Genomic DNA, 72089 nt, shown 5'->3' with positions numbered 1-72089 from the left:
ACCAGGAGGTAAGCCACTGGCCTTCCGCTACTGGTTCTAGTGACCACGTATAAAGAAGGAAGCACCAGGAGAGATCCTCGTATGAACCTCTGTTTATTTAGGGTAAAACACAAGGCTTTATAGCAAACAGAACAAAGGACATTTTTCACAAATGTCAGAAATTACAGGTTTCTTAAAGGTCAGTTTGCCCCTATAGTGGGTAGGGGTAGGAATGACAAGAATTGATGTGATACCAAAAGGTCAGAACAATTAGTCTCCATGATGCGGGCATGTTAATTATCCAAAGGTATTAAGAAAACCATAGTGGCTAAACCAGTAGGGTGAGATGAAACGGAGATAAAGCTTGATGTAAATCACGGATATCAAGGGAAAGCAAGGAAATAGATGTGGGGGTCTCACTACCAAGGTACTGGCAAGGGTGTATGCTAGAGTGTGTTCTTCTATATGATCAAAAGGTGAACTTATAGTGAATATGTGAACTTTGAATGACTATCCTGAACTTTGAGTGAACCCTCAAGCAGGCAGCCATTTGGCCTGCTAGCAGGGGGAACTAAGTGTGAGAGGCTTGTAGGCTTTCTGTGGGCTTGAGAGACTAACAAGGGGAAACTGAGTCATGGAAGACTTTTCCTTCTTCGCTTCAATCCCTATACGGGAGTGTTAAAATTTTTGTAGGCTCTTGCCGGGCCGGCTAGCTTCACTGGTGGGTAACAGAGATGTGGAGACAACGGCTGGGCAGGGAAGCTGTATTTCTTTATTTAGGAACAACGATTCACAAACTAAGACAAACTAATCACCAAACAGAACTCGGCTGTCTCTTTGCGGCGGCGCAAGCACTCTCTCTTACTCTTGAACTCAGGAACTCTCTAACTCTGGAACTCTGGAACTCTACTCTTACTCTGTAACCCTGAAACTCTCGAACTCCGGAACTCAGGAACTCTGTCACTCTCAGACTCAGGAACACTCTCTCTGGGTTCCTTTGGGCGGGGCCAAGCAGGCCTGCAAAATTAACAGGACTCATCTAATTCTCTTGGGGGGGGGGAGGGCTAGAACAAACCAATGTAAAGCATACGACAATTTTCTCTTTTTTTTTTTTTTTAACTAAATGACTATAGTATCAAGGGTGTGGGGTGAACAGAAACATATATAACAAAAACCAGCATGTTGCCAAGGGAAGGCCTGAGGGGGCCATATCTGAAAAAAAAACATTTCTTGCCTTTGGGGGGCTACTTGCCTCGACGGGCAATTGCATGGGGGCGGGGAACAGCCTAGAGTCCCACAGGCAGCTGGCTGCAACTTACTTACTATGAAACAAAACTTGTTATTAGCATATCTACTGCACGATCCAACGTTTCTAATAGAGAAGGAATTTGAGACTTTTACATATCAACAACGTCTTTAAACCTTTTGTTACACCTATTCAAGATGGAGACACACCCTAGGTGTGGGCCGGAGAGGAAACCTCAGGCATGAGAATAATTAGCATAGCCATTGTGCGATCTACCATTTCTAATAGAGAAGGTAGTGTTTTACATATCAACAAGTCTATTTAACCTTTTGTTTAGACTAACTTAGTTAAAATATATTGATTGTTAACTAATTTTTACCTTAGACTTTAAATGTAAGTTAATTTTATCTTTATGAGAATTACATTGAAAACCTTTTTCATTTAACTTTGACTAGTAAGAATTTAGCCTTAAAGCTACTGTTTACCAAACTTTAAACATACACATAAACATGGTCATTAATACACAAGGAGAGAAACCTTTGTTACGAAGACATGTCATTTTAAACACGAATTTAAATCTGTACTGTCTTAGTGGTTGGGGGGGGTCACCATTCGGAGGTGGCTTCCCAAGCAGCTCTATTCCCGAGCAGCTCCACTTCTAGGAATTGCAGGTTGCAATCTCTGCACAAATCTCTGCGTACTCTAGCTTGTCTGTCTTCAGACCGGACCTGCGGTTGGAGATCTCGTGTGCCCAGTTTCGGCAGGGAGCCCGGGAGTCCGGGAGGCCCGGGATGGTTCCAGAATTCATAGAAAGAGGGCAGGCAGGCCATCTTTGTAGAAGGCGTGGGCCTAGGTGCCCAGGGGTGGTGGCCATGATAGGCCGCCGCGGCCCTGTCCCATGGCCCTGCCATGTCTGTTGTCCTGTTCGCAGTGGCCGAGAAGTGTGGAGGGATCACGCGTCTAGTGTCCTGCGCCACATGGTGGAGAGCCGGCTCTTGTGGGCTGGCCTCGGGCTCTTGTATGTTGGCCTCGGGCTCTTGCGTGTTGGCATAGGGCTCTAGCATGTTGGCATTGGGCTCTTGGGGCTTTTGTGTGTTGGCGTAGGCCTCCTGCGGGCTGCGGGGCTGTGGGGCTGCGGGCGCAGTGTGTGGGGTTGTCTGGGCGCAGCCGGCTGGCTGGCTGTTTAACCAGGTGGAAACAGCAGCTCTGCGCCTTGCCTCTCGCCCGCTGGCTATTTTCGCTGGCTGTTCTGAGTTCGCCCGAGCGAGTGGAAACCACAGAGTGGTCCAGAGATAAATGTTCTAGAAACAGCAAAACAGTCTCATGAAGAAAGAGCAGAGGCTTTTGGAGATCTCTTCACAAGCAAAAGAGAAGGCCATAGTACATAGGTAGCCAAATTGTCTTTACTTATCTGAGAGATGTGCAGGTCAGCCCCACGTTGGGCGCCATTTGTTGTTAAAATTTCTGTAGGCTCTTGCCGGGCCGGCTAGCTTCACTGGCGGGTAACAGAGATGTGGAGACAACGGCTGGGCAGGGAAGCTGTATTTCTTTATTTAGGAACAACGATTCATAAACTAAGACAAACTAATCACCAAACAGAACTCAGCTGTCTCTTTGCGGCGGCGCAAGCACTCTCTCTTACTCTTGAACTCAGGAACTCTCTAACTCTGGAACTCTGGAACTCTACTCTTACTCTGTAACCCTGAAACTCTCGAACTCCGGAACTCAGGAACTCTGTCACTCTCAGACTCAGGAACACTCTCTCTGGGTTCCTTTGGGCGGGGCCAAGCAGGCCTGCAAAATTAACAGGACTCATCTAATTCTCTTGGGGGGGGGGAGGGCTAGAACAAACCAATGTAAAGCATACGACAATTTTCTCTTTTTTTTTTTTTTTAACTAAATGACTATAGTATCAAGGGTGTGGGGTGAACAGAAACATATATAACAAAAACCAGCATGTTGCCAAGGGAAGGCCTGAGGGGGCCATATCTGAAAAAAAAACATTTCTTGCCTTTGGGGGGCTACTTGCCTCGACGGGCAATTGCATGGGGGCGGGGAACAGCCTAGAGTCCCACAGGCAGCTGGCTGCAACTTACTTACTATGAAACAAAACTTGTTATTAGCATATCTACTGCACGATCCAACGTTTCTAATAGAGAAGGAATTTGAGACTTTTACATATCAACAACGTCTTTAAACCTTTTGTTACACCTATTCAAGATGGAGACACACCCTAGGTGTGGGCCGGAGAGGAAACCTCAGGCATGAGAATAATTAGCATAGCCATTGTGCGATCTACCATTTCTAATAGAGAAGGTAGTGTTTTACATATCAACAAGTCTATTTAACCTTTTGTTTAGACTAACTTAGTTAAAATATATTGATTGTTAACTAATTTTTACCTTAGACTTTAAATGTAAGTTAATTTTATCTTTATGAGAATTACATTGAAAACCTTTTTCATTTAACTTTGACTAGTAAGAATTTAGCCTTAAAGCTACTGTTTACCAAACTTTAAACATACACATAAACATGGTCATTAATACACAAGGAGAGAAACCTTTGTTACGAAGACATGTCATTTTAAACACGAATTTAAATCTGTACTGTCTTAGTGGTTGGGGGGGGTCACCATTCGGAGGTGGCTTCCCAAGCAGCTCTATTCCCGAGCAGCTCCACTTCTAGGAATTGCAGGTTGCAATCTCTGCACAAATCTCTGCGTACTCTAGCTTGTCTGTCTTCAGACCGGACCTGCGGTTGGAGATCTCGTGTGCCCAGTTTCGGCAGGGAGCCCGGGAGTCCGGGAGGCCCGGGATGGTTCCAGAATTCATAGAAAGAGGGCAGGCAGGCCATCTTTGTAGAAGGCGTGGGCCTAGGTGCCCAGGGGTGGTGGCCATGATAGGCCGCCGTGGCCCTGTCCCATGGCCCTGCCATGTCTGTTGTCCTGTTCGCAGTGGCCGAGAAGTGTGGAGGGATCACGCGTCTAGTGTCCTGCGCCACATGGTGGAGAGCCGGCTCTTGTGGGCTGGCCTCGGGCTCTTGTATGTTGGCCTCGGGCTCTTGCGTGTTGGCATAGGGCTCTAGCATGTTGGCATTGGGCTCTTGGGGCTTTTGTGTGTTGGCGTAGGCCTCCTGCGGGCTGCGGGGCTGTGGGGCTGCGGGCGCAGTGTGTGGGGTTGTCTGGGCGCAGCCGGCTGGCTGGCTGTTTAACCAGGTGGAAACAGCAGCTCTGCGCCTTGCCTCTCGCCCGCTGGCTATTTTCGCTGGCTGTTCTGAGTTCGCCCGAGCGAGTGGAAACCACAGAGTGGTCCAGAGATAAATGTTCTAGAAACAGCAAAACAGTCTCGTGAAGAAAGAGCAGAGGCTTTTGGAGATCTCTTCACAAGCAAAAGAGAAGGCCATAGTACATAGGTAGCCAAATTGTCTTTACTTATCTGAGAGATGTGCAGGTCAGCCCCACGTTGGGCGCCATTTGTTGTTAAAATTTCTGTAGGCTCTTGCCGGGCCGGCTAGCTTCACTGGCGGGTAACAGAGATGTGGAGACAACGGCTGGGCAGGGAAGCTGTATTTCTTTATTTAGGAACAACGATTCATAAACTAAGACAAACTAATCACCAAACAGAACTCAGCTGTCTCTTTGCGGCGGCGCAAGCACTCTCTCTTACTCTTGAACTCAGGAACTCTCTAACTCTGGAACTCTGGAACTCTACTCTTACTCTGTAACCCTGAAACTCTCGAACTCCGGAACTCTGTCACTCTCGGACTCAGGAACACTCTCTCTCTGGGTTCCTTTGGGCGGGGCCAAGCAGGCCCGCAAAATTAACAGGACTCATCCAATTCTCTTGGGGGGGGGAGGGCTAGAACAAACCAATGTAAAGCATACGACACGGGAGAGGCCAACAAGTGGGGTGTCTTTCCAGACCTCCATCCAAGGATGGGAGAGCTCCCCTAAGATCTACCAAGCTTTCACATAGTCCCACATTCCTAGCAACCACTGACTTTGCCCTGCTGAGCAATACCAGCCAGAGCTGGGCCAATGAGCATCCTTTGCCAGCGGGCACTATGCAAACTCTGGTAGGTAGAGGGCGCTAGAGGAACACACAGGAAACAGGCTTCAGCTGGTGTGTGTTTCTGATACTGAGAGATGTCAGTGACCTGGAGCTCTTACTCTCCAGCTAGTTGTGCTGGAAATCACTGGCCAGCAATTTCTGATTCCATCACTTGAGTTCATGGCTCCCTGCTGCCACCTCAGCCCACTGGCCCTCTAGTGGAAAGCATCCTTTTGTTCACTAACTTCTGTTTATCATCTGAGACCAGCTCCAGTGCAGGCAACATAGCAAGGGAGAAATTTCTCTTGGGAGAAATCTAGAGGGAAGTGGAGGTATAAAGGGAGAGAGAGACACCTGCAGTATTGCTCCACCACTCATGAAGCTTCCTCCTGCAGGTGGGGGCTTATGTTTGGTAATGTGGGAACCCAATCAGGTGTGCCACCACCTGTGGACCTCTGTTTGTTTGCTTTTAATAAAAGAAAGATACATAGCACAGCTATATACAAGATACTGGATACTGTACAGCAAACCATAACAAAAGGACTTTTTTTTATTATTTATTTATTTATTAATGAGAAAGATAGGAGAGAGAGAGAAAGAACCAGACATCACTCTGGTACATGTGCTGCCGGGGATTGAACTCAGGACCTCATGCTTGAGAGTCTAGTGCCATAGCCACTGTGCCACCTAATGGACCACTATTTCCATTTTTTCTAAAGACAATAACAGGGTTGTCAGGCGGTGGTGCACCTGGTTGAGTACACTCATTATCATACACAAGGACCCAGATTCAAGCTCCTGGTCTTCATCTGCAGGCAGGAACCTTCACACGGGGTAAAGCAGTGTTACAGGTGTCCCTCTTTCTCTCTCCCTGTTTTCAATTTCTTTCTGTCATGTCAAAATTTTAAAAAAAGATACAAACAGAAAACATCTTCCCGGACCCCACATGCTTGCCTGACTGTTGTTATTCATTTTCCTATATATTTTTTTTTAATTTTTTTTTTTTTAAAGCAAGGATTAATTAACAAAACCATAGGGTAGGAGGGGTACAACTCCACACAATTCCCACCGCCCAATCTCCATATCCCACCCCCTCCCCCGATAGCTTTCCCATTCTCTATCCCTCTGGGAGCATGGACCCAGGGTCATTGAGGGTTGCAGAAGGTAGAAGGTCTGGCTTCTGTAATTGCTTCCTTGCTGAACATGGGCGTTGACTGGTCGGTCCATACTCCCAGTCTGCCTCTCTCTTTCCCTAGTAGCATGGGTCTCTGGGGAAGCTGAGCTCCAGGACACATTGGTGGTGTCTTCAATCCAGGGAAGTCTGGCCGGCATCCTGATGACACCTGGAACCTGGTGACTGAAAAGAGAGTTAACATACAAAGCCAAACAAATTGTTGAGCAATCATACAAAAGGACTTTTCAAAGTTAACCCAAATTATTATTAACAAATAATGTGATGATAACATTGACTATCGATTGTCTTTTTGAACCCTAAGACAGCAGGAACCTCACATCTCCACTATAGAGCCCCTACTTCCCCCAGTCCTGGAATCCTTGGATAGGGCCCACTTTCCCGTATGCATCTCCCAATCCAAACCAAATAATATTGCATCCGCCGATCACAACCTAACCAACGCAACGATTGCCACCCTCAACATGCTTCACCTCAGACTGTGTCCAGAGACTTCACGTGTGGAATGACAACCCTTCAGCTTCATTACTCGGGTGAGACCTTTCCTTTTATAGTATGCTCTAATTTCATCTCAGGTGGTTCACTTTCTAACAAAGTCCCATAACCTAGATATACACCAGTTTCTGTGAGAGAGAGCTTATGTTAACACGTATCCATAAACTACTGCAAAATATATACCTGAAAGCAGAAGTACACTAGAGTTTGCAGTGAGTACCTCCCTAACACTTCCTCTCCACTATTCCAAGCTTGGGATCCATGATTGCTCAACAAATTGTTTGGCTTCGTATGTTAACTCTCTTTTCAATCACCAGGTTCCAGATGCCACCAGGATGCTGGCCAGGCTTCCCTGGATTGAAGACCCCACCAATATGTCCTGGAGCTCAGCTTCCCCAGAGACACACCCTACTAGGGAAAGAGAGAGGCAGACTGGGAGTATGGACCGACCAGTCAACGCCCATGTTCAGCGGGGAAGCAATTACAGAAGCCAGACCTTCTACCTTCTGCAACCCTCAACGACCCTGGGTCCATGCTCCCAGAGGGCTAGAGAATGGGAAAGCTATCATGGGAGGGGGTGGATTATAGAGATTGGGTGGTGGGAATTGTGTGGAGTTGTACCCCTCCTACCTTATGTTTTTGTTCATTAATCCTTTCTTAAATAAAAAATTAAAAAAAAAAAGATACAGAGAGATAAAGGTCAAAGCACTGCTTAGCTTTGATTTATGATGGTGCTGGGGATTGAACCTGGGATCTCGACATCTCAGGCATAAAAGACTTTTGCAGAACCGTTAAACTATCTCCTCAGTCTCCCAATGTCTTCTTTAGAGAATCGTTCATGTATTTTATCCACTTTTCTGTATTTGTTCAAACTGAGATGCTTGCTGTTTTATTGGTGAGTATTATAATTTCATCTTAAATTCACATCATGGTTGATTTGGGAAAGTGAGTTTGCTGTCTGGTGTGTGATATGGATCCAGTATTGTCTTTTTCCTCTCTGGGAACAAATCTCCCCTCTGCGTTTGTTCAGCCCTTGCACAATGTAATATGTCGGCTTGACCAGGTGCACTACCACCTCATCCCTATTTATTTCTTTTGCCATGATATTTGGAGGACTTCGTCCTTGCAAGAGTCCACCATTCCTGGTAGAAAATTCTGTTTTTTTTTTAAAGATTTATTTATTTATTGATGAGAAAGATAGGAGGAGAGAGAAAGAACCAGACATCACTCTGGTACATGTGCTGCCGGGGCTTGAACTCAGGACCTCACGCTTGAGAGTCAAGTGCTTTATCCACTGCACCACCTCCTGGACCACAGAAAATTCTGGTTTTTTTTTTGTGTGTGTGTGTGTGTGTGTATGTATGTATTTGTTTTTTTAGATGGAAAATGAAAGATAGAGCTAGAGAGGGAGAGAGAGAGAGACAAGAGATAAACCACAGCACTGCTTTGCCACTCATGAACCCTCCCTTCATTCCTGTGTGGTGACCAGGGCCTCTCCCCAGGGCTCTCACATGTGGTAAAGTGTGCACTCTACCAGGTGAGCTATTGTTTGGCTCATTCTCATTTCTCTTTTTTCCTCCATTCCATCGATCCTTCCTTTTCTTTCTGTCTCTCTTCTTTGTCCCTCCCTTCCTTTCTTCCTTCCTCCCTCCCTCCCTTCCACAACTGGGGTTATTGAAGGGGCTTGGTGCCTACATAGAAACTCTTACTCTCCCAGCAGCCTTTTTAATTTTTTTTTTTTTTTTTTAGAGATGTGAGAGATAAAAAATAAAGGTTGGGAGATCCACGGAGATGGAGAGATGCACAGCATTGCTCCCCTGCTCCACCGCAGGCACTGATGTATGGTGACCTTGGATTCAAATCTGGGCTTCCTTTTGCCTTGCATTGAGCTGTTGGTGCTAAACATTCACCGTTAATTTTTAAATTAAAATTAATTTTTAAATTAATTGGCTATCTAAGTTTTTATTTCCTATTTGTGTGGGTTTTACCATTTTTTAATTTTAACTAGTGCTTTATCTTTTTTATATATATAAAAAACCCCAGCATTTTGATTGACTTGACTCTAGTATTTTTTGCTCTTTTCTTCACTCATTTTGCTTTTCCTGTTATAATTTCCTGCCTTTTTTCCTCATATTAATTAAATAGTGATTTATATGACTGCAAATTGATAGGAGTGTACGTAAACACCATTCCCACCACCAAAGGACTGTGTCCCATCCCCTCCCCCCCACTCCCCCGCCCCATAAAGCTGAACATTCACCCTCACCCTCCACCCAGGGTGAATTGGAGTGATTTCTGGATGTCTTCTTCTTCAGATTTAGTGTTTGCATAAAGAAATGCCACCGATTTTTGTACATTGATTTTGTAGCCTGACACCTTGCTATATTGCCCGATAATTTCCACTAGTTTTCTGCTGGATTCTTTAGGGTTTTTTTTATGTATACTATCATATCATCTGCAAATAGTGAGAACTTGACTTCTTCCCTTCCAATCTGTATTCCTTTGATTTCATTCTCTTGCCTGATTGCTATGGCAAGAATTTCCAATACTATGTTGAAGAGTAATGGTGGTAATAGACAGCCCTGTCTAGTCCACGACCTGAGGGGGAATGCTTCCAGCTTCTGTCCATTGAGTATGAAGTTGCCTGTGGGTTTGCTATATATGGACTCTACTATCTTGAGGAATTTCTCATCTATTCCCATTTTTTGTAGAGTTTTGAGCATGAATGGGTGTTGGATTTTGTCAAAGGCTTTCTCTGCATCTATTGCGATAATCATGTGGTTTTTGGTTTTGCTTTTATTGATGTGAATGACATTGATTGACTTACGTATGTTAAACCAGCCTTGCATTCCTGGGATAAATCCTACTTGGTCGTGATGAACAATCTTTTTGATATACTGCTGTATCCAGTTGGCCAGGATCTTGTTTAATATTTTGGCATCTATGTTCATCAGAGATATTGGTCTATAGTTTTCCTTTTTTGTTATGTCCTTATCTGCTTTTGGTATCAGGGTGACGTTGGCTTCATAGAAGGTAGAAGGGGTATTCCTGTTTCTTCGATCTTATGGAAGAGCTTTAGAAGTATAGGTATTAACTGTTTACTGAAAGTTTTGTAGAATTTGTTTGGAAGCCATCTGGTCCAGGAATTTTGTTGTTGGGGAGAACTTCCTGTCTATGCTTTCTGTTCACAGCAGGGTTATTTCTGAGGCTTCTCAACTCCATACATGCCAGGGCCATTTTTCCCCCTTCCCCTCCTCCTCTCTCTTTTTCTCCTCTCTCTCCCTCTTTCTCCTCCTCCTCCTTCTTCTCCTTCCTCTCTCTCTCTCTCTCTCTCTCTCTCTCTCTCCAGGGTTATTGCTGGGGCTCAGTGCTTAACTATGAATCCACTACTGCTGGAAGCTATTTTTTCCCTTTTGTTGCTCTTGTTGTTTATAATTGTTATCATCATTATTGTTGTTGAATAGGATGATGGGAAGAGAGAGAAGGGGAGAGAAAGATAGACACCTGCAGACCTAATTCACCACTTGTGAAGCGACCCCCGTACAGGTGGGGAGCTGAGGGCCTGAACTGGGATCCTTAAGCCAGTCCTTGCTTTGCATCATGTGTGCTTCACCTACTGCACTACTGCCAGGCTGTTTTTTTTTTTTTTTCTTTTAAGAGACAGAAAAGGCAGAGAAGCAGGGAGAGAGGGAGTGAAAGAGACCACAGCACTGAAGCTTCCATCAGTGCAGTGGGGAACAGGTTCAAACCTGGATCATGTGCATGACAAAGCAGCACATGATCCAAGTGAGCTATTTTTCTGGCCATCCATTTTCCTGATGGAGACAGAGAGCAGAGGGAAGGAGAGAGAGGGGGAGGGGGATGGGAGAGGAGAGAAAGAGGGAGAGGGAGAGGGAGAGGGAGAGGGAGAGGGAGAGGGAGAGGGAGAGGGAGAGGGAGAGGGACTGCTCTATCATTTATGAAGCTTCTCCTCACACAGCTGGTCACAATGGTCTTGAACTGGAGTGCCCTAGTATGTACTGTGTGTGCTTTCCCTGGTGCACCACCACCTGACCTGCTTCCCCCCCCCCCCACCAACTATTAGAATGTTAAGTTTGGTTGCTTTCATTTCTTTGCTCCTGCAAGCATATAAGGTTTTGGATTTTCTGTGATCTCTGGTTTAGCTATCCTGTACTGAGTGTGTGTGTGTGTGTGTGTGTGTGTGTGTGTGTGTGTGTTTTACCAGAGCACTGTTCAGCTCTGCCTTATCATGGTGTGGAGGATTGAACCTAGGATTTTAGAGCTTCAGACCTGAGAGCCTCTTTGCATAACCATTGTGCTATCTCCCCTGCCTGATTTTGTGTGTTAATTACAATTATTTTTTTTTTCCTCCAGGGTTATTGCTGGACTCGGTGCCTGCACCATGAATCCACCACTCCCGGAGGCCATTTTTTCCCCCTTTTGTTGCCCTTGTTGTTGTAGCCTCGTTGTGGTTATTATTATTACCATTGTTGATGTTGTTCGTTGTTGGATAGGACAGAGAGAAATGGAGAGAGGAGGGGAAGACAGAGAGGGGGAGAGAAAGACAGACACCTGCAGACCTGCTTCACCGCCTGTGAAGTGACTCCCCTGCAGGTGGGGAGCCAGGGGCTCGAACCGGGATCCTTACACCGGTCCTTGAACTTTGCGCCGTCTACATTTTGCTAGGAGTGTACATAAACACCATTCCCACCACCAAAGGACTGTGACCCATCCCTCCCGCCCACTCCCACCCCCCACTGGCCCAGGAAGCTACATGTCTACCCCTCACCACTGGGTTTTTACTTTGGTGCCCTACTTGCAATTTGATCAGGTCCTGCTTTTAGTTTCCCTTTCAGATCTTCTAAGTCAGCTTCTGTTGATGAGTGGGATCATCCCATACTCATCTTTATCTTCCTGACTTAGTTCACTTAACATAATTCCTTCTAGCTCTGTCCAAGATGGGTCAGAGAAGGTGGGTTCATTGTTCTTGATAGCTGCATAGTATTCCATTGTGTATATATACCACAGCTTTCTCAGTCACTCATCTGTTGTTGGGCACCTGGGTTGCTTCCAATTCATGATCTTCAAGTGGGTGGAATAGCTTGGGACCTCTCTGTGCTTTCTCAGAGGTCTAGCGAGTGCTGTTTACTGGAGAGATGAGTGCAGAGTGATAAAAAACAAGGGAATCACTCTGTGCTTGTCTCTAGGTTTTGCCTTTATGAAGTTTAGAAAGGTGTTTCCTCTGGGTAGTGATGGGCTATGGTGAATTCCTGGCTGAAAACCAAGCTCTACTTACCTTGGCCTAGGAATTTCAGGTTAGCCAGAGACTGTGGTTGATTCTGCAAATTCGAGATTGTTACCAAGTAAGTCTGGTATGATATATTATTAGTTTTTTATTTTAAATTCATTTTTTAAAAATAAAGACAGGGAGAGAGAGAGTAGAAGAGACTAATGCTTCCTTCAGTGTGGGTGGGTGCTAGGCTCAATCCTGGGTCACACACAGGGCAAAGCAGCACACTATCCAAGTGAGCTATTTCATCAGCCCCAGTGTGCTTTATTTTTAACCTGCTGAACAACTGTGGGGAACCAAGCGAGAAAAACAACTGGCACCACTGAACTCTCATTACATCCAAGACATAAGATTTATTCACAGAAACAAAACAATCACAACATAACAAACGGCAACTTTAAAACACAGGCTTATAGGGACATACATTTTATCTTCTCTCTTAAAAGCACAGAACATATTCTGTGTGCTTCTACAAAGATAATTTTATTGACGTCTCTAAATAGCGATTCCTAACAAGAATCGCACACACTGACACACAGTTAGTTTTCATTTTATTATCTGGAAGGATAATACCCAACACTGAGGCTCTTAGTTTACAAGGTGTGGAATGAAGCTGCGTATGAATGAACAGAAATACCTACTTCTAGATCCACACGCATACAGATTTATGAATTAATCTGGTGAAGGAGTATTCATATTCTCTCCCACCCTGCAGCAATGGATTTTTGAAAGCAGAGTGAGAAACTGTTCTCTTCTCTCTTCAGTTGACCTCAGATGAAGCACTGTCTAGTTCATGAGAGACACGGAATTTCAGCTGTCTGTCTTCCTGACTCTGAGGCTCCACGGGGAGGCTGTTTTCCAGGCTGTGGGATTCGTGGCTCACTCCGGATTTTCCCGGGGATGGATCGCTGTCCCAGGTAGCAGACACCTGCAGGTGCTTGGCAACCTTGTGGGGGTCACCCCCCTCCCTGCTCTCCATGTATGAAGTCAGGTCTTCCTCTGTCTCCTTGGGGTACAAACACAAGGTGGATTAAGTCAACAGCCTGGCACAAAACTCTGATATCTAACTTCTGGTCAATGTATACGGAAAGAGACTAAATATGACAAGTTAAAATGGTAATATTAGCACATTGCTTTGTGTTTTAGCAGGCTCTTCTTCCTATCTTTTACTTGAAAGGTATACACTGACCGTGGATGTGGTGAAACCTATGAGGCAGGTCTCCTTGCCATTGTTTTACATAAAAAGAAAACAAATTTAATGTTAATAAAATGAGGGGGCTGGGTGGTGGCACAATTGGCTGAGCACACATGTTACCATGCTCCAGGACCTAGGTTCAATCCCCCTACTTGAAGTTTGAACGGAAAAGCTTCAAGAGCCATGAAGCAGTGCTGCCAGTATTTCTCTCCCTCTCAATTTCTGTCTCAATAATAAAAAAGAATAAAAAATATAAATACATAAAATGAAAATTAAGATAGCCAGAAACCTTTCATTATAGAATAATTGTCATCTGCAACAGGTCTACACTTCTTTGTATGTGTTTAATTTCAAAATTTGCTCTTGAAGTCTTTTTTCAAAGTTTTGAACTTTTTAGTAGTATTTTATTATTGGACAGAAACAGAGAAATTGAGAGGAAGGGGGAGATAGAGAGGGAGAGAGACACCTGTAGCCCTGCTTCACCACTCGTGAAGCTTTCCCTCTGCAGGTGGGGACCACCAGGTCCTCGTGCACTGTAGTGTCTGTACTCAACCAGATCTGCCACCGCCTGGCCCTGACTTTTTTTTTTTTAATCTAAAAAATTAATACGAGATTTGGGTAGTGTGCTGCTTTGCCACATGAGCAAACCAGGTTCAAGTTGGGGGGCCTCCTTTGCATAAAGAAGCCTGGGTGGAGTGGTCACTGCCCCCACCTCTCTCCTTATGCTTCTTTGTAGTTTGAAAATAGGGGGGATAATAAATAATAAACAAACAAACAAACAAATAAAACACATGCACCTGCGTTGGCAGTCACTCTGCGCCACCTGGCGGTCAGGGGCTTACCTGCACGTCCAAGCGATGCAGCTTTTTGGCCTTTGACCTCAGTCCATAGGCCACGCTGTCCCCGCGGCCATCATAGTCTCCCGTGGGGAAAGCTGGGGTGAAGACTATGGTGGCAGGGTTGTCCGTGGGGAACTCGGTGGTCGTCTCATCAGACTCATCGGAGTGGTGAGACTCGTCTGAGCTGTCGGTGTCCTCAGCTTCATCGTCGTCGTCATCTTCGTCCGAGTTGTGGGAGTCCAGGGCGTCCTGCAGGGAGTCGCCATCTCTGTCGTCTGCGTCATCCGTGTGTTCTGGGCTCTCATTGGACGAGCTGGGGGCGGTCTGCAGACCAGCACGCGGGCACATCAGCCTCGGGCTAGGGGTTTCTAGGATCTTTCTAGCACGTGTGCCATTTGCTATTTCTTAATACATATCTTAATTTTATTTTAATGAGAGAGATATAGAGAGAAAGATACATACAGAGAGACCAGCTCTGGCTTATGACAATGGTGCTGGCGATTGAACCTGGGATCTCAAGAGCCTCAGGCATGAAAATCTTGCAGAATAATTATGCTGTTTTTCCCTTTGCAAGCAAAGTCTTTGCGTTCTCAACAGTGCAATCAGTGGATTTTTAGAAGTCCAAATGGGACTCTTCCATATATATATATATATATATACATATATATATGTATATATATATATATATATATGATATATTCTCATATATATTAAGTTTATTTATTATTGATAGGACAGAGAGAAATTGAGAGGGGAGAAGGAGAGAAAGAAAGACATCTGAAGCACTGCTTCACCATTTGTGAAGTGTCCCTTCCATAGGTGGGGACCAACAAGGACTTGAACTCAGGTCTTTGCTCATGGTAATGTGTGCGCTCAACCAGATGACCCCCCCCCCAGACTCCTCACACCTCTATGTCCTTTTTTAACACGAGATTCACACTCCCAGGTACTATCCTGCTTTCCCACAGAAATCATCAGGCTATCTCCAAGCCAAGCATGTGACTCTGACATTCTTATCAGTAGTGTTGTTTTTAATTTGTTCATATATACCAATATTCCATGTACTAAGCTTCATGAGGAGAGCAAGGAGTCCATTTTTATTTTATTTTTTGATAGAGACAGGGAGGCAGATATAGAAACAGAGATAGAGATAGTACCAAATCTCCCTTCCACGTGATGGGAGCCAAGCTTGAACCTGGGTCTTGTACATGACAAAGCAGTGCAGTACCCAGGTGAGCTATTTGGCAGTCTAGGAATCTTTATATATTAATGCATGCATGCAGCAAAGCCAAAGGCTATTTCTTTATCAACCTGGAGAATACAAAGGCGACTGTTTTATGTGTGTGTATAAACTGTAGTTCAACTCTGTCAATTGATCAGTTAATGTCCACTTGGCTTCTGGTAAGCTAATATACTGAGCCATTTGTGTAGTTTTTCTTATTAGAGATTCTTGGCATGTTTAGATAGAATCATAAGGAAAACAAAATTTCATTCATCATTTTGCTTACCCAAAATTCTAATAAGACCCAGTAAAAAGCATACTTATCAAAGAAACTATTATGTTAGGAACAAGAAGTGTTTCCAGAAGTGAAATCATGCCTTTGGCAGGAATTAATGACCCATCAGATGTTAGCTGAGGCATCTACAAACAACTTTAAACAAATTTCAAAGAAGTTTAGTATTTCAAATAAGAGACAGTGGTAGACATTTCCTACCACAGTAAACTTATCTGAAGGAACTTAACATTGCTGATCCTATTGATTGATTGATTTTTTTTTTCCTTCTGAGCATGTTTTCTTTTCTTTTTGCAGTACTAGGGCTTTGTGCATGGGTACTCTCACTGCTGTTAGGCAGGTTTATTTTTTTTCCCTTCTTTTTATTTCAGATAGACAGATAGTAACAGATAGAGGGAAAAAAGAAAACAAGACACCACAGCACTCCTCCACCATCTATGGAACTTCTTTCTGTGTCATGGTGCCCCTCTGTGACACCTGGGTTTGAACCTTGGCCTTCAAATATGGTAAGGTGAGTACTCGGTTAGGTGAGCTGTTTCCCAGCTCTACTCAAATTTCCAAAAGACCATCTACTAGAAAATTCCCAGTGGAATCTTATTAGATTTAAAACTAGACAGGGCCATTAGGGGAAAGAAATAACAACTTTTATTTGTTTCTCAAAGGCCTAACTGGCCTCTGCTTCAAAGTGAGAACTCACCTCTTGGCTGAAGTCTTCAGTGGACACAGCATTCTGAAGAAGAAAAGACATATGCCAGTGTTATCTTATGCTATTAAGTTCTTGATCAAAGATTGGCCTTTTCCACTGAAAGCAGGCTCTGTGAATCAGCCTTGGTGGTTGATGGTTCAGTCAGGAAGAGGCCAACATGACTCACAGGAAATGTCCGTCTAACCAATGATTGGCCTGTTTGCTTGTTATTATTTGCTGCCATTTGTCAGAAATTTTAACTTGAAAAAATTAAGTCCACTGAAAAATACCTGCTGTGCTCAGAGAACCTACTTCTGAGACAGGTCTGCTTGTATCCATGCAGTCATAGGCTCTGGGTATCTATTATAAAGCTACCCAACATATCATATATTCTATATTATTAAAAAAAAAAAACCACCAGGTTATCTCTTACTGATAATTAGGAGACACTCAGCCACAACAAAGTCAAGTAGCAGTCAGTGGCAGGGCTAGGGTTCAAGTCCAGACCAATCGATCAGAACACTATTTTTTCTGTTCTGTGTTTGCTGACCAGAAGGGTGACGAATGCCTCTTCTCTGATAAAGCACAGCCAAAGCAGGGGCACCCATTGCTACTGAAGCTCTTCATTGTTTTCTCTCTGTGTATATCAGGGAGAAATTCCAGTGCTGGACCCTCTTCTAGCTACATACACTGTGGCTATTAAATTTTAAATAACTGAAAATTAAATAAAACAGAAGTTTGATTGCACTAATCATCCCTTGAGTGTTCACTAGCTGCTTGTGTCTGGTTGTGTGCAGAATTTTAACCTCCCAGGCACAATGTTCTACTGCTCCAAGGTGCCACAGGCATGAATGGAACGGTCTGTCCGTTTGTCAAGTGACTTCTCTGGAAAAATGACAATATGCTAGTGCAGAGGACTGGAAAGCGCTTGAATCAGCATCACCTGACAGACTGCAGTGTCAGGGCCTGTCACTTTATTCCTTTGCCATTGGGAACTGGACAGTTCCTTCTGCAGCTACCAAAGAAGGAGAGTAGAAGGGGAAAATACTCAGCAGTAGTATCTGGATCACCTTAGGGCTGCCTGGAGCTAGAGCAACTTCCTATTGGGATCTCTGAAAGTTTCTGCAGCAAAACAAGATACCTCAACAATATTCTCTCCATATACATATACATACACATACACATACACATACACATACACATACATATATATATGTAGCTTTATATGACATATAAAGACATGTCAGCTACTGGTCTAGATAAACCCAGTTTCCTTTAAAAAAAAGAAATACGTTTATTTATTTTTGTTTTTTATTGCCACCTGGGTTGTCACTGGGGCTTGGTGCCAGCACTGCTGAATCCACCACTCCTGGCGGCCATTTTTTTCTCCCTATTTTACTGGCTAGGACAGTAAGAAATTGAGAGGGCAGGAGGGGACAGAGAGGGAAAGAGAAAGATAGACACCTCAGATCTGTTGATAAAGCATCCCCCCATAGATAGGGAGCAAGGGCTTGAAACTGAGGCCTTGTGCATGGCAATGAATGTGCTTAATCCGGTGCACCACTGCCCAGCCCACAATCCTCTTTTTTTTTTTTCTCCCAATTCTGTTTTTTAAAATATTTTTTAAATTATCTTTATTGGATAGAGATAGCCAGAAATTGAGAGGGAAAGAGGTGATAAAGAGGGAGACAGAGAGACACCTGCAACACTGCTTCACCACTCGTGAAGCTTTCCCCTTGCAGGTGTGGACTGGGGGTCTTGAACCCGGGTCCTTGTGCACTGTAATGTGTGCACTCAGCCAGGTGCGCCAATTCTATTTTTTAAAAATGAAAATATTCATGCTTGGGCTGTCAAAAATAGTTCACCAGAACACCTACTTTGCCATGTGCTAGACCCAAGTCAGAGCCCTACCCCACTGCACTGGAAGAAGCTTTGGTGCTGTGGTCTTTCCCTCTCTCTGTCACTCTCTTCCTATCTGACAATGACCTGAAGCAATGAAACACCAGCAGTAACACAAGAATGTCATGATTGTATATAATATATATGTGTGCAAATAAGCATTAATGTGCTAATGAATGAAAATTCAAAATATATTTATATAAATATGTGACCCTAAGCATTGTATACACATGTATATATCTCTGATGATACATGTAATACAGATTAAGGGACCATGCATAGTTTACATTTATAACTGAAAATGTAATATGAAATAATACTTAGCTAAATCAACTAGACTAACACGTAGCCAGTAGTCATAACTCTCATAGGTAACCCCCATGTTCTCTTATACACTTTCCCAGTTGCTGTAAGTTTCTAGAGTCCTAGAAGGCTGAGCTCTTCACTTCTCTCTAAGCGCCACCTACTTGGCTACCATAGCTTCATGTACTGTATTAATTCTACAAAACTGCCAGTTCCTCTCTGAAGAGTGTGAACCTTTATTTTCTTTGGAAATGTTCTAAGTTTTCTAGCTTAATTTACGTGATTCAGATCAATAGTAAAGCACATTGCCTTACACATGCCCACTTGTGCATACAAACACAAGCAGCGTACTGTGCCTCTTACTGTCTACGTGAATCTAACTGCACGAAACCCAGGCAACTCTGTGTGGGGTGTTTATCCCATTCATCTGGGCTTGAACTCTATGTGCCCTTTTGTCCAAGCCCCTCAGACAATGCCCCTTTGTAGTTCAGCTGGCACAGTTTCACCTATTGTCAGGTACATCTCTAGGGCTGGTCAAATGATGGCCAGAGAGAGCTGGAGTTGGTCTTATGTTTAGCTAGAAGAAAATATGATCTGAAGTCAGCTGACCAATACAATGACTCCAACCAGCATAAACAGGCTTTCTTTCTCATAAGGAGCTTCTAACAAACATCTCAGGAGATAGTGTAAGTCCCCATATGTGAGCTGAATTTTAAACTCAGCTGCCCCGCAAGTAAAGAAAGGAAAAGATAAGAGTTTTCTACCTCTAGAACAAACAAGAGCTAGACTCCTGAAACAAAAAGTATCAACTTTGTGGAATTCATTTAGCATCATGAATGGTAGTGGCCCACATTATTTTGTGATAGAAACAAGTCTGATTTGATTTTACGAGCCTCAGTGAAAAACAATAACTGTGCTCAGTATTGGGCTAGATTCCTAATAGCACCACAGTAAATTTATAAGTGAGTAAGCAGAATTTACTCTGAAAATGACTGCTACTGAGTTCAATCTATTCAGGCTGCACCTCATAGTCCCTATTTCAATCATTTCACTTTCTGATAAGCCTCAAAGACACTTACATGGGTTTCCTCGGAGCTGCCAGAGTCAGTCTGCTTCACCTTCAAAACAGAAAGGATGAGGAAGGATTACAATGTGAAGGTCTTGCCAGCACATGATTCATTCAGTGGGATGGGTTTTGCTGAAGATTCAGCTCTACTCACCGGAAAAGCAGAGACGATGCCCAGGAGGCAAAGGCAAATCACTACAGTCCTCATGGTTGTTGTTGGTCCTGCAAAATAATTTGTACAGAGTCTTTGGTCTCTTCACAGGCTGACACATTGCTAGATCTCCATGTTATTACATTGCACTCGTGATCACAGATGAGATCTGCTTCCTTCAGAATATCTTTACTTCTGAGAGAAATCTTTTTCCTTGGGTTATTATGGTCTGTTGAGTCACTATTTGTAGCACTCACTTCTACACTCCATGTCTTACTTAGTCAAGGGAGAGAGGAATTTTACGAGTCTCTATTTATTCAATTTTAAGGTTTAGAGACTCAGAGGCTACACCATGGTTGCCTGCTATCTCTAATTATCCTGACTAATCAGCAGTAGCTTAATTATTCAGATATTGTATGAAAAGTAAGCTATTGTGGGAACAGTTCAGAGAAGACAGATGCAAGAGAGAAAATAAAACTATGAAAGACATTTGCTTTCTCCATTTTTCCAGTATGCATTTTTAATGTCACTTTCAGCGTGAATTATTAAAGAGGTACTACTTAGGTGAAATGAAGCCACCTCCACCATTAATTATTTAAGCGAGGCATTCTAGACATTTGAAACCCTTAAAAAAAGTCAATAGTTTTTCTGCATAATGAAAAAAACCCTACAGGGTATCATACAAGTATTTTGATGAAAATTATAGCAGCTAAATAGAGAAGTGAGATGTTCTGAGAGCTAATTTTTTTCCTTCAAATATAGAATGAATGTCATAGCTTCTTACATTAACATTAGTGTCCATTCTCTTCTAAGTACCTGAGCTAGCCATTGAAAATGAGGCAGAAAGGGCCATCAGTCTAAAGGTTCAAAGCACAGACTTTTACTTGGCTTGGAAGAAGTTGTTCCTGCTCTTTTGAGATCTCTGAAAGTATCTCTGACTCTGTTTCCAAAGAGCCAGTCGTGGTCCTCTTGCCTCCAGGATGCCCCCAGTCAAGTATCTGGTGTGCTTAATCGGAAGGTCAGTCTGATTAGCACAGCCTGAAGGTGAAAATCTTTCCCTTACAACTTGACCTTCCAGAGGGAAGAAAGCTGCAGCCCAGGCAGCATGGGAACAACCATGGGCAGGCTTACCTTGCTTTTTGCAGAGGGAGAGGAATCCAGTCCGAGACGATGCTGTTCTTGTCTGCCTCCTCTGCTGGCTGGCTGCAGGCAGGCAGCACTGGCCAGAATTTAAATGCTGCTCCAGAGGTTTCTACCAACACCAGGAGGCGGGGAGATGTGTCATGAGGGATTTTTTTTTTCTTGCCACCACCCAACCCACTTGCTCCCACACTTCCCCCTCTGGTTTTGTGGTTAAAAAAGAAACACCCAAACTACTCTCCCATTAAAACATCACTTAGGTACGATGTCATCAACTTGCTTTTGTCATTTATAGCTTGTGATCCAGTATCCTGCCTGGAAGGGCAACTCTGGGTTAGAGGGGGGGGGGGGGAGGGAGGAAGAGAAAGAGAGAGAGAGAGAGAGAGAGAAGAAATATCTAATTCCAACAGAGACTGTAGTTTAAGAATGAAAAGAAAAATTGATATCAATCTGCCCTAAATGAAATTGAAAAGTAAGGGGCAACCAACTTTGCCTCCCAATTAATTCTATGGGTTTAACTGCTATTATTTTCCAGAAGCGCTGGTTCTTTCTCCTAGCTGTTCAGTGGCTATAAAAATAGATGAGAGGGTGGCTGGGGAGATGGAGCATTGAATAAAGCATTGTGCTCTCAAGCTTGGGGTACTGACTCTGAAGATGCCAGAATGATGTTCTGGTCTCTCACTCCTCCTATCTCTAAACCATTTATTAATTGATAATTAAAATTAGGGAAGTTATTCTTTCCAAATACCACAGAAGTTAAGCAGCCCTCATGGGCCCCAAGTTGCTGCTTGAGAGTATGGCTTCAGGAGCTGGTGTATGGTCTTGTACCCCACACTGCCACCAAGAATTTGTGTGATCATAGCTTGTCACTTAGCCTGTCACATACCTGCCCCTTCCTCTGTCAAACAAATGCACTTTTACTGGTGGTGAGTAAGGTCTTTGAGAAGTTAGACTGACTAGAATGTGTAATATTGGGGCCAGGCATGGCACAACTGACTGGGTACACACATTACAGTTCTTGAGTATCTAGGTTCGAGCCCTCAGTCCCCACCCACAGGAGAGAAGCTTCACGAGTAGTGAAGCAATAATGCAGGTGTCTCCTTGTCTTTCTCCCTCTCTATTTCTCCCATCCCTCTCAATTTCTCTGTTTCTATCCAAAATAAATACTTGATTAAAAAATGAATGTAAAATAGACACATGACAAACATATATGAATATTTCAAACAGTTTTTGTGTGTTGAATACTAAATATGCTTCTAGAAGGAAAGGCAACCCTTAGGCCCCTCTCTACACCAACACTGGTCACTTCTATCAGGAATGTCATCAGAAGCTCTTTTGTGGACCTTCCTAGGACCTTGCCCTCACCATAAAGCAGCTATGAAAGGGAATGTCCCAGTCTCTGAATGGAGGCTGGAGTATCCTTGCCTGCCACTAGAGGAAGACTGGTCTTGAAATGAGTACAGTCTGCAATGTTCCCAGCTGTGACCATGAGCTATGCGCTCAGACCAGTAGGGACTCACAGGCTACATAGGCTCTGGTGCTAAATTATATATATATATATGCCCTGGATCAAGTGGGTAGAGATAAGCAGTTAATTTTTTTTAAAGATTTTATTTATTTATGAGAAAGGAGGAGAGAGAAAGAACCAGATATCACTCTGGCACATGTGCTGCTGGGGATCGAACTCGGGACCTCATGCTTGAGAGTCCAAAGCTTTACCACTGCACCACCTCCCAGACCACATAAACAGTTAATTCTATCCACAGAATATTTTCAAGAATGGGAGCTACTTCCTGCCCTAATGCAACTTTCTAGCCCTTTTCTCTACTCTGACACCATTTTCTCAGACAATGTTTTTATCCAACTTTATGCTAGTTATCAAACTCAAGCCCCTAGAAACATGCTTAGAATGGACTTCCTAGCTTTCTTCCACCCTAAGATCCTTAATCTCATCTGCTCTGTTCCAACCTTTTGGTTCATTAACCATTTTGTCTTGATTATGTCCTGCCACTTTCCAGACACCAAGTTGCAGATGCTACCATGACCCTATCCTGACTTCCCTGGTTAGATGACCTCACTAATATATCCTGGAACCTCACCTCTCCAGAGCTCTGCCCCACTAGGAAAAGATAGAAACAAACTAGGGGTATGGATTGACATGCCAAGGCTCAAGTTCGGTGGAGAAGCAATTACAGAAACCAGAACTGTGACCTTCTGTACCCCAAAAAACAATTTTCAGGTTCAATCCCCTGTACCACCATAAGCTAGAAAGGATAAGTCCTCTGGTAAAAACAAACAAACAAATTTAACCCATACTCCCAGTGGGATAGAAGTGAATGGCAGCTATCATGATAAGATAAGAGGATAAGAGGGCTCTGAACTCCAGCTCCATCAGGTCCCAGAGAGAGAAAGGATGAAAAAGGGAGAGGTATTTGGAAGTAATGATAGGGTTATGTGTGGCTTGGAGAGGAAGAGAGGACTGGACCTGGGTGAAAAAGAGGACAAATATGTACAAATGTAGACAGATAGTTGAGAGAACTGCAGTGGACTACAATGAAGGGATCAGGGCGTCAGAGTTCTGGTGGTGGAAATGGTGTGGAATTATACCCCTGTTGACATGTAATTTTGTAAATAAATATTAAATCACTAATAAAAAAAAAAAGGAAAGGCAGTCCTGATTCCTAACGAGCATGGAAAGGAAATCTTTCACCTGTGTGTGCACACTTCTGAAAGAACTTGTTAATTATGAGTCTTTTTTTTTTCTTGTAGGATATATGACTTGCTTGCTTAATAGCAGTATTTAAAAACATTTAACACTAAATACTTTTACTGGGAATTTAAAAGGTATCTGGGTGACAGGAAACTACAGGTAAGATTTGAATATTGGAACAGAAATTAAGAGTGGCCAAGTTTTGGGCCGATTTTAACTTCAGAGTAAGGCGTGGATGTTCCATCAGTGGAATGAGGAGGGTAGTGTTTCTTCTCCTTGCAACTCCATTGTAAGGGACATATGTGAGTGAGATTAAAGATTAATGTCACTACTTAGTATTCATTCTCTCTAAGGTGTCAGCTCCTTTTACCAGAGTGCTTTTAACATCAACAGGGATTAAAATATTTCTTGTAACACTGATAGTCTGACTATTTCACTGGTCTCACAGACATTTGGCAGGTGTATATGGGGTAGTGTCTCTTTTAATCTGGGTGCTTCCAAAGGAGTTAATATTATTGACCTGTGGGTTCTAACCACACTATTTAATAATCAGAATGGCAGCTATCATGATAAACTATACAGCACACAAGTTATAAAGTTGCAACACAGTTTTCTTATTTCTCCTTTTAATTTATTTTGCCTTTTAAATGCACTACCCACATAATTTCATCATGCTGCCAACTTAGTGGAGGGAAGTTCACAAATTCTAAAAACAACAAAATATCCACAGGATTTACTGTAGTTTACTCTGTGCCCACGGGGATGATTTAATATGAAGTCCCAGAGTGACTAGAATAGATCTTGCTGGAGCCCAGCCATCTTGGGAAGGACCAGAGGACCCACCAGAGAGCTCTTCTGGTCCTAGCTACAATGAGCCACAAGATGGCAGCCTTTCTGAAAAGGCTTCCAGTCTGCCTCTATACATTTTTTTAATCTGACAGGACAACATATTTGTGTACTTAATGCAGAAATAAAAAGCATCTACCTTGGAACACACACCTGTGTATGGAATGATGTTTTGGAACACCAGGTGAAGAAGTGTTTCTCAGCAATGACCCACACACAGGCAGTAACAAAGACTGCAAGATGCCAGGAACAGCTAATTCCAGGTGACTGCTATTGTCTCCCAGTTTCACACACTCATTCAAAAGGCTACTGACCCCGAGGTCACTCAGTCAAAACAGCCTTGTGAATTCATGGTTGAAGAACATGCCTGAGATACTTCAGAGATGAGGCAATTCAGTGGTTTGTAATGGAGGCAGTTCCGTGAAATTTGAAGTGAATAATGATCGTGCCCTCAGGCTTTGGACAAGACTCTTGACTTTTTCATATAACCTGGCACACAAGATTCAAATAGGGTCAGAATAAATATACTAGGTCAGCTGAGTCGGGAAACTTTAAGCTCTAGATATCCTATTTTTGCTCATTTTTTCAAAAAAAAAAAAAAAGAAAGATTTATTAATTGAGTGGGAGAGAAAGAGGTAGGGAGAGAGAGAGGAAGGTGATCAAAACAGAGGCTGAAGTCCTCTTCTGTTGTATTGGGTAGCTGAGACTCCAGAGCCTCAGGCAAGGACTGTGCTCTACCACTGTGCTGTCTCAGAAGTCACACTACAACCAGTCCTGACCAGGAGACTTATTTATTTACTTATTTATTTGTTTGTTTACTTTCCCTTTTGTTGCCCTTGTTTCTTATTGTTGTTGTAGTTATTATTGTTGTTGTTATTGATGTCATCATTGTTAGATAGGACAGAGAGAAATGGAGAGAGACCTGCAGACCTGCTTCACCACCTGTGAAGCGACTTCCCTGCAGGTGGGGAGCTGGGGGCTTGAACCGGGATCTTGAACTGGGATCCTTACGCCGGTGGACCGGCATAAGGATCTCGGTTTGAGCCCCCAGCTCCCCACCTGCTGGGGAGTCTTTTCACAGGCGGTGAAGCAGGTCTGCAGGTGTCTATCTTTCTCTCCCCCTCTCTGTCTTCCCCTCCTCTCTCCGTTTCTCTCTGTCCTGTCTAACAACGACAACAATAATAACTACTACAACAATAAAAAGACAACAAGGGCAACAACAGGGAAAATAAATAAATAAAACAATTTTTTAATGTCAAGGTGATAAAAATTCCTTGCAATTTTTGTACATAGAAAGAAAAAGTTATTATACTGGAATTCAGAGAATGGTCTGTGATACAAAAACAATGGCACTTTAAGAGGATGTGGAAAAATACATAAAGAAGCAGTTCTACTTGAATCCCATGAAAATTCTCGTCGCGTGGGAAAAATCTAAGTGTACAGATACTGTAGTCTTACGGGGCTCTGTCATACCGACTTCTAGTTTATTGGAGTGCTTAACATTGCATTCGACTTGGTAAAGTAGAATGATTCAAACCCTTCAGCTATGTAAATAGTAACTTTTCGTTTGAGTCATGTTTCAGATACAGATCGGGTCTCGTGTGGAATATAAAGAAATCGAGTAAGGAGGCAGCAACAGTGGGAAAGCAGGGCTTAGACTTTGGCACAGCATAGAGGTCACCAAAAAGAATAGGGCAGGGTACATCAGGCTGAAGGGGAACTAACAGACTTTGGTAGAGAGACAGTGACACTTTGGTGAGGGGAGAAGTGTGATAACACATTTTGAAGAAGTGAGATATAGTACTTACTAAACATGTGCTAACTAAAGTTACAAATAAGACCACTGTAAAATTAGAAAATGTCATCTATTTATACCTGCTAATACAGTCTTCAACAATCTTGTAGTATTTTTTTTTTTTTTTTAGTAAATATTATCACTAACTCTGAGGGCATCTAATACTATTGAAATGGTGGATTCTTTCTTTTTGATTCATTTTATTGTTTTTGAGGCAACCTTGGTTTATATAAGACTATAAGTATAATACAAGTACAAATTCACATCTGTTTAAAATATGTAAAAATATTAGTATCCACTACGAGGATACTAATATTCATCTACTGAACTCCAGAGGGCCTCCTCCACGCTGCCCAAAGGCTGTAATGGGCAAGGGCATTCTTTACTTTCCTTTTAGATAAGTTCCTCTAGTATTTCTTTTCTATAATTTTTATAGATATGGATATATATGGAGATATATAGATAGATAGACAGACAGACAGACAGACAGATAAGGGCATTGCTCAGTTCTGGTTTATGGTGAGCATGGGAGGATTGAACCTGGGACTTTAGAAACTCAGGCTTGAAGTCTTTTTGTGTCACCATCATGCTATTTCCCTCACCGTCTCTAGTATTTCACCAAGAATCACTTTAGTGGTAGTGAATTCTTTTAGCTTGCATGTTTGAAAAGCCTACACCATTCTTTCAAATAAAAGCGATAACCTAGTTAGTAGAGTACTCTTGAGTAGAAGTGTTTTTCATTCAAAACTTAGAGTATATTGTGTCAGTCTTTGGTCTTTAAAGTTCATGTTGAGAAATCAGACGATAATCTTATGGGGTTTCCTTTGTAGGTGGTTCTTGGCTTTTCTCTTGCATCTTAAAAAAAATTTTTTTTTTAATTCTCATTGTTCATTGTCCTTTTAGTTATTAGGTGCCTTCCTGAGATTGGGTCCTATTTATTTATTTATTTGTTTATTTATTTATTTATTGGCATTTTTAGAGCCTCTTGGATCTGGGAATTTATCACTTTCTTCATCTAGGGGGCGATTCTAGGCTAATATGACTTTATTTTTTTATTTTTATTTTTTTTATTTTTTATTTAAGAAAGGATTAATTAACAAAACCATAGGGTAGGAGGGGTACAACTCCACACAATTCCTACCGCCCAATCTCCATATCCCACCCCCTTCCCCGATAGCTTTCTCATTCTCTATCCCTCTGGGAGCATGGACCCAGGGTCATTGAGGGTTGCAGAAGGTAGAAGGTCTGGCTTCTGTAATTGCTTCCTCGCTGAACATGGGCGTTGACTGGTCGGTCCATACTCCCAGTCTGCCTCTCTCTTTCCCTAGTAGGATGGGTCTCTGGGGAAGCTGAGCTCCAGGACACATTGGTGGTGTCTTCAATCCAGGGAAGTCTGGCCGGCATCCTGATGACACCTGGAACCTGGTGACTGAAAAGAGAGTTAACATACAAAGCCAAACAAATTGTTGTGCAATCATGGACCCAAAGCTTGGAAAAGTGGAGAGGTAGTATTAGGGAGGTACTCACTGCAAACTCTAGTATACTTCTGCTTTCTTACTTTGGTGCCATACTCCAAACTCAGTCAATTTCTGCTTTGCGTTTCTACTTCTTTTTTTTTTTTTTTTTTTACATGCATAACATTCCCCAGATTCCCATTTAGCAATACAACCCCCACTATTTAATTCATCATTTTTCATGGACCTGTATTCTCCCCACCCACCCACCCACCCCAGAGTCTTTTGCTTTGGTGTAATACTCCAATTCCATTTCAGGTTCGACTTGTGTTTTTTTTTTTCTAATCTTGTTTTTCAACTTCGGCCTGAGAGTGAGATCATCCCATATTCATCCTTCTGTTTCTGACTTATTTCACTCAACATGATTTTTTCAAGGTCCATCCAAGATCGGCTGAAAACGGTGAAGTCACCATTTTTTACAGCTGAGTAGTATTCCATTGTGTATATATACCACAACTTGGTCAGCCACTCATCTGTTGTTGGACACCTGGGTTGCTTCCAGGTTTTGGCTATTACAAATTGTGCTGCCAAGAACATATGTGTACACAGATCTTTTTGGATCGATGTGTTGGGTTCCTTAGGATATATCCCCAGGAGGGGAATTGCAGGGTCATAGGGTAGGTCCATTTCTAGCCTTCTGAGAGTTCTCCAGACTGTTCTCCACAGAGGTTGGACCAATTGACATTCCCACCAGCAGTGCAGGAGGGTTCCTTTGACCCCACATCCTCTCCAGCATTTGCTGCTGTTACCTTTTCTGATGTGTGACATTCTCACAGGAGTGAAGTGATATCTCATTGTTGTCTTGATTTGCATTTCTCTGACAATCAGAGACTTGGAGCATTTTTTCATGTGTTTCTCGGCCTTTTGGATCTCTTCTGTGGTGAATATTCTGTCCAATTCCTCCCCCCATTTTTGGATGGGGTTATTTGTTGTCTTGTTGTTGAGTCTGGTAAGCTCCTTATATATGTTGGTTATTAAACTCTTATCTGATGTATGGCATGTAAAGATCTTCTCCCATTCTGTGAGGGGTCTCTTGATTTGGGTAGTGGTTTCTTTTGCTGTGAAGAAGCTTTTTAATTTGATGTAGTCCCATAGGTTTATACTTGCCTTAGTCTTCCTTGTAATTGGATTCGTTTCATTGAAAATGTCTTTAAAATTTATGCGGAAAAAAGTTCGTCCAATATTTTCCTCTAAGTATCTGATAGTTTCTGGTCTAACATCCAAGTCCTTGATCCACTTGGAATTTACTTTTGTATTTGGTGAAATACAGTGATTCAGCTTCATTCTTCTGCATGTTTCAACCCATTGTTTCCAACACCATTTGTTGAAGAGACTCTGCTTTCCCCATGTAATAGTCTGGGCCCCTTTGTCAAAGATTAGATGTCCATAGGTGTGGGGCCTCATTTATGGGCTCTCAATTCTATTCCACTGGTCAGTGTGTCTGTTCATGTTCCAGTACCAAGCAGTTTTGATGACAATGGCCCTATAATACAGTTTGAGATCTGGCAGTGTGATGCCTCCGGTTCTGTTCTTTTTTCTCAAGATTGTTTTGGCAATTCTAGGTCTTTTCTGGTTCCAGATAAACATTTGTAGCATTTGTTCTATTCTCCTAAAAAATGTGCTTGGTATCTTGATGGGGATAGCATTAAATTGTAGATGGCTCTGGGTAATATATTCATTTTGATGATGTTAATTCTTCCAACCCATGAGCATGGAATGTCTTTCCACTTCTTTGTGTCTTTTTCAATTTCTTTGAGTAGTGACTCATAATTTTCAGTATACAAGTCTTTCACTTCTTTGGTTAGGTTTATTCCTAGATATTTTATTGTTTTTGTTGCTATAGAAAAAGGAACTGATTTCTGGATTTCAATTTCTTCTAACTTAGTGTTTGCATAGAGGAATGCCACTGACTTTTGAATGTTAATTTTATAGCCTGACACATTACTATATTGCCTGATGATTTCCAAAAGCTTCTTGCTAGATTCCTTAGGTTTTTCCATGTATACTATTATGTCATCTGCAAATAAGGAGAGTTTGACTTCTTCTCTTCCAATCTGTATTCCTTTAATTCCTTGCTCCTGCCTGATTGCTATGGCAAGAACTTCCAACACTATGTTGAATAGTAATGGTGATAGTGGGCAGCCCTGTCTAGTACCTGATCTGAGGGGAAATGCTTCCAGTTTTTCAGCATTGAGTATGATGTTGGCTGTAGGTTTGCTATATATAGACTCCACTATCTTCAGGAATTTTCCATCTATTCCTATTTTTTGTAGTGTTTTGATCATAAAGGGATGTTGTATTTTGTCAAAGGCTTTCTCTGCATCTATTGATATGACCATGTGGTTTTTGGTCTTGCTTTTGTTGATGTGGTGGATCACATTGATTGATTTACGTATATTAAACCAACCTTGCATGCCTGGGATAAACCCCACTTGGTCATGATGAACAATCTTTTTGATATACTGCTGTATCCGGTTGGCTAGAATTTTGTTCAATATTTTCGCATCTATGTTCATCAGAGATATTGGTCTGTAGTTTTCTTTTTTGGTTGTGTCCCTGTCTGCTTTTGGTATCAGGGTGATGTTGGCTTTATAGAAGCTGGCAGGGAGTATTCCAGTGTCTTCAATCTTCTGGAAGACTTTTAAAAGTAGAGATATTAGTTCTTCTTTGAAAGTTTTGTAGAATTCATTTGTAAAACCATCTGGTCCAGGACTTTTATTTTTGGGAAGATTTTTGATAACTGTTTCAATTTCATTAGCTGTGATGGGCCTGTTCATGTTGTCCACTTCCTCTTTACTTAGTTTTGGAAGTTGGTAGGTATCTAGGAAATCATTCATTTCTTCCAGGTTCTCTAACTTGGTGGCATATAGTTGTTCATAGAAGCCTCGCATGATATGTTGAATTTCTGCAGTGTCTGTTGTGATATCTCCTCTTTCATTTACTATCCGATTTATTTGGGTCTTCTCCCTTTTTTGTTTTGTGAGTCTGGCTAAAGGTTTGTCGATTTTGTTTACTCTTTCGAAGAACCAACATTTACTTTCATTGATCTTTTGTATGGTTTTCCTATTCTCAATGTTATTTATTTCTGCCCTAACTTTAGTAATTTCTGTCCTTCTGGTTGCTTTAGGGTTCCTTTGTTGTTCTTCTTCTAGGTCTTTAAGATGTGCAATCAGGCTGTTTATTTGTGCCTTTTCTTGTTTCCTAATGTGTGCTTGTATAGCTATGAACTTCCCTCTTAGGACTGCTTTAGCTGTGTCCCAAATATTTTGATAGCTTGTGTCTTCATTTTCATTGAACTCTCGAAACATTTTGATTTCTTCCTTGATTTCCTCTTTGACCCAGAAGTTGTTAAGAAGTGTACTGTTGAGCTTCCACATTTTGGCACTGTTACTAATATTTTGTTGATTGTTAAGTGTTAGTTTAATTCCACTGTGGTCTGAGAAGATGCTTGGGATGATTTCAGTGCTCTTGAATAGGCTGATGCTGTCTTTGTGGCCTAACATATGGTCTATCCTTGAGAATGATCCATGTGGATTTGAGTAAAATGTGTATTCCAGTTTCTTGGGATGAATGACTCTGAAAATGTCCAATAGTTCTAGTTTATCTATCTCTTCATTTAGCTCCCTTATGTCTTTACTGATTTTCTTTCTGGATGATCTGTCAAGTTGAGAGAGTGGGGTGTTGAAGTCCCCTACTATGATTGTGTTACTGTTAATATATTGCTGTAGCTCTTTCAGTAGAAGTTTGATGTATTTAGATGGCTTCTCATTGGGTGCATAGATATTAATAATTGTTAAGTCCTCTTGATTGACTGATCCTCTGAGCATTAAGTAGTGTCCATTCCTATCTTTTTTAATCTTATCTATTTTAAAGTCTATCATGTCAGATATGAGAATAGCTGTTCCTGCCCTTTTTTGTGGGCCATTGGCTTGTATGATAGTTTTCCATCCTTTCACTTTAAGTCTGTGTTTGTCTTGTTGCGTTAGGTGAGTTTCCTGTAGACAACATATTGTTGGGTTGTGTTTTCTGATCCATCTTCCTACTCTGTGTCTTTTAATAGGTGAATTCAGGCCATTCACATTTATTGATATCAAAGATTGAAGATATTTTAACGCCATTCTTGTAGAGTTTTAGAGTGTTTTGATATATGTTCTATTTGTGGTGGTCTGGTTGTTTATAGGAAACCTTTCAGAACTTCTTTCAAGGCAGGCTTGGTGATGGTTGCTTCCTTCAACTGTTGCTTGTCTGAGAAGGTTTTGATGCTTCCATCTAGTCTGAATGACAATCTAGCAGGATATAGTATTCTTGGCTGAAAGCCTTTCTCATTGAGCACTCGATAGATATCTTGCCATTCTCTTCTGGCCTGTAGTGTTTGTATGGAGAAGTCTGCTGCTAATCTTATGGGTTTTCCTTTGTAGGTGACTCTTTGTTTTTCTCTTGCAGCCTTGAGGATCCTTTCTTTATCCTTATTCCTTTCCAATCTAAGTATGACATGTCTTGGTGTCTTTAGGTCTGGGTTAATTCTGTTTGGGACCCTCTGGGCTTCTTGAATCTTTATGTCTTTGGTGTTGTCTAGACTAGAGAAATTTTCAGCTATTATGGCCTGGAGAACGCTTTCTTCCTCCCCTTCTCTTTCTTCCTCTGGTAAGCCAATAATGCGTATATTGTTTCTTTTGAAGTCATCCCATAGGACTCTGTTGTTGTTTTCAGCATCTCTTAATCTCTTTTTGAGATCTCTTACTTCTTCTTTAGTTGTCTCTAATTCATCCTCAATCTTGCTAATTCTGTCTTCAGCCTCATTGATTCTATTCTCTCTGCCCTCTACTGCTTTCTGGAGTTCATCTATTTTGTTGCCCTGCTCTGATACTGTTTTAGCTTGTTCAGCTAGTTGCCTTCTTAGCTCAGCAATTTCAGCTTTCAGCTCTCTAATAACCATGAGATAATTAGAATTTTCTTCCATATTCTCATTTGTTGTTCCTGCAGTTCTGATTACAATTTTTTCAAATTCTTTACTCACTCCTGTTATTATTTCCTTAGCTAATGTTTGGATGTTGAACTCGTTATTTTGTGCTTCGCCCTCTGGAGGACTTTTAGCTGGACTCCTGTCCTGGTTCGAGTCTCCATTATTTTTTCTTGTTGTTTTAACCATTTTATATAAGTTAACAGTTTTTTCAATCCCTGAGTTGGAGTTCAGTGGTGTAAAAGCCTTTTTTTTCCCCCCTGTAGACTATGGTAGCCTGAGGGCTTTTAAACTATCAATAGGCTTCTTGGCTTAATCAATGACTCCTGACCAAGAGATAAAGCAGGGTGTGGCAGAGATAATCCAGTGGTTATGCAAAGAGACTTTCACAGCCCTTCAGCTATGCCACCGAGGTATAGGTCTTCTCCTGAGTTTCCCGGTTAGATCTCTGTGCCCTGGTGTCCCTCCCTGTTGCTGCTCCAGATTCTGAGGGTAGTAGCAATGGAGACTCAGAGTTGTACTTGGTGAGTCTCTGGGGAGTCCTTTCCTCCCTTCAGCTGTCCCCTTGTTGGTGGAGCAGATTGGAGGTGGTGTCTCCACTGACCGACTGTCGAACTGTTAGCAGTCACTTAATCTCTCCTTAGGCCCCTCTCTCCTCTCTGTCACCAGCCACGCGTGTTTGTACTCACGGGTCATTTACTGGGTTTCTGTGGTCATTCTAGTCCTGTCTTGTTTCGGTCCGGGTGGTCTCCTTTGGTATTCCTAGTTGATCCGGGAGAGGAGAGGAGAGGAGAGAAAGCGATCTGCTGCTCGTAGCTCCGCCTCCGGAACTCCGCATCGCTAATATGACTTTAAATGGGAATCCTGTTTCTTTCTTTTCTCTCTTCCCCCTTTGGCACGCCTATGATGTGAACGTTAGTCCTCTTGATGCTGTCCCACAACTCCCATATATTATCTTCATTTGTTTTAGTTTTTCCAGGGTTTTATTCTGGTTCCTTCTACTCCAAGATTGGGGATCATTGAATTCATCTGATCCTGTCAAGGCAACTGCAGGCGGGGTTTAAAATTCAATAAATCTAGGAGCTTTTTTTTATAGCAACATTAAGTACTAATTTTTAAGTTGATAATGTTCCTGACCTGCCAATGGTGTTATAAATACAAATGGGACTTGGCAGAAAAATGATCCCTTCTCCCCCCCCATCGCTGATTTACCCTCTTCTCCAGCTTACAACATTGATCCTTGGCTTCTTTCAGCTGATGCATCCCTTTGATACATATATTACTAGCTACCTCATTATTTTTTTTAAAAAAATGTTTATTTATTTTCCCTTTTGTTGCCCTTGTTGTCTTTTTATTGTTGTTGTAGTTATTATTGTTGTTGTTGTTGTGATAGGACAAAGAGAAATGGAGAGAGGAAGGGGAAGACAGAGAGGGGGAGAGAAAGACCCCTGCAGACCTGCTTCACCACCTGTGAAGCGACTCCCAGCAGGTGGGGAGCCAGGGGCTTGAACCGGGATCCTTGAGCTTTGTACCACATGCGCTTAACCCGCTGCGCTACCGCCCAAACCCCAGCTACCTTGTTCTTACTCTCTCTGATGTCTGGTATTGTTGAGGGAGCACTCAGGGAAAGGAGCTCCTGAGGATTCTTTTTTCTAAGTTCACACACTTGGAACAGGGATACATGCTTATAGCATAGACATTTGCACATGAAAAGCAGTTTTTTAATTGGTGGAAGGCTGTTTTTGTACTATAGGAAGAGGGCCTGTTCACTCCATAGAGTCAATGAAAAGTGAGCACCCACTGAGGTGACATCAGAAGGGGTATAACTGAGGAAAAGAAGGATGAAGGGGAGTCCTTGGTTTCCTGCTCCTCTCGCTTTACTTTTAGGTCCTGGTCATAGGACCTAAGGATTTTGGGGTCCAAAGACCCTAGGGACATCTCTTCTCCGGAGTCCCTTCCTTTTTCCTAAAATCTATACTTTGCACAACTAAGTAAAGGATCCAGAAATTGCACCCTTGAATTCGTGTCCCATGAAAATTTCTTTTCTTCAGAACAGTGACAAACCTGAGGAGGGAACTCCGTGCATGGCCACATGGGGGCCCCCACCCCAAACAGCATGACTTCTTTTGGATTTTCTCTGACCTGTTGAAGTTGTCTTCCATTTTGGTGAGCATCTTTAGGGCCATAGTCTCGATGTACATTTTAGGGTGTTCACATATCTTTGTTGAATTTGGGAATATCTTGAATTAGCTGTTCTGGTGCAAAAGTGTGAGTGATTTCCTCTGATTTCTACTATCTTTGATAACCTGTGAAGACCTGGATCTGGGGTCCTGATAGTAGATCACTTGACATCTGGAGGTTTTTTGTTTTGTTTTGTTTTTCCTTCTTGGGAGATGACCTCTCTTTGTATCCTACTGCCTGAGTGCTGACCTTTTCTTTCTTTCTTCTTTTTTTTTTTTTCATTACTGATTCAATGGCTATTTTACATTTAAAAAAATTGCAGGGGGATAATTTCTTACCCACACATGGTGTATGCAGGTCAATACACTCTCCAAAGTTCTGTACCCACCCCGTAAGCACCATAGTTCTCCCAAAGTTCAAGAGACAGTTTGTCTGGAGTCAGGCAGTGGCTCACCTAGTAGATAGAGCACACACATCATCTTGCACAAAGACCTGGATTCAAGCCCCTGATGTCTACTTGCAAGTGGGCTATTTCATTGGCCCTGTCACAGACTTAAAAACTTTAATTCACTCTGGCCAGAAAGTCAACAAAGGAGGTGAAAATGTCACATGCTGAGGATTAGGGAGTCTCATTTCTCCAGCCTGGGCTCGATATGGAAATCTCTTTCCCTCTGGCATTAGACACAATAACACAGGACTCTCTGGCAGCACCATCTGTGAACTGTAGTCCAAGAAGGTCTAGAGCAGGGGGCCAGAAAGTGACAGAGATGTACACATGAGCTATCTCCCTGCTCCAGACCTTACTCAGAAATGGCATCTCATTGCACTATGCAACCAGTGGCAAATAGTTTGCAGAACTCTTCTACTTCTTCTTCTTCTTCTTCTTCTTCTTCTTCTTCTTCTTCTTCTTCTTCTTCTTCTTCTTCTTCCTCTTCTTCTTCTTCTTCTTCTTCTTCTTCTTCTACTTCTTCTTCTTCTTCTTCTTCTTCTTCTTCTTCTTCTTCTTCTTCCTCTTCCTCTTCCTCTTCCTCTTCCTCTTCCTCTTCTTCTTCTTCTTCCTCTTCTGCTTCTGCTTCTTCTTCTTCTTCTTCTTCTCCTCCTCCTCCTCCTCCTCCTCCTCCTCCTCCTCCTCCTCCTCCTCCTCCTCCTCCTCCTCCTCCTCCTCCTCCTTCTTCTTCTTCTTCTTCTTCTTCTTCTTCTTCTTCTTCTTCTTCTAGCGTTTGCCCTTCTTCCGTAGCCAGTCAACAGCGTCAGGTTGAGCCTGATGTAAAGTTTCGAGACCTCCTTTGAATCTGGAGAGGTGACAGTCGTTGACTATGTGGGTCATAGTCTGTCTGTAGCCGCAGGGGCAGTTCGGGTCGTCTCTGGCTCCCCAGCGATGGAACATAGCGGCGCACCGGCCATGGCCTGTTCGATAGCAATTGAGAAGGGCCCAATCATAACGTGCTAGGTCAAAGCCGGGTTGACGCTTGCAGGGGTCTGTGATGAGGTGTTTGTTCTTTACCTCAGCTGACTGCCAACTCTGTTTCCAAGAGACTGGGACAGAGAAGTTCAGTGTAGGCATAGGGGACCAGATTGGGTGACGAGACGTCAAGCGTTGGACAGGGTGGGCGAAGATATCCGCATATATTGGCAGGTCCGGTCGAGCGTAGATGTGGGAAATGAACTTAGATGATGCCGCATCCCGATGATCTGGCGGGGCGATGTTGCTAAGAACTGGCAGCCATGGAACCGGGGTGGAACGGATGGTTCCAGAAATTATCCTCATGGAGGAATATAATTGGAATCGACCAAGTGGACATGGGGGCTACGGAACCATACTGGGGCACAGTATTCTGCAGTGGAATAGCATAATGCCAGAGAGGATGATCGTAGTGTGGAAGCGCTCGCGCCCCAAGAGGAGCTGGCCAGTCTTGCAATGATGTTATTCCTCGCGCCCACCTTTGCTGCAGTTTTTTTGAGATGTTTGTGAAATGACAGGGTGCGATCGAGAGTAACGCCAAGATAGACTGGCTGGGCTTCATGCGGGATTCTCGTATCGTCAAGCTGCACATTAAGCTCACGCGAGGCCGAGGCATGGTGTAGATGGAAAACAGATGCAGAACTCTGATGGGGAGAAAAACATTCTTTAAAATCAGTTTATGGGAATTCTTTTGTAAAATTGGATGTCTGAGTAATTTTTGGCTGCACATCCACTATATGGTTGATATTGTAAAGATGATCATTAAGTTTAGAAGAAAAGGAGCCCAAAACTAACCAACAAAAAGATGAAGTAAAGATATGTGTACCCTTTTTTTTTTTTTTTGCCACACATGGAATTTTTTTTCTTCTCTGAATTCTGTTAAGGAATAGGATATTAATATCCCCATTCCATGGTATGATATTTATGCTTTTTAAGATAGAGACAGTGTAAGTAGAGAAACAGAGAGAGTGAAAGAGACCACAGCACTGAAGCTTCCTCTAGAGTGGTGGGGGCCAGGTTTGAACCTGGGTCACATACACATGGGAAAGGGCACATTTTCCTAGTGAACTATTCTGCGGGCTCAAAATTTATGTTTTAAAAATAATCCCAGTTTCGAGCCCAGCCTCCACTGCATTGCAGGAAGTTTCAGTGCGGTGGTCTCTTTCTCTCTCTCTCTCTGCCTACTAGGCTGGTTTGTTCTGTTTTTCTGAGAAGAGCCACTGGGGTGTTGGTAGTAATGGCATTGTACCTGTAGACTACTTGGGGGGAATAGCTCAGTGAGCAGAGTGCAGGACTTGCATGTCAGGTTCCATCCTTCACACCTCATATGCCAGAGCAGGACTCTGCTCTCTCAAAAATAAATACATAAATGCATTTTTAAAAAAGATAAGCTATTGTTCCATTTCTCTGTGTCTTCTAACTTCATTACTTAACACTATGACATAAATCCACTTAACACAGATTAAAGATTTGCATGTAAAACCTGAAGCAAATAAAGGATATTCTAGTTGTGATGTATAAATCAATGGCATATTACTCAGCTATTAAAAAATAAAATTGTGGGCTGGAGAGATAGCATAATAATTATGCAAAAAGACTTTCATAGCTGAGGATCTGGAGTTCTAGCTTCAATCCCCAGCACCACAATAAGTCAGAGCTGTACAGTATTCTGGTCTCTCCCTCTCTCACTTTCTGTATTTGTCTCATTAAAACAAATAAAATAGGGAGTTGGGTGGTAGCACAGTGGGTTAGGAGCAAGTAGCATGAAGTGCAAGGACTGGTGTAAGGATCCTGGTTTGAGCCTCCAGCTCCCCACCTGCAGGGGAGTCTCTTCACAGGCGGTGAAGCAGGTCTGCAGGTGTCTATCTTTCTCTCCCCGTCTCTGTCTTCCCCTCCTCTCTCCATTTCTCTCTGTCCTATATAACAGTGATGACATCATCAACAACAATAATAACTATAACAACCATAAAAAACAACAAGGGCAACAAAAAGGAAAATAAATAAATTAAAAAAATAAAAACAACAACAACAACAAATCAAATAAAATATTAAACATATAAAGCCATGTTCTTTGCACAAGGCCATTTGATGAGATCATGCTATACAGAACAGCACAGAGTGAAAGACAGTTCTGAATGGTTCCTCTCATGAGTAAACTATAAACAACCAAATGGAGAAAATTTACAAAATATGATGGACATGATCTTAGACTAAAAAATGTGGTGGTGACTGGAGGGGAGGAGGATGGAGTAGAGTGTAGAGGTGGACAATTGGATAGTGGGAATGGCAACATACAGTTGTTGGTATGGGTTGCAAGGTAGGTGAATAGAGGTGTGACGCTGTACTCCAGACTAATACAGAACTGTAAATCAATACACTCATTAAAAAAAAAAAATCACAGCAAACTTGAAGAGCTGCTTCCCTCATTATTTCCCTTACTTATGGGCTTTTAGCAAGCCCTTCGGCTTGGCCAGGTGTCATGTTTATTTGTAAAGCTCATCTGATTTATTTATTTATTTATTTATTTATTTATTTATCGTTGTTGCCAAGACTTCACTTTGGGCCAATTTTTGCTTTTTGTTCTACAGATGCCGAGAGAGAGACACAGAGAGAGAGAGAGAGAGAGAGACAGATAGACAGACAGACAGAGAAAGGAGAGAGAGTTGAAGCAGCCCTCAGTATGTTAGGGGCTGGACTGGAGCCTGAGTCATGCACACGGCAGAGCAGACATACCATCCAGGTAGCTATCTTACCAACCCCACCTAGATTTTTTTCAAGTTAATTTTGGATCTAAAATTCTGTGATTTCTTTCTTTCTTTTTTTTAAACTCCTGAGGTATAAAAATCTGACATTACACTAGGAAGAAAGACCAGGCTGTAGAAACTTCATGCTGAGAAAATAAGGAATGTTCAGATAAGACTTGAAATGGAAAATTTTGACATGAAGAAACTCTAGCAGACCAAAAGGGTGGGGAGAGTGAAGAGTCATAAAATGGGATGATCCTACGTAGTTTGTTGTTTTCAAATCAGAGTTAAAGGTGCAAGGCCATGACACACCTGCATAAGAGAACACATTACAGTGCACAAGGACCTGGGTTCAAGGCTCTGGTCCCCACCTGCAGGGAGAAAGCTTCACAAGTGATGAAGTAGGATTGCAGGTATCTCTCTGTCTTGCTCCCTCTCTACCTTTCTCTCTCTTCTAAATTTCTCTGTCTCTACCCAATAATAAACAACAAAAAATTAAATCAGAGTTAAAAATGAATAAATGTGAAAATAATCATAGTAACATTAATACAAATTTAAAGGAGAGAGATTCATTTCCAACGTGGCACTCTGAGAGGTTCATCAGTGGTGCTGAGATGGTTCTGTCCCTTCCCTTTCCCACTGTGGGTTTTCCCAAGGGTCACTGGAGTAGCTTTCAGATTCGGTTACATGGAGAGTGGGCGACTGAGGAGAAGCTGACTGGAGAGACTGGCTTGTTTCTCTTCTAGACAACACTTCCTGTGGTTTTCGGAGGCAATTTCTTTGCCCAATAGTTGGGGAAATTCAGACCCTTCAATAGTCTGGAGATTTTTTATTTATTTATTTTTAGCCCTTTCTTTCCCATATCTTTGTTTCCAAGCATCCTGGCCGTGATGGGTCTAGATGACCTGTGAAGTTCTCTTTAAGGCTCACCATGAAATTATCAAGCTCTGCCCAGAATTGAATCTTATGACTAACTCCTGTCCTCTTTATTTACCTAGTCTGTTCTGAAAATATTTCTTTTTTTTTTTTTTTCTGAAAATATTTCTATAGCTTTTTTTCTCCATCCCTAAGAAACACTTCGTTGTAATTATTATGTCCTATATATTTTAGTTTTTCTCTGGTAGCAAAGAGTCAACCCAAACCTGATATTCTGCTTTTCTTGTTAAAAAGTAGAGAATTTACCAATAATAAAAACAACCATATCGATATGTGTATGTTGTTTGCTTATTTTGGGTAAAGAAAAATTGAGAGGAGAGGGGAAGCAGAGAGAGGGAGCAAGAGAGACCCTGCAGACCTGTTCCATCACTTGTGATGCTTCCCCTTACAGGTGGGGACTGGGAGTTTGAACCTGGGTCTTTATGCACTGTAATATGTTCACTCACTTGAGTGTGCCACCATCCAGCACCTAATATTTCTGTGTTTCAATGGCCCACCTATACTGCAGTAGACTTCAAAGATAAACATTATGTTCAATACTTATAACAATTCATAAGTTCAGTATTATAATGTCACATTTTCCAGGCTAGTACATGGGAGTTATAGGTTACCCTCACCCCTGTCTGACTTTATTCAATTCCTACAAAAGTCTGTGCTTATGTATTCACTGGTGGGGGGAGGGAGGAATGACACGGATGACACACCCACAGGAACATCCAGAGCTATTTTTTTCTGTACTGGGGAGGGGTGGTTAATGGTTTATAGTCAACAGTAAAATACAGTAGTTTGTACATGCATAACATTTTTTAGTTTTCCACATAAAAGTTCAATCCCCTCTAGGTCCTCTTCTGACATCATGTTCCAAGATCTGAACGTCCCCCTCCACTCCAGGGTCTTTTACTTTGGTGCATTACACCTAATTTAGTTCAAGCACCCACGGCTATTTTGAGTCATTAGCTTAGCAGATATTTCTTGATCTTCTGTTTCCATTTTTATATTACTATCATTATTTTTGGGCCACATGTGCTTAACCCACCGCCTGACCTAGCTATCATTATTTTAAACCACAGCACTGCTCAGCTCTGGCTTATGGGGTTCTGGGGATTGAACCTGAGACTTTGGAGCCTCAGGCATGAAAGCTTTTTGTGTAACCACTATGCTGTCTCCCCAGTCCCTGTTTGGTTTTGGTTATGCCTTAAGTGTGCAGTGCCCAGTATTGAAAGACAGAAAAGTGTTATGAATCTTGACTGTGCAACAAACTTGTTAGAATGTTATTTTACTCTGCTTCTAAAGAGAGAGGCCACAGTTACAACCTGATAAATGATGCGCTCAGCTTGCAAGTTCTAATTATCCACAAAGCCTCGTTCGCATATTCTTCTTAATTAACCTCCCTGGCTTGGGTGATATTTGGCTTTTTTCTCTCCCTGCCTGGGGGTGGGCATGGAAAGGCAGAGGTGACTTAACCTACTAGTCAGTTTTGAGAACTTAAGGCCATGCTCTCTGAATGCTCTGGGTGACTGGTTGCCTGGTAGGAACATGTTTACAGATGAATTTTAGTCTTAGTTGCCTTTTACCAGAGCAAATATTGTGTAGGTGTTAAATTCTAGGAAGTCTGAAGAATTTCAAAATGCCTCGCCGTGGTTCCTAATATAGATATGACCATAATGAGAGGAAATAGAATATTATGGTAAAAACAGCTTTTTTTTTTTTTTAACATGGGGAGAACTGATGGCTTTCCTGCATATTTCACTGATAGCCCCCGACCAGCAGTGGTCTCTTGGTTAACCAGAGCTCTCAATGCAGTAACCAAGGTCACGCATGGCCTATGGGCCCAGCCCAGGCAGCTACTGGTCTGGGTTGGGGAGGAAGTGGAGGTTGGGGTTAGAAGACCATCATTTTATTGTTGTTGTTCTTGTTTGTTTGTTTTGTTTTTAAGTGGTGCCAGCACATCTCAGCTTGGGGCTTTCCTTTATTTGTATTTGTGGGGAGCTGGTTCAAAAACTGTGTGGTATCTTACACTCTGAGTAAGATTTCAGATACACATCTTGCTTCTTCTGTTTGGTTTTTGGAGAATGCTGCTGATGTTTTAGAGGTGATGGGCTTCTAGATTTGGAAGGGGAAAAAAAGGTGGCATACTTTTACTTAAATGGGGAGTGTAAACTAATGATTTTTTAAAAGAATGTTTTTCTTTCTAAGATGGCAGCTAAGTATCCTGTACTCAAGAAATCTCTTTGCCTGAAACATTTTACTCTCATAATATTTCTGCAAAATTGGGTAACTGATGTATTTCTTGTAGTCTTCTAATGTGCATACCAGCCACATAGACTGGAGAAATGGAAAAATGAAACAGTAATCAGTGAAACGTCCATTCCACAGGTGTGTGCCTAGGTCTTGTGTATGGTAAGGTGTGTAGTTTACTAGGTGAGCTACTCTTTGGCCCCTAAATATCTACTTCTAGACATTGCCAAGAAGTACTGCTTTACTTACTTTGAACCAACTTAATTTAGTACCAAATCCATGAAAAATTCATTTCAGTGAATATAACTTTAAAATATGGTCTGTACACTGGGGTTAAATTGTGAAAGCATTTATAAAAAGAACTACCCCTCCCCCAATACAGATACCTACAACCTTAGGATAGATAGATCAGAATCATTTGGTTCTCTCAGTAGCTAAGATACAGTTATTAGTAGATAGCATCAAATGACAGAATTCATGGTGAGGTGCTTGCTTTGGCAGCACATATACTAAAATTGGAACAATACAGTGAAAAGTAGCATGGCCCCTGCATAAGGATGACACAAAAATTTGTTGTAAATTGTTCCATTAAAAAAAAAATCATGATGAGGTTAAATATTGTATGGTAAATCTTAACTATGGGATTCTCAAAGAAAACCAAGCTCCCATATAATTTGGTTATAATAATGATTAATTTTCTATTATCTATTATCTATTAATTTTCTATTATCTATTTCTGTTATCTATATCTATTATCTCCTTAAACGCTAAGACTGAAAGGAACTTTCCCCATTCTCTTTAACAATCTATATTTTTCCCAGTTCTGGAAACTCTAGGACTGTGTATTCCTTGATGCCTCTCCTCTTATCCCTTCCCCTGTTTTACTACCTCTGCTGACTTCAATTCAATCAATGCATCTAGTGCCACCGTGCCACATTATGCTGCCACTCACTGCCTCTTCCCTTTGGATTATATCTGGAGATACCAAGCCTGAGATCTCAAACTTCCAACTCCAATATTCCTGTGAGACCTCTCCTAACACATGGGACTACCTAGTTCCATTTCAAATGGTGCTCTCTCTAACAAAGTTACAGACCCTAAATATAGAGCAGGGCCTAGGGGATGGGGTGCGTGTATATATCCATAAGTTAGGGTCAACTATATAGCTTAAGGTAAATGCTTACTAGTCTACTGTGATCAAACTTGGACCTAATCAGCTTGGCAAGCAAGTAGAAAGGCCTAAAGAAGGCACCACAAATTGTCTAATCAAATTTTACTTACTTAGATCTAGACACTTTCCTCTTGTACCCCCCACTTCACTTCCCCCAATCACTCTATCTACTCAAAAACTACACAAAAGAAAGTAAGATATATCTCCTAATCAATTCTGATAGCAACAGCATCACTGTCACCCCTTGATAATCTTTAGAAGAAACACTGTATATAATTGGCCAAGATATATATATATATATATATATATATATATATATATATATATATATTTATGTATATATATCAACTAGAGGACAATTACTGCATGAGGTTTTTTATTTTTGGGAGTTATAAAATTACAAATAACAGGGGTACAATTCCACACTGTTCTCACCATCAGAGTTCTGTATCCCAATTCCCTCCACTGGAAACTGCGGTAATTCTCCCAAGGTCACATATATGGGTTGACTATTATTTCTATAACTATATTTATATATATTTGCCTAATTTTTCTGTTCCTGCCTTCTCTTCCTGCTTAAGTCATACCTACATCTATTACTGCTTCCAAATGTCTTTCCTTTTTACCTCTTCTCTCTCGAGTCTTGATGGAGTTGTAGTTCAGAACCATCTGGTCATCTTCCTCTAACAACCCTCCCCACCCCCACCCCCACAGGAGTATGGACCAAAATTCTTTATGGGATGAAAAAGGTTGGAGTTCTGGATTCTGTAATTACTTTTCTTCTGGACGTGGACATTGGCAGGTTGATCCATACTCCCAGCCTGTTTCTATCTTTCCCTAGTGGGCTAGGGCTTTAGAGAGGTAAGATTCTAGGACACATTGGTGAGGTTGTCTTAGGTTTATGGGGTCTGGCCTTATGTTAGGAAGGAAATACACCTTGGATTTTAGTGGGGTCTAAGTTAACTTTAAATTTTACTGCCTGATTTATCTGATGATTCTAATAAAGGTTGTCAAAAGGACAATCCTGGGCAGACTTCACTTGCTACAGGGAAGATCAAAGTCTTTAGGAGACTATCAGGAAACTGATGAGCTGTTTTCATCTCTCCTGGACATTTTCTCTGGGGAAATTCAAAGAAATTCATCAGTAACAGATACTCTTTCTGTTTCAAAGACCAGAGACTGATTGCAAGGTCTTCCAGAGCATTCTACTGCTAAGAGTGTTTGGCAAAGAGAATATGATTGTATACTTTGCCTCAAGTTTTCCTTTCTCAGTGAACACAATTTCCTTTCCTTAGTGAGGGCAAGTGCCCTCATTTCTAGGTAACATATTCTTAAAATAGATATGCAAAATGCATATGCAAGGGAGAGGAGAACAAAGGGAGTATGAATGAAATAGAAAAGAAGGAGCTTAGTGGTAAGGGAAAGAAGATGGTGGCCAGGAACATAGGCCAGCTGGTAGAGTACAGAACTTGCATACCTGAGGCTCCTGGTTTGATCCCTGGCCCAGAATGTACTAGAGTGGTGGTGCACTAGCCACCTTCTTTCTCTTCCTCTCTCATGTGAAACTTCTGTTTCACATAAAATAAAGTAATTTTTTTTTTTTTTTTACAAAGTACAAGAAAAAGAGAAAACGACATTGGATCAGATACTGTAACTATCTTCCTGCGGAAGGAAGATAAATTCAGTTAACAGAATTAAATATCAACTTTTAAAATTAAAGATAGCTTATCAATATGTGTTTAGAAGATCTACAATAGTAAGCTATGCCTTTTATGTAGAATTGAATCAGATCCGGAAATAATATATATCCACAGAAAACAGTAGTGGTGTTGTGATGAGAAAGGAAAGTGAAAGAACTTTATTTTTAGAATTATTTTACTAGAAAAAAAAGATAAGAATGAACTGTTAATTACCAGGAATTCATTCATTCTGTTGATAAACCTGCATCGAGTTAATATTCCTCGCTCCCTTCAAGGAGTTTGAATGCTCATGGTAAGATGAACTGTATACAAGTTGACAGGTATATAAGACCAAGTAATGACAAATGTATTTAAATAGTGAACTGTGCTCATTGAGTTTATTATCCAAATACGTATTTTCAAATTTGGCCGCTATGAAAAGATTTTATTTTTGACTTTTAAAAATCATAGAAAGCACACTCCCTTGTGAACTGCCATTGCTACAGATTGCTTGCTGGTTGGTGTAAGGCAGAATCTGGAAAATAAGTCTCAGCTGAAGAAGAAAATATGAGGCAGTTATTTTTGGTTCTAGCTTAAGTAGTTTTTATTTTCCAAGTATGTGACTTTTGGTTTGTAAGGAAAGCTCTCGTCTCTTTAACTTCCTGTTTGAGTAGTAAAACATTAGTCTAGGATGGTCTACTATGACCAAGGGATAATGATAGTTTATTTGCTGGAGAACTTTGCTTTTCCCCTGCCCATAAACACAGTCCAGGGAGGATGAAACCGTCACCACAGCACATGTGTGCATTTTGCTGAATTGGCCAGAACTGTATAATCTGAATCTGATCTTAGAAGTTAGGAATTATACTGGGAAATCTAGCTGAAACAGACTAAATCTGAAAATACAAAAATCACATTTTAGCTCTCAATGGCAATTGTTTAGAATAGCAACAGAAGCAAAATTCAGTTAAAACATTTATTTTTTAAAGCAGATCACTCACTAGATGGAAAATTTGGTCCCTCTTGCATAGACATCTTTCTTCATGTCACAAGAAAGTAGATAAAATACAAGTAGGATCAGCAAAGTAACTCACCTTGGTAGTGCCATTTTAAAAATGTTTTAATTTATTTATTATTAGATAGAGACAGAGGAATTGAGAGGGGAGGAGGAGGACAAGGAAGAGGAGAAGGGGGAGGAGGAGGAGGAGAGAGAGAGAGACCTGCAGCCCTACTCCACCAGTCATGAAGCTTTTCCCTGCAGGTGGGGACCAGGGAGGGGCTTGAACCTGCAACCTTGCACACTGCAATGTGTGTGCTTAACCAAATGCACCACCTCCTGGCCCCTCAGTGTGCCCTTTCTTTTCCACAGACATGATCCAAGCTCCAGTCCTGATCCCGCTGCCACTGGAGGAAGCTTCAGTGCTACGACATCTCTCCCTCTCTCTGTCTCTGTCTGAAAAAGTCAGCCCAGAGCAGTGAAACACTAGTGATGGGGGGGGGGTGGAGAAAACAAATGTTAAATGACCATATCGCCTAGTAATTTACTTAAAAATATGTATTTCTGATTTACTGAATAGAGACAGAAATTGAGAGGGAGGTAGAGGAGGGGAGAGAGACATGAGCAGTACTATTTAACCACTTAGCTTTCCTGCTGCAGGTGGAAAAGCTAATGTGCAAGCAGCAGGTCCTTGCACATTGTCATTTGTGTGCTTAGCCGGGTGCTCCCCCCCCAAGTGATTTGATTTGTATATTAGGTAAGGCACTTGTGTCTCTGTTAGATGGACTAAAGTGTTCAGAATACTCAAGAAAGAACCTTTCTCCCCCAATCCATTTTAATTATTTTTAATGTTTCACATATTGTACCAGGTATTTTTCTTGAGTATATTCACTGTTGTATTTATTATATACAGTACTTACTGATTATATGGTGACTTAGCAAGATAAAGGCGAATACCGAGACAGTAGACAATCATTATACTTGCTATTAAATTTGTGATTACTGAAGCAACACACACAAGCATAGGTCCTTATTTTCTGACAGTGAGAAGTTAATGCAATATTGACTATTTCGCTGGCATTTTTCAGGTGGGATTTGAGCTCAGTCCATGAACTCAGTGGGTCTATGTAATTGTCTTGCATTAGTGCAAGGTTAACTGGAATGCAATACATGAAATAATAACTACTATAAATTTTCTCTTCTTCATATGTGCTTAAGACACCCTGTCCAAGTGCTCCCAGTGTCCTCTGGGTTCTTGTGGGCAGAACTTTCTCACAGGGACATTCTTCAGTGATGTCTAGTTATATTAGTGATCTCCCAAGTAACACGGATATTCTTGAATCTCCATATTTCTTGCTCTGATGTATGCATCTGTTGAAATGCTCTTTTTTTTTTAAACCTCGTTTGCTTCCTTTTTTTTGTCAATCATTTTTCTTCACTCTAAACACTGCCCTGATTTCTTCATCAACCAAAATATCAGTAATAGAATGTTGGTATTTAGAAGATTATCCTGAAGCTCTAGAGTTCTATGGTGTGGTTACAATCCTACCCAATACAAATGGGAAATGAGAGTGAAAAGGCACCATGGCCCTGTTTCTCCTTCAGACATTCTGCCTTCACTTCTGACCCCCTCTCTCCCCATTTCTCTCTGTCTCTATCAAAAATAAAGAAAAAAAAAAAAGGAAAAATAACAAATGTCCATTGGAAGCGGTGAACTTGCTGTGCAGGCACCAAGCCATAGTGATAACTCTCATGGCAAAAGTAAATAGATGAAATAAGTTAAAATAAGTTAAAAAGATAAAGTAAAAACTATAAGTGAACTCCTTATTTTCTTTCCTGCTATGCTTCCTTATACTGCTCTTTTGCTACACCAGCAAAAGTTCCGTATCATATTAAGTTTTCCTCCTATTTGTCAGTGTTTATGCACTGATTCATTTCAAAAGTGGTGGACTCTTCTAAGCTGGCTTCCTTTTCCTCCATTCCAGGCTTTGTGGCAAGAAAAGTGACCTAATTGTGTAGAGAAGAGGATTTGCATTTGTCAGGTTTGATCCTGGGCATACCAATAAAGGAGTGAGTCTGTGATCTGGCCTTTGATATCTCTATTTTCATAGGAAATAGACATAAAATCTTAAAAATAAAGACTCACCTGGTAGAGTCCACATGTTATTATGCACAAGGATCTGAATCTGATTCCCCAGGATACCATATCTGCACATGGGGAGGTGGGAAGAATGGTGCTGTGGTGTTTTTCATCCTCTCTCTGTCTCTCTTTCTCTCTTTGCCTGCAGGGTTATCTCTGGGGCTAGGTGCTTGTATGCACTACGAATTCACTGCTCCTGTGGCCATTAAGAAAAAAAAAATTTTTTTGATAGAACAAAGAGAAACTGAGAGGGGGAGGAGATGATAGACAGAGGGAGAAAGACAGGCACTTGCAGACCTGCTTCACCGTTTGTAAAGCCATCTCCCTGCAGGTAGGGAACCGGGGGCTCAAACCAGGATCCTTCCACAGATCCTTTCTCTGTCTTCTCTATCTTTCTCTGCCTCACACTCTCCTAAAATAAAATAAAAAAAAATGAAAGGCTACTAGGAATGATGGAGTACACAGGCACCAAGTCCCAGGGATTAAAAACATAAACAACAAACAAACAAAATCCCATATGCTTCCTTTTCCTGTGTTCACACTCTGTCATATGGTGCACCGCAGGCAGCAAAGAAAAGCAAGAAAAGTGGCTGGGTCCTTAATGATTTTCTTAGGCCACAGAAATCAACTAGGCAACTACTTCTCTCTAGCTTCAATGTGAAGCCACTGCTGGTGTTGGACTGTACAGCAGCAAAAGGCGCACTAGATTCCTGTTGAGTTTCCTGTGGAACACTTATATCCTCACATCACCATGGCATCTGTTACTGATGCTGCCATAACAAGTCCTACAGAGCAGTGCTTTCTGATAGAAACTTACTGCCTCACTGGGAACTAGAAGCCCAGCATCAAAGTGTAGGCAGAGTTGACTCTAGGAATGCTGAGGGAGTAGAGTTGGACTGCTGTAGTTCTCCACTAGATTTTATGAGTCTGACTAGTCAGATCTCTTATATGAGTACAATTATGCACTATTTTATTGTGGTTTTTTTTAATGACTGGCTTATTTTAATTAGCATAATATTCTCAAGGCCCATCACATTAGAGTGCAGGAGAGGATTTCTTTCTGTTTCAAAGTAGAAAACTATGCCATCATACCATTATATTTCAAACATCCGAATGAGCTGCCAAACTTGGGACATTTTTACTAGTTAATAAAATCAACTAGGGAGACAGCATAGTGGTTATATATGCAAAAATACTTTCAAGTCTGATGCCTCAAGGTCCTAGGTTCAATCCCAGCACCATCATAAACCAGAATTGAGCATAGCAGCACTCTGGTAAGTAAGTAAGTAAGTAAATAAATAAATAAATTCCATAAGCAGCTTCTAAAAATGTAGGAGTCACTGCCATATATCATCCTTCCAATTTTAAAATTGTAAAGATCTAAGATATTAGAGAGTCAGAAAGTAAATGAACAAAAAAGGTTTAAAACATCATGTAGGCAAATAAATTATTTGAAGATTTTAGCCATATTATTATCAGTAGTAGTTATTATTGCCAGAGTGCTGCACCTGCATGAGTTAACCTTTCACCTTTTTATTTCATATTTAGAAAGAGAACCAGAGAGAAAGAGAAATAGAGGTACCATAGCACCATTCTGTCATTCACGAATCTTCTCCTGGGACCATACATGGTGCTCCCTTGTGGTGCCAGTGGCTCAAACCCAGGTACTTGTGCACGGTCAAATCACTCTACCAGGTAAGCCACCTCCTGCCTCCTCCATTGTGATTATTAATGTCATGCAGTATTCTGCAAACAGTAAAAATCAGTGGCTGTGGATTCTTAAAACATAACTTATTTGTTCTACTGGTGAACCTTTCAGTCTTGTTTCCTGATACAAGTTAACATTTAACATGAACTTAGTTAAACTTTATGATTCCTTTCATGGTTAGATAAAAGATTATCAAAACCATTTTCACAGATCAGTTTTTTTTTTCTTCCTTGCATGAATCAGGGCAAACAGAAAGCTGGACCATATGGAAGAAGACAGGAATGTTTTTTCTCTTCTCCGGTAGTTTGATGCCCTTAGATAACAGCAGCAAAAACATAGGAAACACTGCTTTACTCTCTCTCGCTGGTTTTAAAATTCAGTCTTGCAGCTCAATCAGTTATGTGTTTGGTTGATAGGTGACATAGCAGTGGGGGTAGAGCTGAAGTTTTAGCTGGGGTAACTTACTTGTGGCAAGTAATGGGTGAGCTTAATAAAATTCCTGTGAATTTGGGGACATCAGCCACTTACATCAACCAAACGTAAGTGCCACAGAAGAAGAAGGCAAGGCAATATTGTCTGTGGGGAAGTCCACCATTACTCCAAGTCTACAGGCTGCTATTGCTGAAGGAACCACAACAGATTATTTTGACCAAATCCCCCAGTCCCCTGTGACTACAAAAGACATCCTTTCAGATTGATGTCTTCGCATGGACTTCTTGCATTCTCACACACAGACTCTATTTAAATAACTACAGAGATAATGATCTCCCAGTGTAAACATAAGTGTCAGGAGATTCTCAGATAACCCCTTCTAAAGCAAATACTTTGTCACATTTGTGTGACTTTTATTTTCCCCCTACACAATCTGCTTTTCTCAGTGTCGTAGACTGTGACCTGTAACTCTGTCTGAATCTGAGGCTTGGATGACTAGAACTCCCTCCCCTGCACAATTTTCCTGGTCTAGTGCTTGTCCTTTGTTTCTTTCTTTACCTCCTTTCACTGCAGTGGGGAGTATTATTTTATGTTGACAGATATAATTTGTTAACCTGATTCAATCTTAATTAAAAGACAGTTTATTACTATAGCTCTCTTTACACACACACAAATACATATATTTCCCCCAGCAAAGTTATCTCTAGGGTTTGATTTTTACATATTTCCACCATGCCCAGTGTTTATTTTTTCCCTTTTTTTAATGATCTTTATTTATTGGATAGAAACAGTCAGAAATCAAAAGGGTAGGGAAGATAGAGAGGAAGAGAGGAAGAGAGACACCTGCAGCCCTGCTTCACCACTTGCAAAGCTTTCCTTCTGCAGGTGGGGACCGGGGCTCAAACCCGGGTCCTTGTGCACTGTAACATGTGCGCTCAACCAGGTGCGCCACCACCCGGTCCCTATTTTTCCCCTTTTTGATCGAAGGTGAGAGATAGAGAGTGATAGAGAGGGAGGGGGACAGAGAGAAGAACAGACATCTGCAGCACTGCTTCTCCACTTGTGAAGTATCCCCCCTGCAAGTGGGGACTTAGGGTCCCCACACATGGTAAAGTATGTATTCTACCAAATATACGACTCCCCAGACCTGAAATATATATTGATAAAATATGTTCATTTTTTCATGTGCCAAGGCTTTATCTTCTTACTTAGTTTGTGTTTTGGCATTTGGGTACCATAAAATAGGTCTTGATTTTTTGACTATCTCTTCATTTTTGCATAGAAATATAGACAGAAGACAACACTAAGATACCACCTCACTCCTGTAAGAATGGCATACATCAAAAAGGACAGCAGCAACAAATGCTGGAGAAGATGTGGGGACAGAGGAACCCTTTTACATTGCTGGTGGGAATGTAAATTGGTACAGCCTCTGTGGAGAGCAGTCTGGAAAACTCTCAGAAGGCTAGACATGGACCTTCCATATGATCCAGTAATCCTCTCCTGGGGTTATACCCCAAGGACTCCATAACACCCAACCAAAAAGAGGTGTGTACTCCTATGTTCATAGCAGCACAATTCATAATAGCTAAAACCTGGAAGCAATCCAGGTGCCCAACACCAGATGAGTGGCTGAGAAAGCTGTGGTATATATACACACAATGGAATACTATGCAGCTATCAAGAACAATGAACCCACCTTCTCTGACCCATCTTGGACAGAGCTAGAAGGAATTATGTTAAGTGAGCTAAGTCAGAAAGATAAAGATGAGTATGGGGTGATCCCACTCATCAACAGAAGTTGAGGAAGAAGATCTGAAAGGGAAACTAAAAGCAGGACCTGATCAAATTCTAAGTAGGGCACCAAAGTAAAAACCCTGTGGTGAGGGGTAGACATGCAGCTTCCTGGGACAGTGGGGGGTGGGAGTGGGTGGGAGGGGTGGGAGTGGGTGGGAGGGATGGGTCACAGTCTTTTGGTGGTGGGAGTGGTGTTTATGTACACTCCTAGCAAAATGTAGACATATAAATCACTAGTTAATTAATATGAGAGGGGGAAAATCAATTGTATGTCTCAAAGTTTTTCAAAACACAAACTGAATTTTTTTAATATATAGGCTGTGTATTTGATATGCGGACTCTCTCAAAAGCCTAGACCAAGTAGATTAGAAGCATCCAATAGCACAGCTATATACAAGATACTGGATACTGTACAGCAAACCATAACAAAGGGACTTTTCAAAGTTAACCCAATTAACAAATAATCTGATGATAACATTAACTATCGCTTGTCTTTTTGAACCCTAAGACAGCAGGAACCTCACATCTCCACTATAGAGCCCCTACTTCCCCCAGTCCTGGAACCCTTGGTTAGGGCCCACTTTCCCGTATGCCTCTCCCAATCCATACCAAATAATATTGCATCCACCGATCACAACCTAACCAACGCAATGATTGCCACCTCAACATGCTTCACCTCAGACTGTGTCCAGAGACTTCACGTGTGGAATGACAACCCTTCAGCTTCATTACTCGGGTGAGACCTTTCCTTTTATAGTACACTCTAATTTCATCTCAGGTGGTTCACTTTCTAACAAAGTCCCATAACCTAGATATACACCAGTTTCTGTGAGAGAGAGCTTATGTTCACACGTATCCATAAACTACTGCAAAATATATACCTGAAAGCAGAAGTACACTAGAGTTTGCAGTGAGTACCTCCCTAACACTTCCTCTCCACTATTCCAAGCTTTGGGCCCATGATTGCTCAACAATTTGTTTGGCCTCGAATGTTAACTCTCTTTTCAATCACCAGGTTCCAGATGCCACCAGGATGCTGGCCAGGCTTCCCTGGATTGAAGACCCCACCAATGTGTCCTGGAGCTCAGCTTCCCCAGAGACACACCCTACTAGGGAAAGAGAGAGGCAGACTGGGAGTATGGACCGACCAGTCAACGCCCATGTTCAGCAGGGAAGAATTACAGAAGCCAGACCTTCTACCTTCTGCAACCCTCAATGACCCTGGGTCCATGCTCCCAGAGGGCTAGAGAATGGGAAAGCTATCAGGGGAGGGGGTGGGTTATGGGGATTGGGTGGTGGGCATTGTGTGGAGTTGTACCCCTCCTACCTTATGGTTTCGTTAATTAATCCTTTCTTAAATAAAAAAAAAAGAATAAAGGAATATATGCTCAAAAAAAAAAAAGAAATATATATGGAAAAAATACACCCTGACCTTTATGACAAGCCCATATTTGGTTTTCCCCCATCCCTTTTCCCTGCCCAAGACTTCCATTCATATTGTTGCTGACAACATTCAGGTGGGTATATGTGGTATCAAGGCACAGATAGGTTCATTACTCAGCAATAGATGACTTTCCTTACAAACAGGACATAGAATCAATGATGCTGGCTAGAGATACTGTCTGCCTGAATCTTGTTTCTGAGTCTTCACCTCTGAACCATTTTTATGAACTCTAACTAAGCTGCATGATACCTTTTGCCCAACGTTATCTACATAGAGGTGGGTTAACATTGACTGGAAGGTAACTGAAAGAAGAGACAACAATGTGAGTCACAGGTCTGGTGCACCAGTTAATGTGACATTCATGATGCAAATCCCCCAGAAAGGGTCAACTTTATCAGCATTGTAGAGAATAAAGGACTGTTATCAGACTCCCAAGACTTGGAAGCTATTTACAATATTCCAGAATCTATTTACAATCTGTCTTGTCTCCCAGAAGGGTCATTCAAGACACAGGCAAGATGAGAAAGTGGTGACACCACCAGCTATAAATAGTCCAGCCTGTATTTGTCCTGAGACAGTGTGTTCTGCAAAGAACTGTGGATATTTGGATTCTTTTAAAGAACAGTGTCTATTTGAACTTAGATTTGCAAGTAAGTGCAGATGAGAAAAGAAAGCTCCCAGGGAACACAGCACACTCATGCTCGTGTGGAGTAACTATTGTTTTTTTGTTTGTTTTTGGTTTTTAGTTATAGTCACAAGAGGGGAAGTTTCCATTTTGTTTGTCTGTGGGGGCAGGGCTCCTGCACAAACTTCATTAACTTTTCTTAGGCAGTATTTGCCAAGTGCCAGACAGGCAGGCCTGAGCACCATGAATGCTAAAAGCCAGCAAAGAAGAAAAACAAGCGCACTGAGAATTATTAATTGTAAGCCAGTGTAGCAAAGGCTTCACAGGAGGGTGTGGGGGATGGAAGGGGAGAGAAGCTGGGTAGCTGACTCACTCTGATGTGCCTGGAACTCTTCTGTTGGAGAACCAAATGTCCTGTGTTCTGGAAATCCCCTTAGTGTCAGCTGAGGGCAGGTAACTGGTCACCTTAGTGAGGTGCCCAGTTGAGGGTAACTGGGCATAGTAATGAGGGGGCAGTAACTTCTCAGAAAATGTTCCAAAAGACAGAAATATTTAAGTTGTATCTGGAAAAGATGGAAGTAGAATTCAAGAGTGATAATTGGAATCATGGTCCCAGAGATACCCATTTCTCATCATTAGAACCTGTGAATGTACCTTATATGATGGAAGGGATTTTGTAGATGGGATTAATTTAGGATAGTTGAGGATAGAGAGGATGCTGGATTCTCTGAGTGGGTCTTACATATAATCCTTAATTATTATTATTATATTGCTGCCAGGGTTACCGGGGCTCAGTGTCAGCACTAGGAATCCACTGCTCCAGGTGGCTTTTTTTTTCCCCTTTCTTCCTTTCATTTTTCCTTCCTTCCTTCCTTCCTTCCTTCCTTCCTTCCTTCCTTCCTTCCTTTCTTTCTATTTTATTTTACAGAATAGAGAGAAGTTGAGAGGGGAGGGGAGATAGAGGAGAGAGACAGAGGCACCTGCAGGCCTGCTTCACCACTTGTAAATTGGCCCTCCCTGCTGGTGTGAAGCAGGAGCTTGAACTTGGGGCCTCGTGCTTGGTGATATGTATGCTTAACCAGGTACACCACTCACTGCCCAACCCCCTAAATAACTTTATAAAAAGGAAGCAGTGGGAGATTTGACACTAGAAGAAGAAAGGAAATACAAGGCTCAGGTATGGCAATAATTTCTATCATTCTAAATCAGTCAGTTTGTGACTCTTTATGAAGGCAGTTCTAGGACAATGCCCGAGCTTATCTAGTGGTGGCTGGTACCCAATTCTAACAAATATATTTCAGTCCAAAGAATTCAAAATAAAAGTATATGTTCACAACCTTAAGTTTAAAGGATGTTAGACAGATTCGAATGTTTCTGGCTTGGACAGAAAAGGAATTAGTTTGGCTCTTAAAATAATGAAGTCTAAAACATTGTAAAAATGCCTACTAATCAAATGAGTCATGTTAGTAGCACTGGTTGTGGGTTGTGACTGGTAACCATTTGGAGCAGCCATCTTAAAAAGAGACATGGAATTTATCTGTGTGGCATATGGGGAAATGAATGAATCCAGGGTCTAGTGAACAGTGGAGTAGCACCAGTGACCTGTCTTCCCAGGCCAAACTTTTTAGCTTTATTTTGAGAGAGAGAGAGAGAGAGAGAGAGAGAGAGAGAGAGATATGAGAGTTTAAAGAGAGAAAGAGGCAAGAGTTACTACAGTAACCAGTAGCCACTTCACCTTTCATGCAGTGCCAGGGCTGGAACCCAGAGCCTCACACATCGTAAGGTGAGTGCTGTGCCAGGAGAGAGCTCTCTAGGCCCTTGGAGTATTTATTTATTATAAGGTGTAGAGATAGACAATCTTTTTTTTTTTTGCCTCCAGGGTTATTGTTGGGGCTCAGTGCCTGCACCACAAATCCACTGCTCCTGGAGGACACTTCCCCCCTTTTTTGTTACCCTGGTTGTTTTTTTTTAAACCACTGTTGTGGTTATTATTATCATTGTTATTGATGTCATTGTTGGATAGGACAGAGAGAAATGGAGAGAGGAGGGTAAGACAGAGAGGGGGAGAGAAAGACACCTGCAGACCTGCTTCATTGCCTATGAAGTGACTCCCCTGCAGTTGGGAGGCCGGGGGGCTTGAACCGGGATCCTTCTGCCGTCCCAGTGCTTTGTATCACGTGCGCTTAGCCCACTGCACCTAACCCCCGAGATTGACAATCTTGACTTGTTCCTAGCTGAGCTCCAGTTCCAGTGAATACACTGGACACCCAGCAACTGTGTGAAGGAGGGTGGAAGCAAGGATGGGGGGTAGGAGGCAGAGACAAGAAGGCTTGAACGTTCTACCACAATCTACAGGCACCATTGTAATTCTCATTTCTTTCTAAAATTAAGTTGAGGCTGGTCTGAGTGCAGTGATGTTTACACTTAATTGATCACAGCCAGTTACATATTTCTTGAGAATTGGGGAGTAACGCAGCGGGTAAAGCGCACGTGGTGCGAAGCACAAGGACCCACTCCAGCAGCTGCCTCCCTACCTCAGGGGAGTCGCTTCACAGGCGGTGAAGCAGGTCTGCAGGTGTCTATCTTTCTCTCCCCCTCTCTGTCTTCCCTTCCCCTCTCCATTTTTCTCTGTCCTAACAACGACGATGACATCAATAACAACAACAATAACTACAACAGCAAAAAAAAAAAAAAAAACAAGGGCAACAAAAAAGGGAAAATAAATAAATAAAATATAAAAAATTAAGTTGAGGGAGTCGGGCTGTAGCGCAGCGGGTTAAGCGCAGGTAGCACAAAGCACAAGGATCGGCATAAGGATCCCGGTTCGAACCCCAGCTCCCCAGCTGCAGGGGAGTCGCTTCACAGGCGGTGAAAGTCTGCAGGTGTCTATCTTTCTCTCCTCCTCTCTGTCTTCCCCTCCTCTCTCCATTTCTCTCTGTCCTATCCAACAACGACAGCAACAATAATAACTACAACAATAAAACAACAAGGGCAACAAAAGGGAATAAATAAATAAATTAAATATTTTTTAAAAATCAAGTTGTATCCAAAGTTCTTTCACTATTTTTTAAAAGTTAATTTCATCTTTTCAATATAGGATTGTGAACCTGTGGTGAGATCCCTCTATTAGTTCATTAGTCATCTCAAAAAAAGAGCCAACAGGTCCCACATGGAGTCGTTTGTGCTAAATTCACATCATCATGCTAAGATTTAATGCCCAACTTAATTGCTGTTTCCTAGGAGAAACTGAAACTGGCCAATCTTGAGGTGTCCTGGTCTGAAAACAATCTACCCTTTTCAGGAACTTCCTTGTCCTGCTCGCTTCTGCCTATAAAAGCAATTTCTACCGCTTTCCAGAGCTACACTTAATGCTGCTTCATTTGTGATTTGCTGATTAAAGTAAATAAGAGTTTTTTAATGTATGCATTTGATTTCATTTTTTTCCATTCACATTAGTCTTTTATTTTTCTTTTAAACATTTATTTCCACTCCTATTCTCTCTCCTGGTCTACTGTCTTATAAATGTTACCACACAGAAAGCATGGTGGAAAAAAAGAATTGTAAGTTAAAATAATTGAAAAGAAATCCTCTATGGGTCAGATGTTGTTTTGCTACATGTAAGAGACATTTTATAGCAATATAATTCAATTTGGGAGACAGGAGACTTATTTTTTAATCCTACCACTGATGTATGTGGTGTATGTGGCACTGAATAAACTTCCTCAGCTCTGATTTTTCTTTGGAATCCAAACTCAATAATATGTAATAATGTATATGTATATATGTACACACACACACACACACACACACATATATATATATATATATATATATATATATATATATATATATATATTGTACAAATTACCTGCTAGTGATTCTAAATATCATCGGAAATACACATTTCTGTCTCTTTGCCTTGGTTTTTATTGCCTGCATACCTGTATAGGAGCTTATTAGTCAGTGTTCAAGATGCTTCATTTGATATTAGCTAAAGATGATTAAAATGGGATTGAACTGCCCCTACTCAGAGCTGTTTCTCCATGTTGCCTATTACTCTTTGTTGAAAGGTCTTCCTGCTCTTTGTGTGACTTTGACATTCAAAAAGGCTAAATGTCATTGCAATTCCACATAATTAATGAGGCGTATCTATAAAATGACACCTTGTGTGCTCTTAAAATAGCACTGACTGTTACTTCCAAATGTTATTGCAGAAATGTTTGGTGCTAGGTCAGCATTTCTGGATTAAATATACAATTGCTCACGGTGACCTTCTGGAGCTAAGGCATTTGCTTTTATTTATATTTTGGTCTATTAGTGAAAAAAATTACAATCTTATTATTCTAGGGTTCTGTCTTTTGCTCATGACAGTTGATGTGACAGCCCAGAAACATGGTCAGACCAGTGAGCCCAAGGGAAAAATAAGAAGAGTCCTTCACCTCTAGGTCTATGGAAGCCTCCCCCCAGTGCTATAGTGTTCCCATGTCTTGCTGGGTATTCAGACCTGCATCAAGTACATGGCAAAGTAGGCATCCTGCCAGGTGAGATATATAACGCCCTCTCAACTGACTCATTCATAGAGAGAGAAACACCAGTAGAGTGAGAGCCAGGACAGCTCTGGAGCTTCCTCTAGTTTTCTTCTGCCCATGCGATGCCTGATGTGAACCTGAACCATGTGTGCCAGGGAACATGCCCACCTGGGGAACTATCACTGGCCTGTATGTGCTTATTAAACCCTATAGCTGCAAGAGGGCAAAATGAGAATGACATTTCCAAAATGTGTGTTGTCTATGAGATCCATATGCTGTCTATGACCACACCACCCTGAACATGCCTGATCTCATCTGGAACCTATATGCTCTGCTAGTTGACTTTCTCTTTTCCAGTGGAGGCTGCCTTTGGCCTTAATGGAAAAAAAAGAAGGCGGGGGTAGAGGTGGGGATCCTTCATTGAGACTCAAGAGTTGGAAACAGCAGTGAAAGAGCTTTAGAGCTTGAACAAGAAAGCCCTCATCTCTTCAGTTGTGCCTTTCATTATCTCTCTACAACAAGCTTGTGGCCTGCTTTTTGTTGCCACATCTGAAGCAAATGTCTTTCAGTTTCCTTCTACTCACCCAACTCCTTCCATTCCTTAAGGTTTACATTGAGCCCTAACTCTCCCAACATTCCCTTTGCTTCAGTTCACTTTAATACACATGTGCGCACACACGCGCGTGCACACACACACACACACACACACACACACACACACACCATTTTATTGGATAGGAGAAAAAGAAACTGAAAGATGAGGGGGAGATAGAGAAGGAGAGAGAAAGATAGACACCTGCAGACCTGCTTCACCACTTGTGAAGAGACCCCACTACAGGTGGGGAATAGGGGCTCAAACCCAGTTCCTTGAGTGGATCCTTGTGCTTAGTACTATAGTACTATGATCATTTAGCTGGGTGTACCAACACCCTCCTACCCATTCAGAACACTTTAATATCTATGTTTCTGTCTTCTACTGAGGATCTGGGCTCCTACATCATTTAGAATTTAAGCAATATAGACACAAACAGGGCTGAACTAAGGAGTGGAAGGACTGAGAAAGACTTTGCAAATTTGTGTGGTTGGCCTCCCATAATTTGACCCAGTTTTTCTTATAGCAATTGGCTACTCTTGCTTAGCTTTTAAGCTCCAACTATGGAGCCCCCCAAAGCTGTGACATTCATAGAAATCATCAAATGGAACATTAATCAGCCAAACAAGTGCTGCTGCGCAAAGTTAAATGCAAATAGAGCAACTTCTAGAGCACAACAGTCACCATGGCCAGGCAAGGAGGAAACAAAACTCAGGTCAAAATTCCATCCCCAATTAAACAGATGGCTGTAGGCCACATAGTTCGCAGAAAGAAAGTGTTGAAAATGTTTCCTGAGTCACTGGTGAAGAACTCATCCGTGACAGAGCTGGCAAAGAGATTTGTCCCCCTTTCCTTTTTTCCTTTAAACCTTCTTCAAGACCAGCCCTGGAAGGGGTGGCCGACTGGTAGGCGGAGCTTTCTAACCAACATGACAACAAACCCTTGGAAACCAGGACACACTCTGTGGCACCCACCCAAACATCTTCAGACCAGGGTTGTTTTCTGTCTGATATATAAGCCATCCAGACAAAAATTAAAAGCAGATGTTCCACAGTATTTATAACCCAGAGTCTACACTTCTGGGTCTTCTCAGAGGAGCATTCTGCAATGATGCCTCATTCCAGAAGATCTTGAAATTCTCTGGTTTGAAACTAGACTACACCATTCCTTTCTTTTTTCTTTTCTTTTTTAATTCAGAAGGAAGGACCAAAGTCAGTGTCTCAAGTATGTGCTTTGCAGTTGACCCACCTTCCCATCTCGATTTATTCAGAGAGAGAGAGAATAGCAAGTACTCCCATCATTAATAGAGTTTCCCCTGTTGCTCTAATATGGTGCTGGGGATTGAACCCAGATCATGTGTGCAAAGTAAGACCCCCACTGAGTCACCTTCCCAGACCCTCATGTATTTATTTCTCCTCAGAGGGGTAGATATCCTTGTAAAAGAGACAATGTATTTTCCAGGCTAATATCTATCACAATATTTGATATGCTAGCAACAACCCAAAGATAGGGGAGATCTTTGCTTGATGTTGTGAACTCCCTTCTTTGGTAACTTGATACGTTTCTGTGTAGCTTGTGCTTCAGATCAATGTTATGAAGCACAGCCGCATTCATAAAAATGGAACGTAAAGCATTAAGACTTCCACTACAGGACACAAATGGACTTTCAAATCTCTTCTGTCAACATTCATCATGTGCCACCTATGCAAACCAGGTGTTAGAATTTGACAAAGGAGCACCATTACTCCTGTTTGACACTGTTGGGAAGAGTGTTTCAGTGCATAAAAACGGAAATTGGCAGGAGATAATAATGCAACAGGTGCTACCTACAAAAGTACAGAAAATGGTTGATTAGGAGAGTTCTTAATTTAGTCTATCATTATCAATCTTTAATATTAAATAAGATAAGAACAATCTCATCCAAAAATGAATTATAGACTATCAGACAATAAAAATGGAGTGATTTGACCTAAAAGGAAGAAAGTTCTGGAATTGAGACCCCATATAGAAAGGATATATTGACATGAAATAGGCATTGGGTGGTGGTACACCTAGTTAAGCACATACATTTCCACACACAGGGACCCAGGTTCAACCCCCCAGTCCCTACCTGCAAGAAGAAAGCTTCATGAGTAGTGAAACAGTGCTGCAGGTGTCTCTCTCTCCCATTCTACTTCCCATTCCTCTCTCTTTATTTCTGTCTCTATCCAATAAATAAAATGTTTACCTGGGTTGGAGCCACCAGTCCCTACCTACAGGGGGAAAGCTTTGTGAGTGGTGAAACAGTGCTACAGGTGCCTCTCTTTCTCTCTCCCTCTCTTTAACCCCCCTATACCCTCTTGATTTCTGGCTGTCCCTATCTAATAAATAAAGATAAAAAACAATAAAATATTTTTAAAAGTCAGTTGGGAGGGGTGAGGCCCAATGACAGCAAAAATAAAATAAATCTTTCATTTGTTAAAATAAGTTAATGTAGGGAGTCGGGCGGTAGCGCAGCCAGTTAAGAGTAGGTGGCGAAAAGCGCAAGGACCAGCCCAAGGATCCCGGTTCAAGCCCCCAGCACCTGCAGAGTAGTTTCACAGGCGGTGAAGCAGGTCTGCAGGTGTCTATCTTTCTCTCCCCCTCTCTGTTTTCCCCTCCTCTCTCCATTTCTCTCTGTCCTAGCCAACAACGACGACATCAACAACAATAAAAACAACAAGGGCAACAAAAAGGAAATAAATAAATATTTTAAAAATAAAAATAAGTTAATGTAAAACAAAAAAGGCTGAGTCATTGCTCAAATGCCTGGCTCTGCTTTTACTGACATGAAATGTACCCTGTTCCTTTGGATATGTGATTGAGGCATAATTTTTATGACTGTTTATGACTGTTTTTTACCATTTTCCCTTTTCTCTGATTCCTTGTTTATAAAATGTAACATATTTATGGAGATAGATATATATCATCTTATATATAATAATATATATCATAGATGATATATATACATATATATATATATTATCTTACCACTTTACTAAATTCACTGCTTCTAGTTGCTTTTATGAATTATTTAGGGATTTCTGTGTATATAAACAGGACATCTACAAGGAATAATTGTTTTACATCTTCTCTTCCTATCTGAATTCCGTTTATATAGTTTACCTGCCTGAATGCCCTGGCTAGGACTTCCCAAACTTTGTTGAACAGTAATGGTGAGAGTGGACATCCCAGTCTTGTTTCAGATCTTAGGGCTCAAGCTTCCAGTTCTTCACCATTGAATATAATGCTTGCTGTGGGTTTGTCCTCTATGACCTTTGTTTTGTTGAGGTATGTTCCATCTATACCCAATTTATTAAATACTCTGATCATCTAGCAGTCTTAATTCTTTTTAATTATTTATTTTTAACTGCCACCAGGGTTATTGCTGAGGGTCAGTTGGGATGCATTGGATCGACCTTCTCGTGGTGCAACCCGTGAGTACCCATTTATTGGGGAAACTGACGATCCTTCCTAGCCGACTGAATCCACATGGATCCCAGTCACTTTCAAAGCCAGCAACAAGCAGACATCAGGCTCAACCTGACGCTGTTGACTGGCTATGGAAGAAGGACAAACGCTAGAAGAAGAAGTGCCTGCACAATAAATCCACTGCTCATGGGGGCCATCTTTTCCCTTTTATTTATTTATTTATTTATTTATTTATTTATTTATTTATTTATTTTATCTGTTAGGACAGAGAGAAACCAAGAAGGGCCAGAGGAGACAGAGAGGAGATATACAGACAAACACCTGCAGTACTTGCTTCACAGCTTGTAAAGCTTCCTCCCTACAGGTCGGGGATGAGGGCTTGAACCCAGGTCCTTGCACATAGTAACATGTGCACTTAACCTGGTGTGCAGCTGCATTTAATCCTTGAGTGCTTTTCCAGCAATTATTGATATGATTGTGTAGTTTCATCATTGTTTTTGTTTAATTGGTAAATTGTATTAAGTTATTTGCTTAAATTAACCAATCCTTACATCCCTGGGGTGAAGCTCACTTGGTCATGATAGATTGCTCTTTTGCTTAAAAAAAAAAAACAGAAACAAACAAATTAAAATAAACGAATAACAACAGCAATAATAACAAAAACAGAAAAGGGCCAGCCAGGTCTCTCAGTTGAATACAGTGCTGCTTCTTCATGAGGAAGACCTAGGTTTGAGCCAGCCCCCCCCCCCACCACCACCACAATGAAGAAAGCTTCTGTACTGAGGGGTCTTTTTCTCTCTTTGCCATTGTCTGTCTTTATTTTATATCTGAGAAATTTGACCTGGAGTGGGAAAACCCAAGAGACAAAAAGCAAAAAAAACAAAAGTAAACCCTCTCACCTAAGTTCACATAGCAAGGGAGTAACAGAATCAGCCCCAACCATTACTTGCACACAGTTATCTCAGATGCATGTTCCTAGCTTCCCCCAAATTGAGTGGGAAATTCTGCTTAAGGTCTTGTTTCTTTTTAAAACATCTTCATAACATCTTATCAGAAAGACCTATTAAAAATGGTTTCAGGCAAACAATTTTTTTCAAAAAGTATTCAAATATTTATTCTTGACTTATAACTGGTGAGACTACTTCCTGGTTAGGGACGGACTGGTGTGCTCATAAATAAATGGGGACACAGGGAATGTGTGTTTTGAGTAGAGACTGTGGGAAGGAAATAAATCTTGACATGTGACAGGAAGTAAATCTGGAGAGGTCAGATGTGGCCAAGTCTTGAAGGGTCTTGAAAGACTGGATTGGAGTTGTGATAGAGTGTAAGGCAGAAATTTACCAGTTGGGACGCCAGGGAAACTGAAAACAAGGGAGATTCCTGGGGTGGCTGAGAGTGAAGTAGAATCAGACATAGAAAGAATTGGGAACAGGCCAGCATGCAGTTTTTCTATGACCACTGGAAGATGTGCAAGAATGTTTGCAATGTGTCACTGGTAATAGCAGCCTCATCCATCCATCCATAGAGTGGATATATAACAATACTTAACTGCTGCTATTTGTAACAATGGGGGCCAACCTGACAGACGTAAGTCAGTGCAAGATGCCAGACCCCAAACAGAATATTCTGGATCCCCAGGACATGAAGTTTAGGGGCAAAGAAAGCTAATCTTGTGAGACACTTCAGACTCATTACCTCTAGGTTGTGCTTGTTGACAGGGAACAGAAGACTTCTGAGGTGTTGGAAATATTTTATCTTTTGATGTGAGTGGGATTACATGCTATTTAACACACACCCCATGTCTCTATGAATTTAGATGTAAAAATTTGTCGGGTGCACACTTGTGATTTGTGCACTTTACATACACAGGCTGTACCTCAATTATCTTTTTAGAAGATTATTCATAGTTCTAGTCAACAGCATTAATAACCATAAAAACTCTCTCTCAAGAGGGATACAGCCTTTTTGTATTTCTCTAGTTTAAAAATTAAAACAAACATATTTCTTTGTCTCCTACTTAAGTATAGATTTTTTTTTTCTGGTTCTTGAGATGATTTTTCTGTGAATCACTTAGGGACTAGGAAGGGGGGGGAGAGAGAGTAAAGAGGGTGGGGGATTGGGTGGTGGTTCGTTTGGTTAAGAGTACACCCATGCGCAAGGATGTGGGTTCGATCCCCTGCTCCCTGTCTGTAGTGGGGATGAGTGGTGACACAGAAACAGAAACAGTGTCTCTCTTTCACTTTTCCTCTCTATCTCCTCTCCCCTCTCAATTTCTGTCTGTCCTGTTTAATGAAAAAACATATAAAGAAAAAAACTAAAAAGAAAATAAAGGGAAAAAAATGGCCTCCATGGGCAGTGGATTTATAGTGTCAGCATCAAGTACCACAATAATCCCAATGGAAATAAAAACAAGCAAACAAGAAAATAAATAAATGAGAGAGAGAGAGAGAGAGAGAGAGAGAGAGGAAGTGAATAAATTGGAGTTAAACATAAAATGTGCTTCAATATAGCCAAGTGGCTTTACTTACACGATAAACCTGGATGTATATATTTGCAGTATGTAAGTACTAATTATTATTATTTTCTGAAAATAACCCTTTTCATTATAAATTAAAGCACATTTCATAGGAAACTGGAAAAGATCTAATAAGAAAATTTGACACATTGATAGAGACAAGTTGGGGTGGGAAATAGCACAGTGGATAAAGTGTTGGGCTCTCAAACATGAGGTCCAAAAATTCAGTCCCTAGCATCACATGTACCAGAGTGATGCTCTGGTTCTCTCGCTATCTATCTCTCTATCTCTTATCTTTATCTATCTCGATCTCTCATGAATGAATAAATAAATCTTGAAAAATTAGTAGAGTTCTTTGAAAATGCAGTAGAAATACAATTTAACATACCAGTCAAAATGATAAAGTATTAAGAAAGAAAGTCAATATATTATGTACAAACACTTGAAAAATACAGGAAAAGGTCAACAAGCCTCAAAAGTTATGTTGGGTAAGAAACATACTGTCGCTAAAGGGAATACTTTGAGTGAAAAGGGCAGGGTGGCATTTTTCAGGGGCCAGTCTGGCTGGACTTTGGATAGACACAACAGAGAATGAGGTTAAAACATCAGGGCTTGTTTTGAGTCAGGCCACAGATGGCTTTGAATGACAGGTTAAAGATTTAGCAATGGATTTAATAGATAACAGGGAGCCACCACAGATTGAAGAGTAGCGGACAGAACTAACCTCAGAACAGAAAGGTACTTCAGGAGAGAAGAATTTATTTACTTGTACATATATTAAGACATTTATTTTAAGGAATTGGAACTGCAGATTTGGAAGATGGAAACTCAGGCAAGAGGTCATTAATGTTACAGCCTCCATTATACAATCTGTAGGGCAGAACAAGAGACCAGAAAACTGAAATGGCTTGTCTTTTATAGACTTGAAGCAAAATGTCTTGAAATCCTTAATGTTAAGAAGAAAAGAATTGAAACAATTGCCTAGGCATTACCTAGATACTATGGAAGGTCTAAAAATGTATAGATTTTAGAATGGTTATAGAGAGAAAATTGACCCTTAACAAGGATTGTAAACAAACAAACACAAAAACAACAACAGCAAAATCCAGTTTTCTTCACTACGTATCTTTATTTGTGACTGCATTTCCAATTTTTAAAGGAGGGTGTTAAGTCTTAGTAAATAATTACTCGGATTATTTCTCAGTATTTATTGGCAACAAGGAAATAATCAGCTTTGGGGATTACATATGTCTCCATGAGTTTGAGGGTATGTCATACGTATATATTGACATTCTTGACTTGAGGGTCACAATACAAAATTTCCTGAGAAAAGTTGGAGCTTGTTAGAGATAGAAATACTAAAGAAGGAGAAGGAGGAGGAGGAGAAGGAGGAAGAGGAGAAGGAGGAAGAGGAGGAGAAGGAGAAGGAGGAGAAGGAGAAGGAGAAGGAGAAGGAGGAGAAGGAGAAGAAGAAGAAGAAGAAGAAGAAGAAGAAGAAGAAGAAGAAGAAGAAGAAGAAGAAGAAGAAGAAGAAGAAGAAGAAGAAGAAGAAGAATGCTTTTTTAAAAAATCAGAATGCAACAGACTGTGAGAAGCAGAGTTCCATCAGGGTTGAGAGGGAATGAAAATGAAAACATGTCAAATGACAATTATATTTATTGAACTAACTTGTTTAATCCTGACAATACAGAATCAGAGTGAGACTAACTTGGTGCTAAATTTCACTTTCATTGTTTAATAACAACTTATCCTGGTAAATTACTTCATTTAGTAATTCACGAAGTCTCTTTAATCTTCATTGCCTTATGAGTTAAAATGGAGACAATTGTTTGGACAGAACTCTTAGATTTATTGTTAGTACTAAATACAATAACACACGTTGACTTCTTAGTCTTGGTTCATAATAGCAAGTAAATACAGACTTACCAAGTACCAGCATAGTTTAAGAATTTGACATTTCTTGTTTCTTTAAATTGTCACATAAACTCTACAATGCCTACTCAATTCAATTGCTGTTCTAAATTATGAAAAACTTCATTATTATTTTATTGTAGTCAGAGATACTTTTATATGTTCAATATCCAGATATTAGCTAGTGGCAAAAATTGATATTCAAAATTAGCTTTGTCTGTGGGCAAACCCCAGAAACTTTTAGAATAACTGTATCAAAAAGTCATAGTGTCATTAAGTTTCCTGAATCCCTTTTTCCCCCTTCTCTATAGGGCTTTCGATGAGAAAATAGAGACCTCTATAAGCTATAGGGTAACATTTTTGTGTTCATCAGTGGAATACAGTTTGGAAGAATGTGATGTGAGGACAATCTGGGTTACTGATGGAAGACGGATGATGCTACCAGTGGTGCTTGAATATCCATCCATAAGGATGCTCCCCCTCAGTGTGGAGCTAGCTTAGAGTGGGCTGTGTGTGGCTCTGCCCCAGCCGGAAGGATCCAATGATGACAGGTAGATGAGCTAATGCATAGCTGGTGGGAAAGACATAGTCACTTCATTCCTTTAGAATGCCACATCTGGATTATAAACCAGTCCCCACGCCCCCACCATGTACTGGTGACACCATTGTAAATATAAAAGTCATACTGGACTTGCTTCTGTTGGGTGTTCCTGTGGACCAAAGCACTCTTTCTGTGTGGAAACTTGGACAACCTGCTTGATGTGGACACAGGGAGAAAAGATCTCTTTGAGCAGGCTGGAAAGCAATAGCTACTTGTTCAGTTACCTTTTGGTTAATTTTAGGATTTTGAATATTTTTGTGACTAATGTTTCCAGGCTTAAGGGCAGAGATGAAGGTTTAGAAGAGTTCTTGAAAACTGTGGGGAGGTATTAAGATTAAGGAAACAAGTGATTTGCTATCTGATAAGGAATACACGGGAGAAAAGAAAAGCCTGTCAAGAAAATTTATTTTTCCTATGTGTTAGATGATAGAAAATTCTGAATACATTTTGTGAAATCTTTAATATTGAGACCTCTTGCTTGAAAGAATGGTTTGTTGTCTGTTAATAAATAATTGAATCTTGTTTTTAGGTAGGGAGAATATAATTGCCAACACTGTAATTTTTTTTAACCTTCAAAAATAATGATTCTGAACTTTAATTAACCTGCATAACTCCCCACTTAATACTTTTTTTTTCATTTTTTTAAAAATGCAGCACTGCCTGGCTAATGAACTCAGGATTTGGACTTTGCATATGCACCATGCCACTGAGCACCCTCTAGGGTCCCTTCCTTCCTTCTTTCCTTCCTTCCTTCCTTCCTTCCTTCCTTCCTTCCTTCCTTCCTCACTTCCTTCCTCCTTTCCTTCCTTCGTTCCTTCCTTCATTTCTCTATTTTTCTCCTCTTCCATCCCCTCCCCCTCCCCCTCCCCCTCCTTCTTCTTTACTGAGAGATGTAACGAGAGAGAAGAGACACCAAAATACTGCTTCACCATCCATGGTACTCTTATGTAGTGCTGAGACTTGAACCTGGTGTCTTGACTTGGTCAGGCACCTGTTCTGCCAGGTGAATTAACTTCTCCCTCTCGCCCCCCTCCTCCTTCTCCTTCTTTTTTAATTGCCACCAGGGTTATTATCAGGGCTTGGTGCTGGTGCTATGAATCCACCACTCCTAGTGGCCATTTCTTCTTCTTCTTCTTCTCCTTCTTCTTCTTCTTCTTCTTCTTCTTCTTCTTCTTCTTCTTCTTCTTCTTCTTCTTCTTCTTCTTCTTCTTCTTCTTCTTCTTCTTCTTTTTTACTTTCTTCTCTCCTCCATTTTCTTCCAGGGAACCCATCAGCTCTGGTTTATGGTGATGTGGGAGATTGAATCTGAGACTTTGAAGCCTCTGACATGAGAGTATCTTTGCGTAACCATTATACTATCTACTCCCCACCCACTTCTTTTTCTTAAAGAATTCTCTCTCTCCTCCCCCTGCCCTCTTTCTCTGCACACGCTTCTTTCTCCCTCTCCTTCTCTCTCTTTGACACAAACTCCCTGGGCTAGTTGGGGGAAGACTAGGCAAAATGCTGACTCAGAATAGCAAATAGCTGACACCAAAACGGGGCACTACCATCATCGTTAAAGATTAGAATTGAATCTGATCTGTATGGCCTCTTCAAGTGAACTCTTAGTTTGGTTATAAAACATGCCCCTTGAACTGTGAATTCTTCTAGGAATAAGGAGCAAGTTTCCCTCCCTTTTTTTGAGAAGATTCATGAATTCATTAGTGAGCCAGACATTCCCAAACCTCCACATGTATCACCTTTAGACAGTCAAAGAATAAATCCTTTCTGGGAGTTCTTCTCACACATGTTCTTTACATGTGGTCACAGGCTGGGCTTACCTCCATAAGACAAGAGGAGCATTCTTCTAGGGTCTTGTGGTCCTTTTTACTGACTTGACCTCATCTTGGCTCTTGCTGGTAGTGCAGATCCCTTGAGTCTCTGCCATATTATCTGTGTCTTCAGTCAAAGATGTGTCTTTATGTAGGTAGTCTCAAATGCCAGGACTACCCTTGGGCAGAGTTTCCAGACATCTGGTCAACTCTTCTTCCTGTCTCTATCCCATGACATGCTAGATTTTCTGGATTCTTTTCACACACTGGACAGCAAGAGCAGGAGTGAAAATGCCAACTGCACTGTCTTGTCTATTCAGTGACAGCATGTCTGTGCTTCTCTGCCTTGTCAAAGGGTGCGTCTCTAAATGCAGTGCTTTTTGTGGATTATTGTCTTATCTTTTCCCCTACAAAGCCAGGACATCTTTGCTTCTGGTCTCAGAGTTCTCCACACCCCATCATGCAACTTCTTTGCAGTTCCCATCTCTTTATCTCCTGGGCTGGAGTTGACGAAAGTCAGGTCTGTGTAGATATGACCACCAGTGTTCATGTTCCTTTCATCTGGGTCTCCCTCCATGTGCCCTTGCTCTGCTTGCCATACTCAACTGTACATTTATCTTCATATTTCCCCTTTACTGATTCTTGGGTTTAAAAGTATGTTGGGCCACCTCATTAGCTGGGGCCCTAGTCGGGGAGTCCTGAGATTCCCAAGCAGACATGATGGAAATCCCTCTCTCCATAGTTACCAGTCATCTCTATCAGGAACAACACAATAGACCCCTTTGTGGGACCCCATAGGACCTTGCCCTCAACATGGATCAACAACGGTAGAGAATGTTCCATCCTCTGAAGGGAGGCTGGACAACATGCTCTATCTTCCACCTAAGGAAGATGGATTCTGAAATTGGAGTAGCTTGGTAATTGGTACTAATGACCACATAATGCGAGCTCAGACCTACAGGGATGCAGAGGTCATATAGTCTCCTAAGCTGAATATGGGCTCCAGATCACATCAAATTGATGGGGTTTACAGTAAACAATATTTATACCCCTTTCCCATATTTGGAAGCTACTCTCTTCCCTGATCCAGCTTTCTGGTCCTTTTCCAGTTATGACATCATCTCCCCAGAAAATAACTTGGATCCACCTGCATATCAGATGTCAGGCTCAAGAAAAAAAAAAGTAGTATAGTCATGGGCCCTTTGAAATATAACTAAAATAGGCCTACTAACTACCTACAAAACAGAGGCCCCCCAAATCTTCATCTGCACTATTCCAGCCTTTAGGTTCATGATTAGTCAACAACTTGTTTGGCTTTATATGTTAACTCTTCTTTCAGCTACCAGGTTCCAGATGCTACCACAATGCCAACTAGACTTCCCTGGACAGATGACTCCACCAATGTGTCCTGGAGCCCTGCTTCCCCAGAGCCCCACCTTACTAGGGAAAGAGAGAAACAGGCTGGGAGTATGAATCAACCTGCTAATGCCCATGTTCAGCAGGGAAGCAATTACAGAAGCCAGAATCTACCTTCTGCATCCCACAATGACCTTGGGTCCATATACCCAGAGGGATAAAGAATAGGAAAGCCATCATGGGAAGGGATGGGATAAGGAGTTCTGGTGGTGGGAGTTGTGTGGAGTTGTACCCCTCTTGTCCTGTGGTTTTTGTCAGTGTTTCCTTTTTACAAATAAAATTTTTTTTTAAAAAGTATGGTGGTGGTGTACCTAGTTAAGTGCATACAATATGTAAGGAGCCAGATTCAAGGCTCTAGTCCCCACCTACAGGGTAGAAGCTTCATGAGTGGTGAAGCATACCTGCAGGTATCTCTCTCCCTTTTCACTCCCCCCCCCTCAGTTTCTCACTGTCTTTATACAATAAATAAATAAAATACTTAAAATAAGTGTATGGGGAAGAGAGTAGGCAGTATTGCTAACTATATTAATAAAATAATTTTTAGAAAATAAAATTAATATGTTTAAAGCATGTGAGAAGGAACTAACATATGAAAAAAGATGGGTTCACTATCCCCAGAGAGTTTACTGATGTCTAGTAAGGAGGATGACCTCAGCCAACACTGGGGAAGCTGAATAAGGGAGAGGCATTATGGGAATAGAAAATGTCTCCAGAGAGTCAGACGTGCATTGCAGCTGAAGGGTATGTCAGTTGGAGGTTTCTGGTGGAAGGAAGTAGAGGATGAAGGGAGATGGCATGAGGGAGAGAAGGACAAGGCAAGAAGATATGGTGACAGCAAGGCT

General features: G+C 41.4%; 1 protein-coding gene and 1 non-coding gene across 3 annotated transcripts; one reads left to right on the top strand and one right to left on the bottom strand.

The window, feature by feature from the left end:
* Window positions 1-12581: 12581 nt before the first annotated feature.
* On the bottom strand, window positions 12582-50032 carry SPP1 (secreted phosphoprotein 1). Of its 2 annotated transcripts, XM_060187785.1 has the most exons (8): window positions 49999-50032; window positions 48423-48484; window positions 21035-21155; window positions 19907-19974; window positions 19766-19804; window positions 16497-16529; window positions 14289-14609; window positions 12582-13257 (listed from the first exon to the last, which is right to left on the bottom strand). In XM_060187785.1, the coding sequence occupies exons 1-8, from the start codon at window positions 50015-50017 to the stop codon at window positions 13012-13014; spliced, it is 909 nt and encodes a 302-aa protein (XP_060043768.1). In that variant the 5' UTR covers window positions 50018-50032; the 3' UTR covers window positions 12582-13011. The 2 variants fall into 2 exon arrangements, with proteins under 2 accessions (XP_060043768.1, XP_016047300.1); XM_016191814.2 differs by lacking the exon at window positions 48423-48484 and having other exon boundaries at window positions 49999-50016.
* LOC132537856 (U6 spliceosomal RNA) lies at window positions 42915-43022 on the top strand. The gene has a single exon (XR_009549281.1). It is a non-coding gene; the product is annotated as a U6 spliceosomal RNA (small nuclear RNA).
* Window positions 50033-72089: the final 22057 nt, after the last annotated feature.

The sequence above is a fragment of the Erinaceus europaeus genome, chromosome 3 (assembly GCF_950295315.1).
Source record: "Erinaceus europaeus chromosome 3, mEriEur2.1, whole genome shotgun sequence".
Classification (NCBI taxonomy): domain Eukaryota; kingdom Metazoa; phylum Chordata; class Mammalia; order Eulipotyphla; family Erinaceidae; genus Erinaceus; species Erinaceus europaeus.
Note: the sequence above shows the minus strand (reverse complement) of the source record. Positions and strands in the feature narration are given on the sequence as shown.

What these genes read in the sequence shown, in the direction of transcription:
- SPP1 (XM_060187785.1), bottom strand. An exon ending in TAACATGTGGACTCTACCAG is followed by an intron (nt 21,156 to 48,422) that starts GTGAGTCTTTAT and finishes TGGTGTTGGTAG; the next exon opens with AAACCTCTGGAGCAGCATTT. An exon ending in CTCCCTCTGCAAAAAGCAAG is followed by an intron (nt 19,975 to 21,034) that starts GTAAGCCTGCCC and finishes ATTATTTTGCAG; the next exon opens with GACCAACAACAACCATGAGG.